Source organism: Aphelocoma coerulescens, unplaced genomic scaffold (genome assembly GCF_041296385.1).
Source record: "Aphelocoma coerulescens isolate FSJ_1873_10779 unplaced genomic scaffold, UR_Acoe_1.0 HiC_scaffold_140, whole genome shotgun sequence".
NCBI classification, from domain to species: domain Eukaryota; kingdom Metazoa; phylum Chordata; class Aves; order Passeriformes; family Corvidae; genus Aphelocoma; species Aphelocoma coerulescens.
Window position 1 is genome coordinate 387,679 of NW_027183492.1, and position 66,376 is coordinate 454,054.

The following is a 66,376-nucleotide window of genomic DNA, read 5'->3' on the forward strand; positions in this document are numbered from 1 at the left end:
GCTTTGCAGGGGTCCTGAGGAGATTTAGGGGGTTTGGGGCTTTTATTTGAGATTTAGGGGGTTTGGGGCTTTTATTTGGGAATTTTGGGTCTTTAAGGGGATTTTTGGGGGTCTCTGGGGGGTTTTTTTTTGGAATTTTGGGGGTTTTGGGGGGTTTTTGGGGGGGAATTTGGGTCGGCAGGGCCGGGAGGGGGCGGGGCTAAAGGGGAAATGGGCGGGGCTAGAGGGGGAGTGGGCGGGGCTAAGGGGTGGCTTTGCAGGGGTCCTGAGGAGATTTAGGGGGTTTGGGGCTTTTATTTGGGAATTTTGGGTCTTTAAGGGGATTTTTGGGGGTCTCTGGGGGGTTTTTCTTGGAATATTGGGGGTTTTGGGGGGTTTTTGGGGGGGAATTTGGGTCGGCAGGGCCGGGAGGGGGGCGGGGCTAAAGGGAAAATGGGCGGGGCTAAGGGGTGGCTTTGCAGGGGTCCTGAGGAGATTTAGGGGGTTTGGGGCTTCTATTTGGGAATTTTGGGTCTTTAAGGGGATTTTTGGGGGTCTCTGGGGGGTTTTTTTTTGGAATTTTGGGGGTTTTGGGGGGTTTTTGGGGGGGAATTTGGGTCGGCAGGGCCGGGAGGGGGCGGGGCTAAAGGGGAAATGGGCGGGGCTAAAGGGGAAAAGGGCGGGGCTAAGGGGTGGCTTTGCAGGGGTCCTGAGGAGATTTAGGGGGTTTGGGGCTTTTATTTGGGAATTTTGGGTCTTTAAGGGGATTTTTGGGGGTCTCTGGGGGGTTTTTTTTGGAATTTTGGGGGTTTTGGGGGGTTTTTGGGGGGGAATTTGGGTCGGCCGGGCCGGGAGGGGGAGGGGCTAAAGGGGAAATGGGCGGGGCTAAGGGGTGGCTTTGCAGGGGTCCTGAGGAGATTTAGGGGGTTTGGGGCTTTTATTTGGGAATTTTGGGTCTTTAAGGGGATTTTTGGGGGTCTCTGGGGGGTTTTTTTTTGGAATTTTGGGGGTTTTGGGGGGTTTTTGGGGGGGAATTTGGGTCGGCAGGGCCGGGAGGGGGCGGGGCTAAAGGGGAAATGGGCGGGGCTAGAGGGGGAGTGGGCGGGGCTAAGGGGTGGCTTTGCAGGGGTCCTGAGGAGATTTAGGGGGTTTGGGGCTTTTATTTGGGAATTTTGGGTCTTTAAGGGGATTTTTGGGGGTCTCTGGGGGGGTTTTTTTTGGAATTTTGGGGGTTTTGGGGGGTTTTTGGGGGGGAATTTGGGTCGGCAGGGCCGGGAGGGGGCGGGGCTAAAGGGGAAATGGGCGGGGCTAAGGGGTGGCTTTGCAGGGGTCCTGAGGAGATTTAGGGGGTTTGGGGCTTTTATTTGGGAATTTTGGGTCTTTAAGGGGATTTTTGGGGGTCTCTGGGGGGTTTTTTTTTGGAATTTTGGGGGTTTTGGGGGGTTTTTGGGGGGGAATTTGGGTCGGCAGGGCCGGGAGGGGGCGGGGCTAAAGGGGAAATGGGCGGGGCTAAGGGGTGGCTTTGCAGGGGTCCTGAGGAGATTTAGGGGGTTTGGGGCTTTTATTTGGGAATTTTGGGTCTTTAAGGGGATTTTTGGGGGTCTCTGGGGGGTTTTTTTTGGAATTTTGGGGGTTTTGGGGGGGTTTTTGGTGGGGGAATTTGGGTCGGCAGGGCCGGGAGGGGGCGGGGCTAAAGGGGAAATGGCGGGGCTAGAGGGGGAGTGGGCGGGCTAAGGGTGGCTTTGCAGGGGTCCTGAGGAGATTTAGGGGGTTTGGGGCTTTTATTTGGGAATTTTGGTCTTTAAGGGGATTTTTGGGGGTCTCTGGGGGGGTTTTTTTTGGAATTTTGGGGGTTTTGGGGGGTTTTTGGGGGGGAATTTGGGTCGGCAGGGCCGGGAGGGGGCGGGGCTAAAGGGGAAATGGGCGGGGCTAAGGGGTGGCTTTGCAGGGGTCCTGAGGAGATTTAGGGGGTTTGGGGCTTTTATTTGGGAATGTTGGGTCTTTAAGGGGATGTTTGGGGGTCTCTGGGGGGTTTTTTTCTGGAATTTTGGGGGTTTTGGGGGGTTTTTGGGGGGGAATTTGGGTCGGCAGGGCCGGGAGGGGGCGGGGCTAAAGGGGAAATGGGCGGGGCTAGAGGGGGCGAGTGGGCGGGGCTAAGGGGTGGCTTTGCAGGGGTCCTGAGGAGATTTAGGGGGTTTGGGGCTTTTATTTGGGAATTTTGGGTCTTTAAGGGGATTTTTGGGGTCTCTGGGGGGGTTTTTTTTGGAATTTTGGGGGTTTTGGGGGGTTTTTGGGGGGGAATTTGGGTCGGCAGGGCCGGGAGGGGGGCGGGGCTAAAGGGGAAATGGGCGGGGCTAAGGGATGGCTTTGCAGGGGTCCTGAGGAGATTTAGGGGGTTTGGGGCTTTTATTTGGGAATTTTGGGTCTTTAAGGGGATTTTTGGGGGTCTCTGGGGGGTTTTTTTTTTGGAATTTTGGGGGTTTTGGGGGGTTTTTGGGGGGGAATTTGGGTCGGCAGGGCCGGGGAGGGGGCGGGGCTAAAGGGGAAATGGGCGGGGCTAGAGCGGTGGCTTTGCAGGGGTCCTGAGGAGATTTAGGGGTTTGGGGCTTTTATTGGGAATGTTGGGTCTTTAAGGGGATTTTTGGGGGTCTCTGGGGGGTTTTTTTTTGGAATTTTGGGCGTTTTGGGGGTTTTTGGGGGGGGAATTTGGGTCGGCAGGGCCGGGAGGGGGCGGGGCTAAAGGGGAAATGGGCGGGGCTAGAGGGGGAGTGGGCGGGGCTAAGGGTGGCTTTGCAGGGGTCCTGAGGAGATTTAGGGGGTTTGGGGCTTTTATTTGGGAATTTTGGGTCTTTAAGGGGATTTTTGGGGGTCTCTGGGGGGGTTTTTTTGGAATTTTGGGGGTTTTGGGGGGTTTTTGGGGGGGAATTTGGGTCGGCAGGGCCGGGAGGGGGCGGGGCTAAAGGGGAAATGGGCGGGGCTAAGGGATGGCTTTGCAGGGGGTCCTGAGGAGATTTAGGGGGTTTGGGGCTTTTATTTGGGAATTTTGGGTCTTTAAGGGGATTTTTGGGGGTCTCTGGGGGTTTTTTTTTTTGAATTTTGGGGGTTTTGGGGGGTTTTTGGGGGGGAATTTGGGTCGGCAGGGCCGGGAGGGGGCGGGGCTAAAGGGGAAATGGGCGGGGCTAGAGGGGGAGTGGGCGGGGCTAAGGGTGGCTTTGCAGGGGGTCCTGAGGAGATTTAGGGGGTTTGGGGCTTTTATTTGGGAATTTTGGGTCTTTAAGGGGGATTTTTGGGGGTCTCTGGGGGTTTTTCTTGGAATATTGGGGGTTTTGGGGGGTTTTTGGGGGGGAATTTGGGTCGGCAGGGCCGGGAGGGGGCGGGGCTAAAGGGGAAATGGGCGGGGCCTAAAGGGGAAAAGGGCGGGGCTAAGGGGTGGCTTTGCAGGGGTCCTGAGGAGATTTAGGGGGTTTGGGCTTTTATTTGGGAATTTTGGGTCTTTAAGGGGATTTTTGGGGGTCTCTGGGGGGTTTTTTTTGGAATTTTGGGGTTTTGGGGGGTTTTTGGGGGGGAATTTGGGTCGGCCGGGCCGGGAGGGGGAGGGGCTAAAGGGGAAATGGGCGGGGCTAAGGGGTGGCTTTGCAGGGGTCCCTGAGGAGATTTAGGGGGTTTGGGGCTTTTATTTGGGAATTTTGGGTCTTTAAGGGGATTTTTGGGGGTCTCTGGGGGGTTTTTTTTTTGGAATTTTGGGGGTTTTGGGGGGTTTTTGGGGGGGAATTTGGGTCGGCAGGGCCGGGAGGGGGCGGGGCTAAAGGGGAAATGGGCGGGGCTAGAGGGGGAGTGGGCGGGGCTAAGGGGTGGGCTTTGCAGGGGTCCTGAGGAGATTTAGGGGGTTTGGGGCTTTTATTTGGGAATTTTGGGTCTTTAAGGGGATTTTTGGGGGTCTCTGGGGGGGTTTTTTTTGGAATTTTGGGGGGTTTTGGGGGGTTTTGGGGGGGATTTGGGTCGGCAGGGCCGGGAGGGGGCGGGGCTAAAGGGGAAATGGGCGGGGCTAAGGGGTGGCTTTGCAGGGGTCCTGAGGAGATTTAGGGGGTTTGGGGCTTTTATTTGGGAATTTTGGGTCTTTAAGGGGATTTTTGGGGGTCTCTGGGGGTTTTTTTTTTGAATTTTGGGGTTTTGGGGGGTTTTTGGGGGGGAATTTGGGTCGCGGGTGGGGGCGGGAGGGGGCGGGGCTAAAGGGGAAATGGGCGGGGCTAAGGGGGTGGCTTTGCAGGGGTCCTGAGGAGATTTAGGGGGTTTGGGGCTTTTATTTGGGAATTTTGGGTCTTTAAGGGGATTTTTGGGGGTCTCTGGGGGGTTTTTTTTGGAATTTTGGGGGTTTTGGGGGTTTTTGGGGGGGAATTTGGGTCGGCAGGGCCGGGAGGGGGCGGGGCTAAAGGGGAAATGGGCGGGGCTAGAGGGGGAGTGGGCGGGGCTAAGGGGTGGCTTTGCAGGGGTCCTGAGGAGATTTAGGGGGTTTGGGGCTTTTATTTGGGAATTTTGGGTCTTTAAGGGGATTTTTGGGGGTCTCTGGGGGGGTTTTTTTTGGAATTTTGGGGGTTTTGGGGGGTTTTTGGGGGGGAATTTGGGTCGGCAGGGCCGGGAGGGGGCGGGGCTAAAGGGGAAATGGGCGGGGCTAAGGGGTGGCTTTGCAGGGGGTCCTGAGGAGATTTAGGGGGTTTGGGGCTTTTATTTGGGAATGTTGGGTCTTTAAGGGGATGTTTGGGGGTCTCTGGGGGGTTTTTTTCTGGAATTTTGGGGGTTTTGGGGGGTTTTTGGGGGGGAATTTGGGTCGGCAGGGCCGGGAGGGGGCGGGGCTAAAGGGGAAATGGGCGGGGCTAGAGGGGGAGTGGGGCGGGGCTAAGGGGTGGCTTTGCAGGGGTCCTGAGGAGATTTAGGGGGTTTGGGGCTTTTATTTGGGAATTTTGGGTCTTTAAGGGGATTTTTGGGGGTCTCTGGGGGGTTTTTTTTGGAATTTTGGGGTTTTGGGGGGTTTTTGGGGGGGAATTTGGGTCGGCAGGGCCGGGAGGGGGCGGGCTAAAGGGGAAATGGGCGGGGCTAAGGGATGGCTTTGCAGGGGTCCTGAGGAGATTTAGGGGGTTTGGGGCTTTTATTTGGGAATTTTGGGTCTTTAAGGGGATTTTTGGGGGTCTCTGGGGGGTTTTTTTTTTGGGAATTTTGGGGGTTTTTGGGGGGTTTTTGGGGGGGAATTTGGGTCGGCAGGGCCGGGAGGGGCGGGGCTAAAGGGGAAATGGCGGGGCTAGAGCGGTGGCTTTGCAGGGGTCCTGAGGAGATTTAGGGGGTTTGGGGCATTTTATTTGGGAATGTTGGGTCTTTAAGGGGATTTTTGGGGGTCTCTGGGGGGTTTTTTTTCTGGAATTTTGGGCGTTTTGGGGGGTTTTTGGGGGGAATTTGGGTCGGCAGGGCGGGAGGGGGCGGGGCTAAAGGGGAAATGGGCGGGGCTAAGGGGTGGCTTTGCAGGGGTCCTGAGGGAGATTTAGGGGGTTTGGGGTCTTTATTTGGGAATTTTGGGTCTTTAAGGGGATTTTTTGGGGGTCTCTGGGGGGTTTTTTTATGGAATTTTGGGGGTTTTGGGGGGTTTTTGGGGGGGAATTTGGGTCGGCAGGGCCGGGAGGGGGCGGGGCTAAAGGGGAAATGGGCGGGGCTAGAGGGGGAGTGGGCGGGGCTAAGGGGTGGCTTTGCAGGGGTCCTGAGGAGATTTAGGGGTTTGGGCTTTTATTTGGGAATTTTGGGTCTTTAAGGGGATTTTTGGGGGTCTCTGGGGGGGTTTTTTTTGGAATTTTGGGGGTTTTGGGGGGTTTTTGGGGGGGGAATTTGGGTCGGCAGGGCCGGGAGGGGGCGGGGCTAAAGGGGAAATGGGCGGGGCTAAGGGATGGCTTTGCAGGGGTCCTGAGGAGATTTAGGGGGTTTGGGGCTTTTATTTGGGAATTTTGGGTCTTTAAGGGGATTTTTGGGGTCTCTGGGGGTTTTTTCTGGAATTTTGGGGGTTTTGGGGGGTTTTTGGGGGGGAATTTGGGTCGGCAGGGCCGGGAGGGGGCGGGGCTAAAGGGGAAATGGGCGGGGCTAAGGGGTGGCTTTGCAGGGGTCCTGAGGAGATTTAGGGGGTTTGGGGCTTTTATTTGGAATTTTGGGTCTTTAAGGGGATTTTTGGGGGTCTCTGGGGGGGTTTTTTTTTGGAATTTTGGGGGTTTTGGGGGGTTTTTGGGGGGGAATTTGGGTCGCAGGGCCGGGAGGGGGCGGGGCTAAAGGGGAAATGGGCGGGGTTGCTAAGGGTGGCTTTGCAGGGGTCCTGAGGAGATTTAGGGGGTTTTGGGCTTTTATTTGGGAATGTTGGGTCTTTAAGGGGATTTTTGGGGGTCTCTGGGGGGTTTTTTTCTGGAATTTTGGGGGTTTTGGGGGGTTTTTGGGGGGAATTTGGGTCGGCAGGGCCGGGAGGGGGCGGGGCTAAAGGGGAAATGGCGGGGCTAAGGGGTGGCTTTGCAGGGGTCCTGAGGAGATTTAGGGGTTTGGGGCTTTTATTTGGGAATTTTGGGTCTTTAAGGGGATTTTTGGGGGTCTCTGGGGGGTTTTTTTCTGGAATTTTGGGGTTTTGGGGGTTTTTGGGGGGGAATTTGGGTCGGCAGGGCCGGGAGGGGGCGGGGCTAAAGGGGGAAATGGGCGGGGCTAAGGGGTGGCTTTGCAGAGGTCCTGAGGAGATTTAGGGGGTTGGGGCTTTTATTTGGGAATTTTGGGTCTTTAAGGGGATTTTTGGGGTCTCTGGGGGGGGTTTTTTTGGAATTTTGGGGGTTTTGGGGGTTTTTGGGGGGGAATTTGGGTCGGCAGGGCCGGGAGGGGGCGGGGCTAAAGGGGAAATGGGCGGGGCTAAGGGGTGGCTTTGCAGGGGTCCTGAGGAGATTTAGGGGGTTTGGGGCTTTTATTGGGAATTTTGGGTCTTTAAGGGGATTTTTGGGGGTCTCTGGGGGGGTTTTTTTGGAATTTTGGGGGTTTTGGGGGGTTTTTGGGGGGGAATTTGGGTCGGCAGGGCCGGGAGGGGGCGGGGCTAAAGGGGAAATGGGCGGGGCTAAGGGGTGGCTTTGCAGGGGTCCTGAGGAGATTTAGGGGGTTTGGGGCTTTTATTTGGGAATTTTGGGTCTTTAAGGGGATTTTTGGGGGTCTCTGGGGGTTTTTTTTTTTGAATTTTGGGGGTTTTGGGGGGTTTTTGGGGGGGGAATTTGGGTCGGCAGGGCCGGGAGGGGGCGGGGCTAAAGGGGAAATGGGCGGGGCTAGAGGGGAGTGGGCGGGGCTAAGGGGTGGCTTTGCAGGGGTCCTGAGGAGATTTAGGGGGTTTGGGGCTTTTATTTGGAATGTTGGGTCTTTAAGGGGATTTTTGGGGGTCTCTGGGGGGTTTTTTTCTGGAATTTTGGGGGTTTTGGGGGGTTTTTGGGGGGGAATTTGGGTCGGCAGGGCCGGGAGGGGGGCGGGGCTAAAGGGGAAATGGGCGGGGCTAAGGGGTGGCTTTGCAGGGGTCCTGAGGAGATTTAGGGGGTTTGGGGCTTTTATTTGGGAATGTTGGGTCTTTAAGGGGATTTTTGGGGGTCTCCTGGGGGTTTTTTTCTGGAATTTTGGGGGTTTTGGGGGGTTTTTGGGGGGGAATTTGGGTCGGCAGGGCCGGGAGGGGGCGGGCTAAAGGGGAAATGGGCGGGGCTAAGGGGTGGCTTTGCAGGGGTCCTGAGGAGATTTAGGGGGTTTGGGGCTTTTATTTGGGAATTTTGGGTCTTTAAGGGGATTTTTGGGGGTCTCTGGGGGGGTTTTTTTTGGAATTTTGGGGGTTTTGGGTGGTTTTTGGGGGGAATTTGGGTCGGCAGGGCCGGGAGGGGGCGGGGCTAAAGGGGAAATGGGCGGGGCTAAGGGGTGGCTTTGCAGAGGTCCTGAGGTGATTTAGGGGGTTTGGGGCTTTTATTTGGGAATTTTGGGTCTTTAAGGGGATTTTTGGGGGTCTCTGGGGGGGGTTTTTTTTGGAATTTTGGGGGTTTTGGGGGGTTTTTGGGGGGGAATTTGGGTCGGCAGGGCCGGGAGGGGGCGGGGCTAAAGGGGAAATGGGCAGGGCTAAGGGGTGGCTTTGCAGGGGTCCTGAGGAGATTTAGGGGGTTTGGGGCTTTTATTTGGGAATTTTGGGTCTTTAAGGGGATTTTTGGGGGTCTCTGGGGGGTTTTTTTCTGGAATTTTGGGGGTTTTGGGGGGTTTTTGGGGGGGAATTTGGGTCGGCAGGGCCGGGAGGGGGCGGGGCTAAAGGGGAAATGGGCGGGGCTAAGGGGTGGCTTTGCAGGGGTCCTGAGGAGATTTAGGGGGTTTGGGGCTTTTATTTGGGAATTTTGGGTCTTTAAGGGGATTTTTGGGGGTCTCTGGGGGTTTTTTTTTTTGAATTTTGGGGGTTTTGGGGGGTTTTTGGGGGGGAATTTGGGTCGGCAGGGCCGGGAGGGGGCGGGGCTAAAGGGGAAATGGGCGGGGCTAGAGGGGGAGTGGGCGGGGCTAAGGGGTGGCTTTGCAGGGGTCCTGAGGAGATTTAGGGGGTTTGGGGCTTTTATTTGGGAATTTTGGGTCTTTAAGGGGATTTTTGGGGGTCTCTGGGGGGTTTTTTTCTGGAATTTTGGGCGTTTTGGGGGGTTTTTGGGGGGGAATTTGGGTCGGCAGGGCCGGGAGGGGGCGGGGCTAAAGGGGAAATGGGCGGGGCTAGAGCGGTGGCTTTGCAGGGGTCCTGAGGAGATTTAGGGGGTTTGGGGCTTTTATTTGGGAATGTTGGGTCTTTAAGGGGATTTTTGGGGGTCTCTGGGGGGTTTTTTTCTGGAATTTTGGGGGTTTTGGGGGGTTTTTGGGGGGGAATTTGGGTCGGCAGGGCCGGGAGGGGGCGGGGCTAAAGGGGAAATGGGCGGGGCTAAGGGGTGGCTTTGCAGGGGTCCTGAGGAGATTTAGGGGGTTTGGGGCTTTTATTTGGGAATTTTGGGTCTTTAAGGGGATTTTTGGGGGTCTCTGGGGGGTTTTTTTATGGAATTTTGGGGGTTTTGGGGGGTTTTTGGGGGGGAATTTGGGTCGGCAGGGCCGGGAGGGGGCGGGGCTAAAGGGGAAATGGGCGGGGCTAGAGGGGGAGTGGGCGGGGCTAAGGGGTGGCTTTGCAGGGGTCCTGAGGAGATTTAGGGGGTTTGGGGCTTTTATTTGGGAATTTTGGGTCTTTAAGGGGATTTTTGGGGGTCTCTGGGGGGGTTTTTTTTGGAATTTTGGGGGTTTTGGGGGGTTTTTTGGGGGGGAATTTGGGTCGGCAGGGCCGGGAGGGGGCGGGGCTAAAGGGGAAATGGGCGGGGCTAAGGGATGGCTTTGCAGGGGTCCTGAGGAGATTTAGGGGGTTTGGGGCTTTTATTTGGGAATTTTGGGTCTTTAAGGGGATTTTTGGGGGTCTCTGGGGGTTTTTTTCTGGAATTTTGGGGGTTTTGGGGGGTTTTTGGGGGGGAATTTGGGTCGGCAGGGCCGGGAGGGGGCGGGGCTAAAGGGGAAATGGGCGGGGCTAAGGGGTGGCTTTGCAGGGGTCCTGAGGAGATTTAGGGGTTTGGGGCTTTTATTTGGGAATTTTGGGTCTTTAAGGGGATTTTTGGGGGTCTCTGGGGGGGTTTTTTTTTGGAATTTTGGGGGTTTTGGGGGGTTTTTGGGGGGGAATTTGGGTCGGCAGGGCCGGGAGGGGGCGGGGCTAAAGGGGAAATGGGCGGGGCTAAGGGGTGGCTTTGCAGGGGTCCTGAGGAGATTTAGGGGGTTTGGGGCTTTTATTTGGGAATGTTGGGTCTTTAAGGGGATTTTTGGGGGTCTCTGGGGGGTTTTTTTCTGGAATTTTGGGGGTTTTGGGGGGTTTTTGGGGGGGAATTTGGGTCGGCAGGGCCGGGAGGGGGCGGGGCTAAAGGGGAAATGGGCGGGGCTAAGGGGTGGCTTTGCAGGGGTCCTGAGGAGATTTAGGGGGTTTGGGGCTTTTATTTGGGAATTTTGGGTCTTTAAGGGGATTTTTGGGGGTCTCTGGGGGGTTTTTTTCTGGAATTTTGGGGGTTTTGGGGGGTTTTTGGGGGGGAATTTGGGTCGGCAGGGCCGGGAGGGGGCGGGGCTAAAGGGGAAATGGGCGGGGCTAAGGGGTGGCTTTGCAGAGGTCCTGAGGAGATTTAGGGGGTTTGGGGCTTTTATTTGGGAATTTTGGGTCTTTAAGGGGATTTTTGGGGGTCTCTGGGGGGGGTTTTTTTTGGAATTTTGGGGGTTTTGGGGGGTTTTTGGGGGGGAATTTGGGTCGGCAGGGCCGGGAGGGGGCGGGGCTAAAGGGGAAATGGGCGGGGCTAAGGGGTGGCTTTGCAGGGGTCCTGAGGAGATTTAGGGGGTTTGGGGCTTTTATTTGGGAATTTTGGGTCTTTAAGGGGATTTTTGGGGGTCTCTGGGGGGGTTTTTTTTGGAATTTTGGGGGTTTTGGGGGGTTTTTGGGGGGGAATTTGGGTCGGCAGGGCCGGGAGGGGGCGGGGCTAAAGGGGAAATGGGCGGGGCTAAGGGGTGGCTTTGCAGGGGTCCTGAGGAGATTTAGGGGGTTTGGGGCTTTTATTTGGGAATTTTGGGTCTTTAAGGGGATTTTTGGGGGTCTCTGGGGGTTTTTTTTTTTGAATTTTGGGGGTTTTGGGGGGTTTTTGGGGGGGAATTTGGGTCGGCAGGGCCGGGAGGGGGCGGGGCTAAAGGGGAAATGGGCGGGGCTAGAGGGGGAGTGGGCGGGGCTAAGGGGTGGCTTTGCAGGGGTCCTGAGGAGATTTAGGGGGTTTGGGGCTTTTATTTGGGAATGTTGGGTCTTTAAGGGGATTTTTGGGGGTCTCTGGGGGGTTTTTTTCTGGAATTTTGGGGGTTTTGGGGGGTTTTTGGGGGGGAATTTGGGTCGGCAGGGCCGGGAGGGGGCGGGGCTAAAGGGGAAATGGGCGGGGCTAAGGGGTGGCTTTGCAGGGGTCCTGAGGAGATTTAGGGGGTTTGGGGCTTTTATTTGGGAATTTTGGGTCTTTAAGGGGATTTTTGGGGGTCTCTGGGGGGGTTTTTTTTGGAATTTTGGGGGTTTTGGGTGGTTTTTGGGGGGGAATTTGGGTCGGCAGGGCCGGGAGGGGGCGGGGCTAAAGGGGAAATGGGCGGGGCTAAGGGGTGGCTTTGCAGAGGTCCTGAGGTGATTTAGGGGGTTTGGGGCTTTTATTTGGGAATTTTGGGTCTTTAAGGGGATTTTTGGGGGTCTCTGGGGGGGGTTTTTTTGGAATTTTGGGGGTTTTGGGGGGTTTTTGGGGGGGAATTTGGGTCGGCAGGGCCGGGAGGGGGCGGGGCTAAAGGGGAAATGGGCAGGGCTAAGGGGTGGCTTTGCAGGGGTCCTGAGGAGATTTAGGGGGTTTGGGGCTTTTATTTGGGAATTTTGGGTCTTTAAGGGGATTTTTGGGGGTCTCTGGGGGGTTTTTTTCTGGAATTTTGGGGGTTTTGGGGGGTTTTTGGGGGGGAATTTGGGTCGGCAGGGCCGGGAGGGGGCGGGGCTAAAGGGGAAATGGGCGGGGCTAAGGGGTGGCTTTGCAGGGGTCCTGAGGAGATTTAGGGGGTTTGGGGCTTTTATTTGGGAATTTTGGGTCTTTAAGGGGATTTTTGGGGGTCTCTGGGGGGTTTTTTTTTTTGAATTTTGGGGGTTTTGGGGGGTTTTTGGGGGGGAATTTGGGTCGGCAGGGCCGGGAGGGGGCGGGGCTAAAGGGGAAATGGGCGGGGCTAGAGGGGGAGTGGGCGGGGCTAAGGGGTGGCTTTGCAGGGGTCCTGAGGAGATTTAGGGGGTTTGGGGCTTTTATTTGGGAATTTTGGGTCTTTAAGGGGATTTTTGGGGGTCTCTGGGGGGGTTTTTTTTTGGAATTTTGGGGGTTTTGGGGGGTTTTTGGGGGGGAATTTGGGTCGGCAGGGCCGGGAGGGGGCGGGGCTAAAGGGGAAATGGGCGGGGCTAAGGGGTGGCTTTGCAGGGGTCCTGAGGAGATTTAGGGGGTTTGGGGCTTTTATTTGGGAATTTTGGGCCATTAAGGGGATTTTTGGGGGTCTCTGGGGGGTTTTTTTTTTGGAATTTTGGGGGTTTTGGGGGGTTTTTGGGGGGGAATTTGGGTCGGCAGGGCCGGGAGGGGGCGGGGCTAAAGGGGAAATGGGCGGGGCTAGAGGGGGAGTGGGCGGGGCTAAGGGGTGGCTTTGCAGGGGTCCTGAGGAGATTTAGGGGGTTTGGGGCTTTTATTTGGGAATGTTGGGTCTTTAAGGGGATTTTTGGGGGTCTCTGGGGGGGTTTTTTTTGGAATTTTGGGGGTTTTGGGGGGTTTTTGGGGGGGAATTTGGGTCGGCAGGGCCGGGAGGGGGCGGGGCTAAAGGGGAAATGGGCGGGGCTAAGGGGTGGCTTTGCAGGGGTCCTGAGGAGATTTAGGGGGTTTGGGGCTTTTATTTGGGAATTTTGGGTCTTTAAGGGGATTTTTGGGGGTCTCTGGGGGGTTTTTTTTTGGAATTTTGGGGGTTTTGGGGGGTTTTTGGGGGGGAATTTGGGTCGGCAGGGCCGGGAGGGGGCGGGGCTAAAGGGGAAATGGGCGGGGCTAAGGGGTGGCTTTGCAGGGGTCCTGAGGAGATTTAGGGGGTTTGGGGCTTTTATTTGGGAATTTTGGGTCTTTAAGGGGATTTTTGGGGGTCTCTGGGGGGGTTTTTTTTGGAATTTTGGGGGTTTTGGGGGGTTTTTGGGGGGGAATTTGGGTCGGCAGGGCCGGGAGGGGGCGGGGCTAAAGGGGAAATGGGCGGGGCTAAGGGGTGGCTTTGCAGGGGTCCTGAGGAGATTTAGGGGGTTTGGGGCTTTTATTTGGGAATTTTGGGTCTTTAAGGGGATTTTTGGGGGTCTCTGGGGGGTTTTTTTCTGGAATTTTGGGGGTTTGGGGGGGTTTTTGGGGGGGAATTTGGGTCGGCAGGGCCGGGAGGGGGCGGGGCTAAAGGGGAAATGGGCGGGGCTAAGGGGTGGCTTTGCAGGGGTCCTGAGGAGATTTAGGGGGTTTGGGGCTTTTATTTGGGAATTTTGGGCCATTAAGGGGATTTTTGGGGGTCTCTGGGGGGTTTTTTTTTTGAATTTTGGGGGTTTTGGGGGGTTTTTGGGGGGGAATTTGGGTCGGCAGGGCCGGGAGGGGGCGGGGCTAAAGGGGAAATGGGCGGGGCTAAGGGGTGGCTTTGCAGGGGTCCTGAGGAGATTTAGGGGGTTTGGGGCTTTTATTTGGGAATTTTGGGTCTTTAAGGGGATTTTTGGGGGTCTCTGGGGGGTTTTTTTTTGGAATTTTGGGGGTTTTGGGGGGTTTTTGGGGGGGAATTTGGGTCGGCAGGGCCGGGAGGGGGCGGGGCTAAAGGGGAAATGGGCGGGGCTAAGGGGTGGCTTTGCAGGGGTCCTGAGGAGATTTAGGGGGTTTGGGGCTTTTATTTGGGAATGTTGGGTCTTTAAGGGGATGTTTGGGGGTCTCTGGGGGGTTTTTTTCTGGAATTTTGGGGGTTTTGGGGGGTTTTTGGGGGGGAATTTGGGTCGGCAGGGCCGGGAGGGGGCGGGGCTAAAGGGGAAATGGGCGGGGCTAGAGGGGGAGTGGGCGGGGCTAAGGGGTGGCTTTGCAGGGGTCCTGAGGAGATTTAGGGGGTTTGGGGCTTTTATTTGGGAATTTTGGGTCTTTAAGGGGATTTTTGGGGGTCTCTGGGGGGGTTTTTTTTGGAATTTTGGGGGTTTTGGGGGGTTTTTGGGGGGGAATTTGGGTCGGCAGGGCCGGGAGGGGGCGGGGCTAAAGGGGAAATGGGCGGGGCTAAGGGGTGGCTTTGCAGGGGTCCTGAGGAGATTTAGGGGGTTTGGGGCTTTTATTTGGGAATTTTGGGTCTTTAAGGGGATTTTTGGGGGTCTCTGGGGGGTTTTTTTTTGGAATTTTGGGGGTTTTGGGGGGTTTTTGGGGGGGAATTTGGGTCGGCAGGGCCGGGAGGGGGCGGGGCTAAAGGGGAAATGGGCGGGGCTAAGGGGTGGCTTTGCAGGGGTCCTGAGGAGATTTAGGGGGTTTGGGGCTTTTATTTGGGAATGTTGGGTCTTTAAGGGGATTTTTGGGGGTCTCTGGGGGGTTTTTTTTTGGAATTTTGGGGGTTTTGGGGGGTTTTTGGGGGGGAATTTGGGTCGGCAGGGCCGGGAGGGGGCGGGGCTAAAGGGGAAATGGGCGGGGCTAGAGGGGGAGTGGGCGGGGCTAAGGGGTGGCTTTGCAGGGGTCCTGAGGAGATTTAGGGGGTTTGGGGCTTTTATTTGGGAATTTTGGGCCATTAAGGGGATTTTTGGGGGTCTCTGGGGGGTTTTTTTTTGGAATTTTGGGGGTTTTGGGGGGTTTTTGGGGGGGAATTTGGGTCGGCAGGGCCGGGAGGGGGAGGGGCTAAAGGGGAAATGGGCTGGGCTAGAGGGGGAGTGGGCGGGGCTAAGGGGTGGCTTTGCAGGGGTCCTGAGGAGATTTAGGGGGTTTGGGGCTTTTATTTGGGAATTTTGGGTCTTTAAGGGGATTTTTGGGGGTCTCTGGGGGGGTTTTTTTTGGAATTTTGGGGGTTTTGGGGGGTTTTTGGGGGGGAATTTGGGTCGGCAGGGCCGGGAGGGGGCGGGGCTAAAGGGGAAATGGGCGGGGCTAAGGGGTGGCTTTGCAGGGGTCCTGAGGAGATTTAGGGGGTTTGGGGCTTTTATTTGGGAATTTTGGGTCTTTAAGGGGATTTTTGGGGGTCTCTGGGGGGGTTTTTTTTGGAATTTTGGGGGTTTTGGGGGGTTTTTGGGGGGGAATTTGGGTCGGCAGGGCCGGGAGGGGGCGGGGCTAAAGGGGAAATGGGCGGGGCTAAGGGGTGGCTTTGCAGGGGTCCTGAGGAGATTTAGGGGGTTTGGGGCTTTTATTTGGGAATTTTGGGTCTTTAAGGGGATTTTTGGGGGTCTCTGGGGGGTTTTTTTCTGGAATTTTGGGGGTTTGGGGGGGTTTTTGGGGGGGAATTTGGGTCGGCAGTGCCGGGAGGGGGCGGGGCTAAAGGGGAAATGGGCGGGGCTAAGGGGTGGCTTTGCAGGGGTCCTGAGGAGATTTAGGGGGTTTGGGGCTTTTATTTGGGAATTTTGGGTCTTTAAGGGGATTTTTGGGGGTCTCTGGGGGGGTTTTTTTTGGAATTTTGGGGGTTTTGGGGGGTTTTTGGGGGGGAATTTGGGTCGGCAGGGCCGGGAGGGGGCGGGGCTAAAGGGGAAATGGGCGGGGCTAAGGGGTGGCTTTGCAGGGGTCCTGAGGAGATTTAGGGGGTTTGGGGCTTTTATTTGGGAATTTTGGGTCTTTAAGGGGATTTTTGGGGGTCTCTGGGGGGTTTTTTTTTGGAATTTTGGGGGTTTTGGGGGGTTTTTGGGGGGGAATTTGGGTCGGCAGGGCCGGGAGGGGGCGGGGCTAAAGGGGAAATGGGCGGGGCTAAGGGGTGGCTTTGCAGGGGTCCTGAGGAGATTTAGGGGGTTTGGGGCTTTTATTTGGGAATTTTGGGTCTTTAAGGGGATTTTTGGGGGTCTCTGGGGGGTTTTTTTCTGGAATTTTGGGGGTTTGGGGGGGTTTTTGGGGGGGAATTTGGGTCGGCAGGGCCGGGAGGGGGCGGGGCTAAAGGGGAAATGGGCGGGGCTAAGGGGTGGCTTTGCAGGGGTCCTGAGGAGATTTAGGGGGTTTGGGGCTTTTATTTGGGAATTTTGGGTCTTTAAGGGGATTTTTGGGGGTCTCTGGGGGGGTTTTTTTTTGGAATTTTGGGGGTTTTGGGGGGTTTTTGGGGGGGAATTTGGGTCGGCAGGGCCGGGAGGGGGCGGGGCTAAAGGGGAAATGGGCGGGGCTAAGGGGTGGCTTTGCAGGGGTCCTGAGGAGATTTAGGGGGTTTGGGGCTTTTATTTGGGAATTTTGGGCCATTAAGGGGATTTTTGGGGGTCTCTGGGGGGTTTTTTTTCTGGAATTTTGGGGGTTTTGGGGGGTTTTTGGGGGGGAATTTGGGTCGGCAGGGCCGGGAGGGGGCGGGGCTAAAGGGGAAATGGGCGGGGCTAAGGGGTGGCTTTGCAGGGGTCCTGAGGAGATTTAGGGGGTTTGGGGCTTTTATTTGGGAATTTTGGGTCTTTAAGGGGATTTTTGGGGGTCTCTGGGGGGGTTTTTTTTGGAATTTTGGGGGTTTTGGGGGGTTTTTGGGGGGGAATTTGGGTCGGCAGGGCCGGGAGGGGGCGGGGCTAAAGGGGAAATGGGCGGGGCTAAGGGGTGGCTTTGCAGGGGTCCTGAGGAGATTTAGGGGGTTTGGGGCTTTTATTTGGGAATTTTGGGTCTTTAAGGGGATTTTTGGGGGTCTCTGGGGGGGTTTTTTTTGGAATTTTGGGGGTTTTGGGGGGTTTTTGGGGGGGAATTTGGGTCGGCAGGGCCGGGAGGGGGCGGGGCTAAAGGGGAAATGGGCGGGGCTAAGGGGTGGCTTTGCAGGGGTCCTGAGGAGATTTAGGGGGTTTGGGGCTTTTATTTGGGAATGTTGGGTCTTTAAGGGGATGTTTGGGGGTCTCTGGGGGGTTTTTTTCTGGAATTTTGGGGGTTTTGGGGGGTTTTTGGGGGGGAATTTGGGTCGGCAGGGCCGGGAGGGGGCGGGGCTAAAGGGGAAATGGGCGGGGCTAAGGGGTGGCTTTGCAGGGGTCCTGAGGAGATTTAGGGGGTTTGGGGCTTTTATTTGGGAATGTTGGGTCTTTAAGGGGATGTTTGGGGGTCTCTGGGGGGTTTTTTTTTGGAATTTTGGGGGTTTTGGGGGGTTTTTGGGGGGGAATTTGGGTCGGCAGGGCCGGGAGGGGGCGGGGCTAAAGGGGAAATGGGCGGGGCTAAGGGGTGGCTTTGCAGGGGTCCTGAGGAGATTTAGGGGGTTTGGGGCTTTTATTTGGGAATTTTGGGTCTTTAAGGGGATTTTTGGGGGTCTCTGGGGGGTTTTTTTTTGGAATTTTGGGGGTTTTGGGGGGTTTTTGGGGGGGAATTTGGGTCGGCAGGGCCGGGAGGGGGCGGGGCTAAAGGGGAAATGGGCGGGGCTAAGGGGTGGCTTTGCAGGGGTCCTGAGGAGATTTAGGGGGTTTGGGGCTTTTATTTGGGAATGTTGGGTCTTTAAGGGGATGTTTGGGGGTCTCTGGGGGGTTTTTTTCTGGAATTTTGGGGGTTTTGGGGGGTTTTTGGGGGGGAATTTGGGTCGGCAGGGCCGGGAGGGGGCGGGGCTAAAGGGGAAATGGGCGGGGCTAGAGGGGGAGTGGGCGGGGCTAAGGGGTGGCTTTGCAGGGGTCCTGAGGAGATTTAGGGGGTTTGGGGCTTTTATTTGGGAATTTTGGGTCTTTAAGGGGATTTTTGGGGGTCTCTGGGGGGGTTTTTTTTTGGAATTTTGGGGGTTTTGGGGGGTTTTTGGGGGGGAATTTGGGTCGGCAGGGCCGGGAGGGGGCGGGGCTAAAGGGGAAATGGGCGGGGCTAAGGGGTGGCTTTTCAGGGGTCCTGAGGAGATTTAGGGGGTTTGGGGCTTTTATTTGGGAATTTTGGGTCTTTAAGGGGATTTTTGGGGGTCTCTGGGGGGTTTTTTTTGGAATTTTGGGGGTTTTGGGGGGTTTTTGGGGGGGAATTTGGGTCGGCAGGGCCGGGAGGGGGCGGGGCTAAAGGGGAAATGGGCGGGGCTAAGGGGTGGCTTTGCAGGGGTCCTGAGGAGATTTAGGGGGTTTGGGGCTTTTATTTGGGAATGTTGGGTCTTTAAGGGGATTTTTGGGGGTCTCTGGGGGGTTTTTTTCTGGAATTTTGGGGGTTTTGGGGGGTTTTTGGGGGGGAATTTGGGTCGGCAGGGCCGGGAGGGGGCGGGGCTAAAGGGGAAATGGGCGGGGCTAGAGGGGGAGTGGGCGGGGCTAAGGGGTGGCTTTGCAGGGGTCCTGAGGAGATTTAGGGGGTTTGGGGCTTTTATTTGGGAATTTTGGGTCTTTAAGGGGATTTTTGGGGGTCTCTGGGGGGGGTTTTTTTGGAATTTTGGGGGTTTTGGGGGGTTTTTGGGGGGGAATTTGGGTCGGCAGGGCCGGGAGGGGGCGGGGCTAAAGGGGAAATGGGCGGGGCTAGAGGGGGAGTGGGCGGGGCTAAGGGGTGGCTTTTCAGGGGTCCTGAGGAGATTTAGGGGGTTTGGGGCTTTTATTTGGGAATGTTGGGTCTTTAAGGGGATGTTTGGGGGTCTCTGGGGGGTTTTTTTCTGGAATTTTGGGGGTTTTGGGGGGTTTTTGGGGGGGAATTTGGGTCGGCAGGGCCGGGAGGGGGCGGGAATAAAGGGGAAATGGGCGGGGCTAGAGGGGGAGTGGGCGGGGCTAAGGGGTGGCTTTGCAGGGGTCCTGAGGAGATTTAGGGGGTTTGGGGCTTTTATTTGGGAATTTTGGGTCTTTAAGGGGATTTTTGGGGGTCTCTGGGGGGGTTTTTTTTTGGAATTTTGGGGGTTTTGGGGGGTTTTTGGGGGGGAATTTGGGTCGGCAGGGCCGGGAGGGGGCGGGGCTAAAGGGGAAATGGGCGGGGCTAAGGGGTGGCTTTGCAGGGGTCCTGAGGAGATTTAGGGGGTTTGGGGCTTTTATTTGGGAATGTTGGGTCTTTAAGGGGATTTTTGGGGGTCTCTGGGGGGTTTTTTTTTGGAATTTTGGGGGTTTTGGGGGGTTTTTGGGGGGGAATTTGGGTCGGCAGGGCCGGGAGGGGGCGGGGCTAAAGGGGAAATGGGCGGGGCTAAGGGGTGGCTTTGCAGGGGTCCTGAGGAGATTTAGGGGGTTTGGGGCTTTTATTTGGGAATTTTGGGTCTTTAAGGGGATTTTTGGGGGTCTCTGGGGGGTTTTTTTTGGAATTTTGGGGGTTTTGGGGGGTTTTTGGGGGGGAATTTGGGTCGGCAGGGCCGGGAGGGGGCGGGGCTAAAGGGTAAATGGGTGGGGCTAGAGGGGGAGTGGGCGGGGCTAAGGGGTGGCTTTGCAGGGGTCCTGAGGAGATTTAGGGGGTTTGGGGCTTTTATTTGGGAATTTTGGGTCTTTAAGGGGATTTTTGGGGGTCTCTGGGGGGGTTTTTTTTGGAATTTTGGGGGTTTTGGGGGGTTTTTGGGGGGGAATTTGGGTCGGCAGGGCCGGGAGGGGGCGGGGCTAAAGGGGAAATGGGCGGGGCTAAGGGGTGGCTTTTCAGGGGTCCTGAGGAGATTTAGGGGGTTTGGGGCTTTTATTTGGGAATTTTGGGTCTTTAAGGGGATTTTTGGGGGTCTCTGGGGGGTTTTTTTTGGAATTTTGGGGGTTTTGGGGGGTTTTTGGGGGGGAATTTGGGTCGGCAGGGCCGGGAGGGGGCGGGGCTAAAGGGGAAATGGGCGGGGCTAAGGGGTGGCTTTGCAGGGGTCCTGAGGAGATTTAGGGGGTTTGGGGCTTTTATTTGGGAATGTTGGGTCTTTAAGGGGATTTTTGGGGGTCTCTGGGGGGTTTTTTTCTGGAATTTTGGGGGTTTTGGGGGGTTTTTGGGGGGGAATTTGGGTCGGCAGGGCCGGGAGGGGGCGGGGCTAAAGGGGAAATGGGCGGGGCTAGAGGGGGAGTGGGCGGGGCTAAGGGGTGGCTTTGCAGGGGTCCTGAGGAGATTTAGGGGGTTTGGGGCTTTTATTTGGGAATTTTGGGTCTTTAAGGGGATTTTTGGGGGTCTCTGGGGGGGGTTTTTTTGGAATTTTGGGGGTTTTGGGGGGTTTTTGGGGGGGAATTTGGGTCGGCAGGGCCGGGAGGGGGCGGGGCTAAAGGGGAAATGGGCGGGGCTAGAGGGGGAGTGGGCGGGGCTAAGGGGTGGCTTTGCAGGGGTCCTGAGGAGATTTAGGGGGTTTGGGGCTTTTATTTGGGAATTTTGGGTCTTTAAGGGGATTTTTGGGGGTCTCGGGGGGGGTTTTTTTTGGAATTTTGGGGGTTTTGGGGGGTTTTTGGGGGGGAATTTGGGTCGGCAGGGCCGGGAGGGGGCGGGGCTAAAGGGGAAATGGGCGGGGCTAAGGGGTGGCTTTGCAGGGGTCCTGAGGAGATTTAGGGGGTTTGGGGCTTTTATTTGGGAATTTTGGGTCTTTAAGGGGATTTTTGGGGGTCTCTGGGGGGTTTTTTTTTGGAATTTTGGGGGTTTTGGGGGGTTTTTGGGGGGGAATTTGGGTCGGCAGGGCCGGGAGGGGGCGGGGCTAAAGGGGAAATGGGCGGGGCTAAGGGGTGGCTTTGCAGGGGTCCTGAGGAGATTTAGGGGGTTTGGGGCTTTTATTTGGGAATGTTGGGTCTTTAAGGGGATTTTTGGGGGTCTCTGGGGGGGTTTTTTTTGGAATTTTGGGGGTTTTGGGGGGTTTTTGGGGGGGAATTTGGGTCGGCAGGGCCGGGAGGGGGCGGGGCTAAAGGGGAAATGGGCGGGGCTAGAGGGGGAGTGGGCGGGGCTAAGGGGTGGCTTTGCAGGGGTCCTGAGGAGATTTAGGGGGTTTGGGGCTTTTATTTGGGAATGCTGGGTCTTTAAGGGGATTTTTGGGGGTCTCTGGGGGGTTTTTTTTTGGAATTTTGGGGGTTTTGGGGGGTTTTTGGGGGGGAATTTGGGTCGGCAGGGCCGGGAGGGGGCGGGGCTAAAGGGGAAATGGGCGGGGCTAAGGGGTGGCTGTGCAGGGGTCCTGAGGAGATTTAGGGGGTTTGGGGCTTTTATTTGGGAATGTTGGGTCTTTAAGGGGATTTTTGGGGGTCTCTGGGGGGTTTTTTTCTGGAATTTTGGGGGTTTTGGGGGGTTTTTGGGGGGGAATTTGGGTCGGCAGGGCCGGGAGGGGGCGGGGCTAAAGGGGAAATGGGCGGGGCTAAGGGGTGGCTTTGCAGGGGTCCTGAGGAGATTTAGGGGGTTTGGGGCTTTTATTTGGGAATGTTGGGTCTTTAAGGGGATTTTTGGGGGTCTCTGGGGGGTTTTTTTTTGGAATTTTGGGGGTTTTGGGGGGTTTTTGGGGGGGAATTTGGGTCGGCAGGGCCGGGAGGGGGCGGGGCTAAAGGGGAAATGGGCGGGGCTAGAGGGGGAGTGGGCGGGGCTAAGGGGTGGCTTTGCAGGGGTCCTGAGGAGATTTAGGGGGTTTGGGGCTTTTATTTGGGAATTTTGGGTCTTTAAGGGGATTTTTGGGGGTCTCTGGGGGGGTTTTTTTTGGAATTTTGGGGGTTTTGGGGGGTTTTTGGGGGGGAATTTGGGTCGGCAGGGCCGGGAGGGGGCGGGGCTAAAGGGGAAATGGGCGGGGCTAAGGGGTGGCTTTGCAGGGGTCCTGAGGAGATTTAGGGGGTTTGGGGCTTTTATTTGGGAATGTTGGGTCTTTAAGGGGATTTTTGGGGGTCTCTGGGGGGTTTTTTTCTGGAATTTTGGGGGTTTTGGGGGGTTTTTGGGGGGGAATTTGGGTCGGCAGGGCCGGGAGGGGGCGGGGCTAAAGGGGAAATGGGCGGGGCTAAGGTGTGGCTTTGCAGGGGTCCTGAGGAGATTTAGGGGGTTTGGGGCTTTTATTTGGGAATTTTGGGTCTTTAAGGGGATTTTTGGGGGTCTCTGGGGGGTTTTTTTTTGGAATTTTGGGGGTTTTGGGGGGTTTTTGGGGGGGAATTTGGGTCGGCAGGGCCGGGAGGGGGCGGGGCTAAAGGGGAAATGGGCGGGGCTAAGGGGTGGCTTTGCAGGGGTCCTGAGGAGATTTAGGGGGTTTGGGGCTTTTATTTGGGAATGTTGGGTCTTTAAGGGGATTTTTGGGGGTCTCTGGGGGTTTTTTTTTTGGAATTTTGGGGGTTTTGGGGGGGTTTTGGGGGGGAATTTGGGTCGGCAGGGCCGGGAGGGGGCGGGGCTAAAGGGGAAATGGGCGGGGCTAAGGGGTGGCTTTGCAGGGGTCCTGAGGAGATTTAGGGGGTTTGGGGCTTTTATTTGGGAATTTTGAGTCTTTAAGGGGATTTTTGGGGGTCTCTGGGGGGGTTTTTTTTGGAATTTTGGGGGTTTTGGGGGGTTTTTGGGGGGGAATTTGGGTCGGCAGGGCCGGGAGGGGGCGGGGCTAAAGGGGAAATGGGCGGGGCTAAGGGGTGGCTTTGCAGGGGTCCTGAGGAGATTTAGGGGGTTTGGGGCTTTTATTTGGGAATTTTGGGTCTTTAAGGGGATTTTTGGGGGTCTCTGGGGGGTTTTTTTTTGGAATTTTGGGGGTTTTGGGGGGTTTTTGGGGGGGAATTTGGGTCGGCAGGGCCGGGAGGGGGCGGGGCTAAAGGGGAAATGGGCGGGGCTAAGGGGTGGCTTTGCAGGGGTCCTGAGGAGATTTAGGGGGTTTGGGGCTTTTATTTGGGAATTTTGGGTCTTTAAGGGGATTTTTGGGGGTCTCTGGGGGGTTTTTTTTTGGAATTTTGGGGGTTTTGGGGGGTTTTTGGGGGGGAATTTGGGTCGGCAGGGCCGGGAGGGGGCGGGGCTAAAGGGGAAATGGGCGGGGCTAGAGGGGGAGTGGGCGGGGCTAAGGGGTGGCTTTGCAGGGGTCCTGAGGAGATTTAGGGGGTTTGGGGCTTTTATTTGGGAATTTTGGGTCTTTAAGGGGATTTTTGGGGGTCTCTGGGGGGTTTTTTTTGGAATTTTGGGGGTTTTGGGGGGTTTTTGGGGGGGAATTTGGGTCGGCAGGGCCGGGAGGGGGCGGGGCTAAAGGGGAAATGGGCGGGGCTAAGGGGTGGCTTTGCAGGGGTCCTGAGGAGATTTAGGGGGTTTGGGGCTTTTATTTGGGAATGTTGGGTCTTTAAGGGGATTTTTGGGGGTCTCTGGGGGGTTTTTTTTCTGGAATTTTGGGGGTTTTGGGGGGTTTTTGGGGGGGAATTTGGGTCGGCAGGGCCGGGAGGGGGCGGGGCTAAAGGGGAAATGGGCGGGGCTAAGGGGTGGCTTTGCAGGGGTCCTGAGGAGATTTAGGGGGTTTGGGGCTTTTATTTGGGAATTTTGGGTCTTTAAGGGGATGTTTGGGGGTCTCTGGGGGGGTTTTTTTTGGAATTTTGGGGGTTTTGGGGGGTTTTTGGGGGGGAATTTGGGTCGGCAGGGCCGGGAGGGGGCGGGGCTAAAGGGGAAATGGGCGGGGCTAAGGGGTGGCTTTGCAGGGGTCCTGAGGAGATTTAGGGGGTTTGGGGCTTTTATTTGGGAATGTTGGGTCTTTAAGGGGTTTTTTGGGGGTCTCTGGGGGGTTTTTTTTTGGAATTTTGGGGGTTTGGGGGGGTTTTTGGGGGGGAATTTGGGTCGGCAGGGCCGGGAGGGGGCGGGGCTAAAGGGGAAATGGGCGGGGCTAGAGGGGGAGTGGGCGGGGCTAAGGGGTGGCTTTGCAGGGGTCCTGAGGAGATTTAGGGGGTTTGGGGCTTTTATTTGGGAATTTTGAGTCTTTAAGGGGATTTTTGGGGGTCTCTGGGGGGGTTTTTTTTGGAATTTTGGGGGTTTTGGGGGGTTTTTGGGGGGGAATTTGGGTCGGCAGGGCCGGGAGGGGGCGGGGCTAAAGGGGAAATGGGCGGGGCTAAGGGGTGGCTTTGCAGGGGTCCTGAGGAGATTTAGGGGGTTTGGGGCTTTTATTTGGGAATTTTGGGTCTTTAAGGGGATTTTTGGGGGTCTCTGGGGGGTTTTTTTTTGGAATTTTGGGGGTTTTGGGGGGTTTTTGGGGGGGAATTTGGGTCGGCAGGGCCGGGAGGGGGCGGGGCTAAAGGGGAAATGGGCGGGGCTAGAGGGGGAGTGGGCGGGGCTAAGGGGTGGCTTTGCAGGGGTCCTGAGGAGATTTAGGGGGTTTGGGGCTTTTATTTGGGAATTTTGGGTCTTTAAGGGGATTTTTGGGGGTCTCTGGGGGGTTTTTTTTGGAATTTTGGGGGTTTTGGGGGGTTTTTGGGGGGGAATTTGGGTCGGCAGGGCCGGGAGGGGGCGGGGCTAAAGGGGAAATGGGCGGGGCTAAGGGGTGGCTTTGCAGGGGTCCTGAGGAGATTTAGGGGGTTTGGGGCTTTTATTTGGGAATGTTGGGTCTTTAAGGGGATTTTTGGGGGTCTCTGGGGGTTTTTTTTCTGGAATTTTGGGGGTTTTGGGGGGTTTTTGGGGGGGAATTTGGGTCGGCAGGGCCGGGAGGGGGCGGGGCTAAAGGGGAAATGGGCGGGGCTAAGGGGTGGCTTTGCAGGGGTCCTGAGGAGATTTAGGGGGTTTGGGGCTTTTATTTGGGAATTTTGGGTCTTTAAGGGGATTTTTGGGGGTCTCTGGGGGGTTTTTTTTTGGAATTTTGGGGGTTTTGGGGGGTTTTTGGGGGGGAATTTGGGTCGGCAGGGCCGGGAGGGGGCGGGGCTAAAGGGGAAATGGGCGGGGCTAAGGGGTGGCTTTGCAGGGGTCCTGAGGAGATTTAGGGGGTTTGGGGCTTTTATTTGGGAATTTTGGGTCTTTAAGGGGATTTTTGGGGGTCTCTGGGGGGGTTTTTTTTGGAATTTTGGGGGTTTTGGGGGGTTTTTGGGGGGGAATTTGGGTCGGCAGGGCCGGGAGGGGGCGGGGCTAAAGGGGAAATGGGCGGGGCTAGAGGGGGAGTGGGCGGGGCTAAGGGGTGGCTTTGCAGGGGTCCTGAGGAGATTTAGGGGGTTTGGGGCTTTTATTTGGGAATTTTGGGTCTTTAAGGGGATTTTTGGGGGTCTCTGGGGGGGTTTTTTTTGGAATTTTGGGGGTTTTGGGGGGTTTTTGTGGGGGAATTTGGGTCGGCAGGGCCGGGAGGGGGCGGGGCTAAAGGGGAAATGGGCGGGGCTAAGGGGTGGCTTTGCAGGGGTCCTGAGGAGATTTAGGGGGTTTGGGGCTTTTATTTGGGAATGCTGGGTCTTTAAGGGGATTTTTGGGGGTCTCTGGGGGGGTTTTTTTTGGAATTTTGGGGGTTTTGGGGGGTTTTTGGGGGGGAATTTGGGTCGGCAGGGCCGGGAGGGGGCGGGGCTAAAGGGGAAATGGGCGGGGCTAAGGGGTGGCTGTGCAGGGGTCCTGAGGAGATTTAGGGGGTTTGGGGCTTTTATTTGGGAATGTTGGGTCTTTAAGGGGATTTTTGGGGGTCTCTGGGGGGTTTTTTTCTGGAATTTTGGGGGTTTTGGGGGGTTTTTGGGGGGGAATTTGGGTCGGCAGGGCCGGGAGGGGGCGGGGCTAAAGGGGAAATGGGCGGGGCTAAGGGGTGGCTTTGCAGGGGTCCTGAGGAGATTTAGGGGGTTTGGGGCTTTTATTTGGGAATGTTGGGTCTTTAAGGGGATTTTTGGGGGTCTCTGGGGGGTTTTTTTTTGGAATTTTGGGGGTTTTGGGGGGTTTTTGGGGGGGAATTTGGGTCGGCAGGGCCGGGAGGGGGCGGGGCTAAAGGGGAAATGGGCGGGGCTAGAGGGGGAGTGGGCGGGGCTAAGGGGTGGCTTTGCAGGGGTCCTGAGGAGATTTAGGGGGTTTGGGGCTTTTATTTGGGAATTTTGGGTCTTTAAGGGGATTTTTGGGGGTCTCTGGGGGGGTTTTTTTTGGAATTTTGGGGGTTTTGGGGGGTTTTTGGGGGGGAATTTGGGTCGGCAGGGCCGGGAGGGGGCGGGGCTAAAGGGGAAATGGGCGGGGCTAAGGGGTGGCTTTGCAGGGGTCCTGAGGAGATTTAGGGGGTTTGGGGCTTTTATTTGGGAATGTTGGGTCTTTAAGGGGATTTTTGGGGGTCTCTGGGGGGTTTTTTTCTGGAATTTTGGGGGTTTTGGGGGGTTTTTGGGGGGGAATTTGGGTCGGCAGGGCCGGGAGGGGGCGGGGCTAAAGGGGAAATGGGCGGGGCTAAGGTGTGGCTTTGCAGGGGTCCTGAGGAGATTTAGGGGGTTTGGGGCTTTTATTTGGGAATTTTGGGTCTTTAAGGGGATTTTTGGGGGTCTCTGGGGGGGTTTTTTTTGGAATTTTGGGGGTTTTGGGGGGGTTTTGGGGGGGAATTTGGGTCGGCAGGGCCGGGAGGGGGCGGGGCTAAAGGGGAAATGGGCGGGGCTAAGGGGTGGCTTTGCAGGGGTCCTGAGGAGATTTAGGGGGTTTGGGGCTTTTATTTGGGAATGTTGGGTCTTTAAGGGGATTTTTGGGGGTCTCTGGGGGGTTTTTTTCTGGAATTTTGGGGGTTTTGGGGGGTTTTTGGGGGGGAATTTGGGTCGGCAGGGCCGGGAGGGGGCGGGGCTAAAGGGGAAATGGGCGGGGCTAAGGTGTGGCTTTGCAGGGGTCCTGAGGAGATTTAGGGGGTTTGGGGCTTTTATTTGGGAATTTTGGGTCTTTAAGGGGATTTTTGGGGGTCTCTGGGGGGTTTTTTTTTGGAATTTTGGGGGTTTTGGGGGGTTTTTGGGGGGGAATTTGGGTCGGCAGGGCCGGGAGGGGGCGGGGCTAAAGGGGAAATGGGCGGGGCTAAGGTGTGGCTTTGCAGGGGTCCTGAGGAGATTTAGGGGGTTTGGGGCTTTTATTTGGGAATGTTGGGTCTTTAAGGGGATTTTTGGGGGTCTCTGGGGGTTTTTTTTTTGGAATTTTGGGGGTTTTGGGGGGTTTTTGGGGGGGAATTTGGGTCGGCAGGGCCGGGAGGGGGCGGGGCTAAAGGGGAAATGGGCGGGGCTAAGGGGTGGCTTTGCAGGGGTCCTGAGGAGATTTAGGGGGTTTGGGGCTTTTATTTGGGAATTTTGAGTCTTTAAGGGGATTTTTGGGGGTCTCTGGGGGGGTTTTTTTTGGAATTTTGGGGGTTTTGGGGGGTTTTTGGGGGGGAATTTGGGTCGGCAGGGCCGGGAGGGGGCGGGGCTAAAGGGGAAATGGGCGGGGCTAAGGGGTGGCTTTGCAGGGGTCCTGAGGAGATTTAGGGGGTTTGGGGCTTTTATTTGGGAATTTTGGGTCTTTAAGGGGATTTTTGGGGGTCTCTGGGGGGTTTTTTTTTGGAATTTTGGGGGTTTTGGGGGGTTTTTGGGGGGGAATTTGGGTCGGCAGGGCCGGGAGGGGGCGGGGCTAAAGGGGAAATGGGCGGGGCTAAGGGGTGGCTTTGCAGGGGTCCTGAGGAGATTTAGGGGGTTTGGGGCTTTTATTTGGGAATTTTGGGTCTTTAAGGGGATTTTTGGGGGTCTCTGGGGGGTTTTTTTTTGGAATTTTGGGGGTTTTGGGGGGTTTTTGGGGGGGAATTTGGGTCGGCAGGGCCGGGAGGGGGCGGGGCTAAAGGGGAAATGGGCGGGGCTAGAGGGGGAGTGGGCGGGGCTAAGGGGTGGCTTTGCAGGGGTCCTGAGGAGATTTAGGGGGTTTGGGGCTTTTATTTGGGAATTTTGGGTCTTTAAGGGGATTTTTGGGGGTCTCTGGGGGGTTTTTTTTGGAATTTTGGGGGTTTTGGGGGGTTTTTGGGGGGGAATTTGGGTCGGCAGGGCCGGGAGGGGGCGGGGCTAAAGGGGAAATGGGCGGGGCTAAGGGGTGGCTTTGCAGGGGTCCTGAGGAGATTTAGGGGGTTTGGGGCTTTTATTTGGGAATGTTGGGTCTTTAAGGGGATTTTTGGGGGTCTCTGGGGGTTTTTTTTCTGGAATTTTGGGGGTTTTGGGGGGTTTTTGGGGGGGAATTTGGGTCGGCAGGGCCGGGAGGGGGCGGGGCTAAAGGGGAAATGGGCGGGGCTAAGGGGTGGCTTTGCAGGGGTCCTGAGGAGATTTAGGGGGTTTGGGGCTTTTATTTGGGAATTTTGGGTCTTTAAGGGGATTTTTGGGGGTCTCTGGGGGGGTTTTTTTTGGAATTTTGGGGGTTTTGGGGGGTTTTTGGGGGGGAATTTGGGTCGGCAGGGCCGGGAGGGGGCGGGGCTAAAGGGGAAATGGGCGGGGCTAAGGGGTGGCTTTGCAGGGGTCCTGAGGAGATTTAGGGGGTTTGGGGCTTTTATTTGGGAATTTTGGGTCTTTAAGGGGATTTTTGGGGGTCTCTGGGGGGTTTTTTTCTGGAATTTTGGGGGTTTGGGGGGGTTTTTGGGGGGGAATTTGGGTCGGCAGGGCCGGGAGGGGGCGGGGCTAAAGGGGAAATGGGCGGGGCTAAGGGGTGGCTTTGCAGGGGTCCTGAGGAGATTTAGGGGGTTTGGGGCTTTTATTTGGGAATGTTGGGTCTTTAAGGGGATTTTTGGGGGTCTCTGGGGGGTTTTTTTTTGGAATTTTGGGGGTTTTGGGGGGTTTTTGGGGGGGAATTTGGGTCGGCAGGGCCGGGAGGGGGCGGGGCTAAAGGGGAAATGGGCGGGGCTAAGGGGTGGCTTTGCAGGGGTCCTGAGGAGATTTAGGGGGTTTGGGGCTTTTATTTGGGAATTTTGGGTCTTTAAGGGGATTTTTGGGGGTCTCTGGGGGGTTTTTTTTTTGGAATTTTGGGGGTTTTGGGGGGTTTTTGGGGGGGAATTTGGGTCGGCAGGGCCGGGAGGGGGCGGGGCTAAAGGGGAAATGGGCGGGGCTAAGGTGTGGCTTTGCAGGGGTCCTGAGGAGATTTAGGGGGTTTGGGGCTTTTATTTGGGAATGTTGGGTCTTTAAGGGGATGTTTGGGGGTCTCTGGGGGGTTTTTTTCTGGAATTTTGGGGGTTTGGGGGGGTTTTTGGGGGGGAATTTGGGTCGGCAGGGCCGGGAGGGGGCGGGGCTAAAGGGGAAATGGGCGGGGCTAAGGGGTGGCTTTGCAGGGGTCCTGAGGAGATTTAGGGGGTTTGGGGCTTTTATTTGGGAATTTTGGGTCTTTAAGAGGATTTTTGGGGGTCTCTGGGGGTTTTTTTTTTGGAATTTTGGGGGTTTTGGGGGGTTTTTGGGGGGGAATTTGGGTCGGCAGGGCCGGGAGGGGGCGGGGCTAAAGGGGAAATGGGCGGGGCTAAGGGGTGGCTTTGCAGGGGTCCTGAGGAGATTTAGGGGGTTTGGGGCTTTTATTTGGGAATTTTGGGTCTTTAAGGGGATTTTTGGGGGTCTCTGGGGGTTTTTTTTTTGGAATTTTGGGGGTTTTGGGGGGTTTTTGGGGGGGAATTTGGGTCGGCAGGGCCGGGAGGGGGCGGGGCTAAAGGGGAAATGGGCGGGGCTAGAGGGGGAGTGGGCGGGGCTAAGGGGTGGCTTTGCAGGGGTCCTGAGGAGATTTAGGGGGTTTGGGGCTTTTATTTGGGAATTTTGGGTCTTTAAGGGGATTTTTGGGGGTCTCTGGGGGGGTTTTTTTTGGAATTTTGGGGGTTTTGGGGGGTTTTTGGGGGGGAATTTGGGTCGGCAGGGCCGGGAGGGGGCGGGGCTAAAGGGGAAATGGGCGGGGCTAAGGGGTGGCTTTGCAGGGGTCCTGAGGAGATTTAGGGGGTTTGGGGCTTTTATTTGGGAATTTTGGGTCTTTAAGGGGATTTTTGGGGGTCTCTGGGGGTTTTATTTTTGGAATTTTGGGGGTTTTGGGGGGTTTTTGGGGGGGAATTTGGGTCGGCAGGGCCGGGAGGGGGCGGGGCTAAAGGGGAAATGGGCGGGGCTAAGGGGTGGCTTTGCAGGGGTCCTGAGGAGATTTAGGGGGTTTGGGGCTTTTATTTGGGAATTTTGGGTCTTTAAGGGGATTTTTGGGGGTCTCTGGGGGTTTTTTTCTGGAATTTTGGGGGTTTTGGGGGGTTTTTGGGGGGGAATTTGGGTCGGCAGGGCCGGGAGGGGGCGGGGCTAAAGGGGAAATGGGCGGGGCTAAGGGGTGGCTTTGCAGGGGTCCTGAGGAGATTTAGGGGGTTTGGGGCTTTTATTTGGGAATGTTGGGTCTTTAAGGGGATTTTTGGGGGTCTCTGGGGGGTTTTTTTTTGGAATTTTGGGGGTTTTGGGGGGTTTTTGGGGGGGAATTTGGGTCGGCAGGGCCGGGAGGGGGCGGGGCTAAAGGGGAAATGGGCGGGGCTAGAGGGGGAGTGGGCGGGGCTAAGGGGTGGCTTTGCAGGGGTCCTGAGGAGATTTAGGGGGTTTGGGGCTTTTATTTGGGAATTTTGGGTCTTTAAGGGGATTTTTGGGGGTCTCTGGGGGGGTTTTTTTTGGAATTTTGGGGGTTTTGGGGGGTTTTTGGGGGGGAATTTGGGTCGGCAGGGCCGGGAGGGGGCGGGGCTAAAGGGGAAATGGGCGGGGCTAAGGGGTGGCTTTGCAGGGGTCCTGAGGAGATTTAGGGGGTTTGGGGCTTTTATTTGGGAATTTTGGGCCATTAAGGGGATTTTTGGGGGTCTCTGAGGGGTTTTTTTTTGGAATTTTGGGGGTTTTGGGGGGTTTTTGGGGGGGAATTTGGGTCGGCAGGGCCGGGAGGGGGCGGGGCTAAAGGGGAAATGGGCGGGGCTAGAGGGGGAGTGGGCGGGGCTAAGGGGTGGCTTTGCAGGGGTCCTGAGGAGATTTAGGGGGTTTGGGGCTTTTATTTGGGAATTTTGGGTCTTTAAGGGGATTTTTGGGGGTCTCTGGGGGGTTTTTTTTTGGAATTTTGGGGGTTTTGGGGGGTTTTTGGGGGGGAATTTGGGTCGGCAGGGCCGGGAGGGGGCGGGGCTAAAGGGGAAATGGGCGGGGCTAAGGGGTGGCTTTGCAGGGGTCCTGAGGAGATTTAGGGGGTTTGGGGCTTTTATTTGGGAATTTTGGGTCTTTAAGGGGATTTTTGGGGGTCTCTGGGGTTTTTTTTTTTGGAATTTTGGGGGTTTTGGGGGGTTTTTGGGGGGGAATTTGGGTCGGCAGGGCCGGGAGGGGGCGGGGCTAAAGGGGAAATGGGCGGGGCTAAGGGGTGGCTGTGCAGGGGTCCTGAGGAGATTTAGGGGGTTTGGGGCTTTTATTTGGGAATGTTGGGTCTTTAAGGGGATTTTTGGGGGTCTCTGGGGGGTTTTTTTTTGGAATTTTGGGGGTTTTGGGGGGTTTTTGGGGGGGAATTTGGGTCGGCAGGGCCGGGAGGGGGCGGGGCTAAAGGGGAAATGGGCGGGGCTAGAGGGGGAGTGGGCGGGGCTAAGGGGTGGCTTTGCAGGGGTCCTGAGGAGATTTAGGGGGTTTGGGGCTTTTATTTGGGAATGTTGGGTCTTTAAGGGGATGTTTGGGGGTCTCTGGGGGGGTTTTTTTTGGAATTTTGGGGGTTTTGGGGGGTTTTTGGGGGGGAATTTGGGTCGGCAGGGCCGGGAGGGGGCGGGGCTAAAGGGGAAATGGGCGGGGCTAAGGGGTGGCTGTGCAGGGGTCCTGAGGAGATTTAGGGGGTTTGGGGCTTTTATTTGGGAATTTTGGGCCATTAAGGGGATTTTTGGGGCTCTCTGGGGGGTTTTTTTTTGGAATTTTGGGGGTTTTGGGGGGTTTTTGGGGGGGAATTTGGGTCAGCAGGGCCGGGATGGGGCGGGGCTAAAGGGGAAATGGGCGGGGCTAGAGGGGGAGTGGGCGGGGCTAAGGGGTGGCTTTGCAGGGGTCCTGAGGAGATTTAGGGGGTTTGGGGCTTTTATTTGGGAATTTTGGGTCTTTAAGGGGATTTTTGGGGGTCTCTGGGGGGGTTTTTTTTGGAATTTTGGGGGTTTTGGGGGGTTTTTGGGGGGGAATTTGGGTCGGCAGGGCCGGGAGGGGGCGGGGCTAAAGGGGAAATGGGCGGGGCTAAGGGGTGGCTTTGCAGGGGTCCTGAGGAGATTTAGGGGGTTTGGGGCTTTTATTTGGGAATGTTGGGTCTTTAAGGGGATTTTTGGGGGTCTCTGGGGGGTTTTTTTCTGGAATTTTGGGGGTTTTGGGGGGTTTTTGGGGGGGAATTTGGGTCGGCAGGGCCGGGAGGGGGCGGGGCTAAAGGGGAAATGGGCGGGGCTAGAGGGGGAGTGGGCGGGGCTAAGGGGTGGCTTTTCAGGGGTCCTGAGGAGATTTAGGGGGTTTGGGGCTTTTATTTGGGAATTTTGGGTCTTTAAGGGGATTTTTGGGGGTCTCTGGGGGGGTTTTTTTTGGAATTTTGGGGGTTTTGGGGGGTTTTTGGGGGGGAATTTGGGTCGGCAGGGCCGGGAGGGGGCGGGGCTAAAGGGGAAATGGGCGGGGCTAAGGGGTGGCTTTGCAGGGGTCCTGAGGAGATTTAGGGGGTTTGGGGCTTTTATTTGGGAATGTTGGGTCTTTAAGGGGATTTTTGGGGGTCTCTGGGGGGTTTTTTTCTGGAATTTTGGGGTTTTGGGGGGTTTTTGGGGGGGAATTTGGGTCGGCAGGGCCGGGAGGGGGCGGGGCTAAAGGGGAAATGGGCGGGGCTAGAGGGGGAGTGGGCGGGGCTAAGGGGTGGCTTTGCAGGGGTCCTGAGGAGATTTAGGGGGTTTGGGGCTTTTATTTGGGAATTTTGGGTCTTTAAGGGGATTTTTGGGGGTCTCTGGGGGGGTTTTTTTTGGAATTTTGGGGGTTTTGGGGGGTTTTTGGGGGGGAATTTGGGTCGGCAGGGCCGGGAGGGGGCGGGGCTAAAGGGGAAATGGGCGGGGCTAAGGGGTGGCTTTGCAGGGGTCCTGAGGAGATTTAGGGGGTTTGGGGCTTTTATTTGGGAATTTTGGGTCTTTAAGGGGATTTTTGGGGGTCTCTGGGGGGTTTTTTTCTGGAATTTTGGGGGTTTTGGGGGGTTTTTGGGGGGGAATTTGGGTCGGCAGGGCCGGGAGGGGGCGGGGCTAAAGGGGAAATGGGCGGGGCTAAGGTGTGGCTTTGCAGGGGTCCTGAGGAGATTTAGGGGGTTTGGGGCTTTTATTTGGGAATTTTGGGTCTTTAAGGGGATTTTTGGGGGTCTCTGGGGGGTTTTTTTTTGGAATTTTGGGGGTTTTGGGGGGTTTTTGGGGGGGAATTTGGGTCGGCAGGGCCGGGAGGGGGCGGGGCTAAAGGGGAAATGGGCGGGGCTAAGGTGTGGCTTTGCAGGGGTCCTGAGGAGATTTAGGGGGTTTGGGGCTTTTATTTGGGAATGTTGGGTCTTTAAGGGGATTTTTGGGGGTCTCTGGGGGTTTTTTTTTTGGAATTTTGGGGGTTTTGGGGGGTTTTTGGGGGGGAATTTGGGTCGGCAGGGCCGGGAGGGGGCGGGGCTAAAGGGGAAATGGGCGGGGCTAAGGGGTGGCTTTGCAGGGGTCCTGAGGAGATTTAGGGGGTTTGGGGCTTTTATTTGGGAATTTTGAGTCTTTAAGGGGATTTTTGGGGGTCTCTGGGGGGGTTTTTTTTGGAATTTTGGGGGTTTTGGGGGGTTTTTGGGGGGGAATTTGGGTCGGCAGGGCCGGGAGGGGGCGGGGCTAAAGGGGAAATGGGCGGGGCTAAGGGGTGGCTTTGCAGGGGTCCTGAGGAGATTTAGGGGGTTTGGGGCTTTTATTTGGGAATTTTGGGTCTTTAAGGGGATTTTTGGGGGTCTCTGGGGGGTTTTTTTTTGGAATTTTGGGGGTTTTGGGGGGTTTTTGGGGGGGAATTTGGGTCGGCAGGGCCGGGAGGGGGCGGGGCTAAAGGGGAAATGGGCGGGGCTAAGGGGTGGCTTTGCAGGGGTCCTGAGGAGATTTAGGGGGTTTGGGGCTTTTATTTGGGAATTTTGGGTCTTTAAGGGGATTTTTGGGGGTCTCTGGGGGGTTTTTTTTTGGAATTTTGGGGGTTTTGGGGGGTTTTTGGGGGGGAATTTGGGTCGGCAGGGCCGGGAGGGGGCGGGGCTAAAGGGGAAATGGGCGGGGCTAGAGGGGGAGTGGGCGGGGCTAAGGGGTGGCTTTGCAGGGGTCCTGAGGAGATTTAGGGGGTTTGGGGCTTTTATTTGGGAATTTTGGGTCTTTAAGGGGATTTTTGGGGGTCTCTGGGGGGTTTTTTTTGGAATTTTGGGGGTTTTGGGGGGTTTTTGGGGGGGAATTTGGGTCGGCAGGGCCGGGAGGGGGCGGGGCTAAAGGGGAAATGGGCGGGGCTAAGGGGTGGCTTTGCAGGGGTCCTGAGGAGATTTAGGGGGTTTGGGGCTTTTATTTGGGAATGTTGGGTCTTTAAGGGGATTTTTGGGGGTCTCTGGGGGTTTTTTTTCTGGAATTTTGGGGGTTTTGGGGGGTTTTTGGGGGGGAATTTGGGTCGGCAGGGCCGGGAGGGGGCGGGGCTAAAGGGGAAATGGGCGGGGCTAAGGGGTGGCTTTGCAGGGGTCCTGAGGAGATTTAGGGGGTTTGGGGCTTTTATTTGGGAATTTTGGGTCTTTAAGGGGATTTTTGGGGGTCTCTGGGGGGGTTTTTTTTGGAATTTTGGGGGTTTTGGGGGGTTTTTGGGGGGGAATTTGGGTCGGCAGGGCCGGGAGGGGGCGGGGCTAAAGGGGAAATGGGCGGGGCTAAGGGGTGGCTTTGCAGGGGTCCTGAGGAGATTTAGGGGGTTTGGGGCTTTTATTTGGGAATTTTGGGTCTTTAAGGGGATTTTTGGGGGTCTCTGGGGGGTTTTTTTCTGGAATTTTGGGGGTTTGGGGGGGTTTTTGGGGGGGAATTTGGGTCGGCAGGGCCGGGAGGGGGCGGGGCTAAAGGGGAAATGGGCGGGGCTAAGGGGAGGCTTTGCAGGGGTCCTGAGGAGATTTAGGGGGTTTGGGGCTTTTATTTGGGAATGTTGGGTCTTTAAGGGGATTTTTGGGGGTCTCTGGGGGGTTTTTTTTTGGAATTTTGGGGGTTTTGGGGGGTTTTTGGGGGGGAATTTGGGTCGGCAGGGCCGGGAGGGGGCGGGGCTAAAGGGGAAATGGGCGGGGCTAAGGGGTGGCTTTGCAGGGGTCCTGAGGAGATTTAGGGGGTTTGGGGCTTTTATTTGGGAATTTTGGGTCTTTAAGGGGATTTTTGGGGGTCTCTGGGGGGTTTTTTTTTGGAATTTTGGGGGTTTTGGGGGGTTTTTGGGGGGGAATTTGGGTCGGCAGGGCCGGGAGGGGGCGGGGCTAAAGGGGAAATGGGCGGGGCTAAGGTGTGGCTTTGCAGGGGTCCTGAGGAGATTTAGGGGGTTTGGGGCTTTTATTTGGGAATGTTGGGTCTTTAAGGGGATGTTTGGGGGTCTCTGGGGGGTTTTTTTCTGGAATTTTGGGGGTTTGGGGGGGTTTTTGGGGGGGAATTTGGGTCGGCAGGGCCGGGAGGGGGCGGGGCTAAAGGGGAAATGGGCGGGGCTAAGGGGTGGCTTTGCAGGGGTCCTGAGGAGATTTAGGGGGTTTGGGGCTTTTATTTGGGAATTTTGGGTCTTTAAGAGGATTTTTGGGGGTCTCTGGGGGTTTTTTTTTTGGAATTTTGGGGGTTTTGGGGGGTTTTTGGGGGGGAATTTGGGTCGGCAGGGCCGGGAGGGGGCGGGGCTAAAGGGGAAATGGGCGGGGCTAAGGGGTGGCTTTGCAGGGGTCCTGAGGAGATTTAGGGGGTTTGGGGCTTTTATTTGGGAATTTTGGGTCTTTAAGGGGATTTTTGGGGGTCTCTGGGGGTTTTTTTTTTGGAATTTTGGGGGTTTTGGGGGGTTTTTGGGGGGGAATTTGGGTCGGCAGGGCCGGGAGGGGGCGGGGCTAAAGGGGAAATGGGCGGGGCTAGAGGGGGAGTGGGCGGGGCTAAGGGGTGGCTTTGCAGGGGTCCTGAGGAGATTTAGGGGGTTTGGGGCTTTTATTTGGGAATTTTGGGTCTTTAAGGGGATTTTTGGGGGTCTCTGGGGGGGTTTTTTTTGGAATTTTGGGGGTTTTGGGGGGTTTTTGGGGGGGAATTTGGGTCGGCAGGGCCGGGAGGGGGCGGGGCTAAAGGGGAAATGGGCGGGGCTAAGGGGTGGCTTTGCAGGGGTCCTGAGGAGATTTAGGGGGTTTGGGGCTTTTATTTGGGAATTTTGGGTCTTTAAGGGGATTTTTGGGGGTCTCTGGGGGTTTTATTTTTGGAATTTTGGGGGTTTTGGGGGGTTTTTGGGGGGGAATTTGGGTCGGCAGGGCCGGGAGGGGGCGGGGCTAAAGGGGAAATGGGCGGGGCTAAGGGGTGGCTTTGCAGGGGTCCTGAGGAGATTTAGGGGGTTTGGGGCTTTTATTTGGGAATTTTGGGTCTTTAAGGGGATTTTTGGGGGTCTCTGGGGGTTTTTTTCTGGAATTTTGGGGGTTTTGGGGGGTTTTTGGGGGGGAATTTGGGTCGGCAGGGCCGGGAGGGGGCGGGGCTAAAGGGGAAATGGGCGGGGCTAAGGGGTGGCTTTGCAGGGGTCCTGAGGAGATTTAGGGGGTTTGGGGCTTTTATTTGGGAATGTTGGGTCTTTAAGGGGATTTTTGGGGGTCTCTGGGGGGTTTTTTTTTGGAATTTTGGGGGTTTTGGGGGGTTTTTGGGGGGGAATTTGGGTCGGCAGGGCCGGGAGGGGGCGGGGCTAAAGGGGAAATGGGCGGGGCTAGAGGGGGAGTGGGCGGGGCTAAGGGGTGGCTTTGCAGGGGTCCTGAGGAGATTTAGGGGGTTTGGGGCTTTTATTTGGGAATTTTGGGTCTTTAAGGGGATTTTTGGGGGTCTCTGGGGGGGTTTTTTTTGGAATTTTGGGGGTTTTGGGGGGTTTTTGGGGGGGAATTTGGGTCGGCAGGGCCGGGAGGGGGCGGGGCTAAAGGGGAAATGGGCGGGGCTAAGGGGTGGCTTTGCAGGGGTCCTGAGGAGATTTAGGGGGTTTGGGGCTTTTATTTGGGAATTTTGGGCCATTAAGGGGATTTTTGGGGGTCTCTGAGGGGTTTTTTTTTGGAATTTTGGGGGTTTTGGGGGGTTTTTGGGGGGGAATTTGGGTCGGCAGGGCCGGGAGGGGGCGGGGCTAAAGGGGAAATGGGCGGGGCTAGAGGGGGAGTGGGCGGGGCTAAGGGGTGGCTTTGCAGGGGTCCTGAGGAGATTTAGGGGGTTTGGGGCTTTTATTTGGGAATTTTGGGTCTTTAAGGGGATTTTTGGGGGTCTCTGGGGGGTTTTTTTTTGGAATTTTGGGGGTTTTGGGGGGTTTTTGGGGGGGAATTTGGGTCGGCAGGGCCGGGAGGGGGCGGGGCTAAAGGGGAAATGGGCGGGGCTAAGGGGTGGCTTTGCAGGGGTCCTGAGGAGATTTAGGGGGTTTGGGGCTTTTATTTGGGAATTTTGGGTCTTTAAGGGGATTTTTGGGGGTCTCTGGGGTTTTTTTTTTTGGAATTTTGGGGGTTTTGGGGGGTTTTTGGGGGGGAATTTGGGTCGGCAGGGCCGGGAGGGGGCGGGGCTAAAGGGGAAATGGGCGGGGCTAAGGGGTGGCTGTGCAGGGGTCCTGAGGAGATTTAGGGGGTTTGGGGCTTTTATTTGGGAATGTTGGGTCTTTAAGGGGATTTTTGGGGGTCTCTGGGGGGTTTTTTTTTGGAATTTTGGGGGTTTTGGGGGGTTTTTGGGGGGGAATTTGGGTCGGCAGGGCCGGGAGGGGGCGGGGCTAAAGGGGAAATGGGCGGGGCTAGAGGGGGAGTGGGCGGGGCTAAGGGGTGGCTTTGCAGGGGTCCTGAGGAGATTTAGGGGGTTTGGGGCTTTTATTTGGGAATGTTGGGTCTTTAAGGGGATGTTTGGGGGTCTCTGGGGGGGTTTTTTTTGGAATTTTGGGGGTTTTGGGGGGTTTTTGGGGGGGAATTTGGGTCGGCAGGGCCGGGAGGGGGCGGGGCTAAAGGGGAAATGGGCGGGGCTAAGGGGTGGCTGTGCAGGGGTCCTGAGGAGATTTAGGGGGTTTGGGGCTTTTATTTGGGAATTTTGGGCCATTAAGGGGATTTTTGGGGCTCTCTGGGGGGTTTTTTTTTGGAATTTTGGGGGTTTTGGGGGGTTTTTGGGGGGGAATTTGGGTCAGCAGGGCCGGGATGGGGCGGGGCTAAAGGGGAAATGGGCGGGGCTAGAGGGGGAGTGGGCGGGGCTAAGGGGTGGCTTTGCAGGGGTCCTGAGGAGATTTAGGGGGTTTGGGGCTTTTATTTGGGAATTTTGGGTCTTTAAGGGGATTTTTGGGGGTCTCTGGGGGGGTTTTTTTTGGAATTTTGGGGGTTTTGGGGGGTTTTTGGGGGGGAATTTGGGTCGGCAGGGCCGGGAGGGGGCGGGGCTAAAGGGGAAATGGGCGGGGCTAAGGGGTGGCTTTGCAGGGGTCCTGAGGAGATTTAGGGGGTTTGGGGCTTTTATTTGGGAATGTTGGGTCTTTAAGGGGATTTTTGGGGGTCTCTGGGGGGTTTTTTTCTGGAATTTTGGGGGTTTTGGGGGGTTTTTGGGGGGGAATTTGGGTCGGCAGGGCCGGGAGGGGGCGGGGCTAAAGGGGAAATGGGCGGGGCTAGAGGGGGAGTGGGCGGGGCTAAGGGGTGGCTTTTCAGGGGTCCTGAGGAGATTTAGGGGGTTTGGGGCTTTTATTTGGGAATTTTGGGTCTTTAAGGGGATTTTTGGGGGTCTCTGGGGGGGTTTTTTTTGGAATTTTGGGGGTTTTGGGGGGTTTTTGGGGGGGAATTTGGGTCGGCAGGGCCGGGAGGGGGCGGGGCTAAAGGGGAAATGGGCGGGGCTAAGGGGTGGCTTTGCAGGGGTCCTGAGGAGATTTAGGGGGTTTGGGGCTTTTATTTGGGAATGTTGGGTCTTTAAGGGGATTTTTGGGGGTCTCTGGGGGGTTTTTTTCTGGAATTTTGGGGTTTTGGGGGGTTTTTGGGGGGGAATTTGGGTCGGCAGGGCCGGGAGGGGGCGGGGCTAAAGGGGAAATGGGCGGGGCTAGAGGGGGAGTGGGCGGGGCTAAGGGGTGGCTTTGCAGGGGTCCTGAGGAGATTTAGGGGGTTTGGGGCTTTTATTTGGGAATTTTGGGTCTTTAAGGGGATTTTTGGGGGTCTCTGGGGGGGTTTTTTTTGGAATTTTGGGGGTTTTGGGGGGTTTTTGGGGGGGAATTTGGGTCGGCAGGGCCGGGAGGGGGCGGGGCTAAAGGGGAAATGGGCGGGGCTAAGGGGTGGCTTTGCAGGGGTCCTGAGGAGATTTAGGGGGTTTGGGGCTTTTATTTGGGAATTTTGGGTCTTTAAGGGGATTTTTGGGGGTCTCTGGGGGGTTTTTTTCTGGAATTTTGGGGGTTTTGGGGGGTTTTTGGGGGGGAATTTGGGTCGGCAGGGCCGGGAGGGGGCGGGGCTAAAGGGGAAATCGGCGGGGCTAAGGGGTGGCTTTGCAGGGGTCCTGAGGAGATTTAGGGGGTTTGGGGCTTTTATTTGGGAATTTTGGGTCTTTAAGGGGATTTTTGGGGGTCTCTGGGGGGGTTTTTTTCTGGAATTTTGGGGGTTTTGGGGGGTTTTTGGGGGGGAATTTGGGTCGGCAGGGCCGGGAGGGGGCGGGGCTAAAGGGGAAATGGGCGGGGCTAAGGGGTGGCTTTGCAGGGGTCCTGAGGCGATTTAGGGGGTTTGGGGCTTTTATTTGGGAATTTTGGGTCTTTAAGGGGATTTTTGGGGGTCTCTGGGGGGTTTTTTTCTGGAATTTTGGGGGTTTTGGGGGGTTTTTGGGGGGGAATTTGGGTCGGCAGGGCCGGGAGGGGGCGGGGCTAAAGGGGAAATGGGTGGGGCTAGAGGGGGAGTGGGCGGGGCTAAGGGGTGGCTTTGCAGGGGTCCTGAGGAGATTTAGGGGGTTTGGGGCTTTTATTTGGGAATTTTGGGTCTTTAAGGGGATTTTTGGGGGTCTCTGGGGGGGTTTTTTTTGGAATTTTGGGGGTTTTGGGGGGTTTTTGGGGGGGAATTTGGGTCGGCAGGGCTGGGAGGGGGCGGGGCTAAAGGGGAAATGGGCGGGGCTAAGGGGTGGCTTTTCAGGGGTCCTGAGGAGATTTAGGGGGTTTGGGGCTTTTATTTGGGAATTTTGGGTCTTTAAGGGGATTTTTGGGGGTCTCTGGGGGGGTTTTTTTTGGAATTTTGGGGGTTTTGGGGGGTTTTTGGGGGGGAATTTGGGTCGGCAGGGCCGGGAGGGGGCGGGGCTAAAGGGGAAATGGGCGGGGCTAAGGGGTGGCTTTGCAGGGGTCCTGAGGAGATTTAGGGGGTTTGGGGCTTTTATTTGGGAATGTTGGGTCTTTAAGGGGATTTTTGGGGGTCTCTGGGGGGGTTTTTTTTGGAATTTTGGGGGTTTTGGGGGGTTTTTGGGGGGGAATTTGGGTCGGCAGGGCCGGGAGGGGGCGGGGCTAAAGGGGAAATGGGCGGGGCTAAGGGGTGGCTTTGCAGGGGTCCTGAGGAGATTTAGGGGGTTTGGGGCTTTTATTTGGGAATTTTGGGTCTTTAAGGGGATTTTTGGGGGTCTCTGGGGGGTTTTTTTTTGGAATTTTGGGGGTTTTGGGGGGTTTTTGGGGGGGAATTTGGGTCGGCAGGGCCGGGAGGGGGCGGGGCTAAAGGGGAAATGGGCGGGGCTAAGGGGTGGCTTTGCAGGGGTCCTGAGGAGATTTAGGGGGTTTGGGGCTTTTATTTGGGAATTTTGGGTCTTTAAGGGGATTTTTGGGGGTCTCTGGGGGGTTTTTTTTTGGAATTTTGGGGGTTTTGGGGGGTTTTTGGGGGGGAATTTGGGTCGGCAGGGCCGGGAGGGGGCGGGGCTAAAGGGGAAATGGGCGGGGCTAAGGGGGGGCTTTGCAGGGGTCCTGAGGCGATTTAGGGGGTTTGGGGCTTTTATTTGGGAATTTTGGGTCTTTAAGGGGATTTTTGGGGGTCTCTGGGGGTTTTTTTTTTGGAATTTTGGGGGTTTTGGGGGGTTTTTGGGGGGGAATTTGGGTCGGCAGGGCCGGGAGGGGGCGGGGCTAAAGGGGAAATGGGCGGGGCTAGAGGGGGAGTGGGCGGGGCTAAGGGGTGGCTTTGCAGGGGTCCTGAGGAGATTTAGGGGGTTTGGGGCTTTTATTTGGGAATTTTGGGTCTTTAAGGGGATTTTTGGGGGTCTCTGGGGGGGGTTTTTTTTGGAATTTTGGGGGTTTTGGGGGGTTTTTGGGGGGGAATTTGGGTCGGCAGGGCCGGGAGGGGGCGGGGCTAAAGGGGAAATGGGCGGGGCTAAGGGGTGGCTTTGCAGGGGTCCTGAGGAGATTTAGGGGGTTTGGGGCTTTTATTTGGGAATTTTGGGTCTTTAAGGGGATTTTTGGGGGTCTCTGGGGGGGTTTTTTTTGGAATTTTGGGGGTTTTGGGGGGTTTTTGGGGGGGAATTTGGGTCGGCAGGGCCGGGAGGGGGCGGGGCTAAAGGGGAAATGGGCGGGGCTAAGGGGTGGCTTTGCAGGGGTCCTGAGGAGATTTAGGGGGTTTGGGGCTTTTATTTGGGAATGTTGGGTCTTTAAGGGGATTTTTGGGGGTCTCTGGGGGGTTTTTTTCTGGAATTTTGGGGGTTTTGGGGGGTTTTTGGGGGGGAATTTGGGTCGGCAGGGCCGGGAGGGGGCGGGGCTAAAGGGGAAATCGGCGGGGCTAAGGGGTGGCTTTGCAGGGGTCCTGAGGAGATTTAGGGGGTTTGGGGCTTTTATTTGGGAATTTTGGGTCTTTAAGGGGATTTTTGGGGGTCTCTGGGGGGTTTTTTTTTGGAATTTTGGGGGTTTTGGGGGGTTTTTGGGGGGGAATTTGGGTCGGCAGGGCCGGGAGGGGGCGGGGCTAAAGGGGAAATGGGTGGGGCTAGAGGGGGAGTGGGCGGGGCTAAGGGGTGGCTTTGCAGGGGTCCTGAGGAGATTTAGGGGGTTTGGGGCTTTTATTTGGGAATTTTGGGTCTTTAAGGGGATTTTTGGGGGTCTCTGGGGGGGTTTTTTTTGGAATTTTGGGGGTTTTGGGGGGTTTTTGGGGGGGAATTTGGGTCGGCAGGGCCGGGAGGGGGCGGGGCTAAAGGGGAAATGGGCGGGGCTAAGGGGTGGCTTTGCAGGGGTCCTGAGGAGATTTAGGGGGTTTGGGGCTTTTATTTGGGAATTTTGGGTCTTTAAGGGGATTTTTGGGGGTCTCTGGGGGGTTTTTTTTTGGAATTTCGGGGGTTTTGGGGGGTTTTTGGGGGGGAATTTGGGTCGGCAGGGCCGGGAGGGGGCGGGGCTAAAGGGGAAATGGGCGGGGCTAGAGGGGGAGTGGGCGGGGCTAAGGGGTGGCTTTGCAGGGGTCCTGAGGAGATTTAGGGGGTTTGGGGCTTTTATTTGGGAATTTTGGGTCTTTAAGGGGATTTTTGGGGGTCTCTGGGGGGTTTTTTTTTGGAATTTTGGGGGTTTTGGGGGGTTTTTGGGGGGGAATTTGGGTCGGCAGGGCCGGGAGGGGGCGGGGCTAAAGGGGAAATGGGCGGGGCTAAGGGGTGGCTGTGCAGGGGTCCTGAGGAGATTTAGGGGGTTTGGGGCTTTTATTTGGGAATTTTGGGTCTTTAAGGGGATTTTTGGGGGTCTCTGGGGGGTTTTTTTCTGGAATTTTGGGGGTTTTGGGGGGTTTTTGGGGGGGAATTTGGGTCGGCAGGGCCGGGAGGGGGCGGGGCTAAAGGGGAAATGGGCGGGGCTAAGGGGTGGCTTTGCAGGGGTCCTGAGGAGATTTAGGGGGTTTGGGGCTTTTATTTGGGAATTTTGGGTCTTTAAGGGGATTTTTGGGGGTCTCTGGGGGGTTTTTTTTTGGAATTTTGGGGGTTTTGGGGGGTTTTTGGGGGGGAATTTGGGTCGGCAGGGCCGGGAGGGGGCGGGGCTAAAGGGGAAATGGGCGGGGCTAGAGGGGGAGTGGGCGGGGCTAAGGGGTGGCTTTGCAGGGGTCCTGAGGAGATTTAGGGGGTTTGGGGCTTTTATTTGGGAATTTTGGGTCTTTAAGGGGATTTTTGGGGGTCTCTGGGGGGGTTTTTTTTGGAATTTTGGGGGTTTTGGGGGGTTTTTGGGGGGGAATTTGGGTCGGCAGGGCCGGGAGGGGGCGGGGCTAAAGGGGAAATGGGCGGGGCTAAGGGGTGGCTTTGCAGGGGTCCTGAGGAGATTTAGGGGGTTTGGGGCTTTTATTTGAGAATTTTGGGTTTTTAAGGGGATTTTTGGGGGTCTCTGGGGGGGTTTTTTTTGGAATTTTGGGGGTTTTGGGGGGTTTTTGGGGGGGAATTTGGGTCGGCAGGGCCGGGAGGGGGCGGGGCTAAAGGGGAAATGGGCGGGGCTAAGGGGTGGCTTTGCAGGGGTCCTGAGGAGATTTAGGGGGTTTGGGGCTTTTATTTGGGAATGTTGGGTCTTTAAGGGGATTTTTGGGGGTCTCTGGGGGGTTTTTTTTCTGGAATTTTGGGGGTTTTGGGGGGTTTTTGGGGGGGAATTTGGGTCGGCAGGGCCGGGAGGGGGCGGGGCTAAAGGGGAAATGGGCGGGGCTAAGGGGTGGCTTTGCAGGGGTCCTGAGGAGATTTAGGGGGTTTGGGGCTTTTATTTGGGAATGTTGGGTCTTTAAGGGGATTTTTGGGGGTCTCTGGGGGGTTTTTTTTTGGAATTTTGGGGGTTTTGGGGGGTTTTTGGGGGGGAATTTGGGTCGGCAGGGCCGGGAGGGGGCGGGGCTAAAGGGGAAATGGGCGGGGCTAGAGGGGGAGTGGGCGGGGCTAAGGGGTGGCTTTGCAGGGGTCCTGAGGAGATTTAGGGGGTTTGGGGCTTTTATTTGGGAATTTTGGGTCTTTAAGGGGATTTTTGGGGGTCTCTGGGGGGGTTTTTTTTGGAATTTTGGGGGTTTTGGGGGGTTTTTGGGGGGGAATTTGGGTCGGCAGGGCCGGGAGGGGGCGGGGCTAAAGGGGAAATGGGCGGGGCTAAGGGGTGGCTTTGCAGGGGTCCTGAGGAGATTTAGGGGGTTTGGGGCTTTTATTTGGGAATGTTGGGTCTTTAAGGGGATTTTTGGGGGTCTCTGGGGGGTTTTTTTCTGGAATTTTGGGGGTTTTGGGGGGTTTTTAGGGGGGAATTTGGGTCGGCAGGGCCGGGAGGGGGCGGGGCTAAAGGGGAAATGGGCGGGGCTAAGGGGTGGCTGTGCAGGGGTCCTGAGGAGATTTAGGGGGTTTGGGGCTTTTATTTGGGAATTTTGGGTCTTTAAGGGGATTTTTGGGGGTCTCTGGGGGGGTTTTTTTTGGAATTTTGGGGGTTTTGGGGGGTTTTTGGGGGGGAATTTGGGTCGGCAGGGCCGGGAGGGGGCGGGGCTAAAGGGGAAATGGGCGGGGCTAAGGGGTGGCTTTGCAGGGGTCCTGAGGAGATTTAGGGGGTTTGGGGCTTTTATTTGGGAATGTTGGGTCTTTAAGGGGATTTTTGGGGGTCTCTGGGGGGTTTTTTTCTGGAATTTTGGGGGTTTTGGGGGGTTTTTGGGGGGGAATTTGGGTCGGCAGGGCCGGGAGGGGGCGGGGCTAAAGGGGAAATGGGCGGGGCTAAGGGGTGGCTTTGCAGGGGTCCTGAGGAGATTTAGGGGGTTTGGGGCTTTTATTTGGGAATGTTGGGTCTTTAAGGGGATTTTTGGGGGTCTCTGGGGGGTTTTTTTTTGGAATTTTGGGGGTTTTGGGGGGTTTTTGGGGGGGAATTTGGGTCGGCAGGGCCGGGAGGGGGCGGGGCTAAAGGGGAAATGGGCGGGGCTAGAGGGGGAGTGGGCGGGGCTAAGGGGTGGCTTTGCAGGGGTCCTGAGGAGATTTAGGGGGTTTGGGGCTTTTATTTGGGAATTTTGGGTCTTTAAGGGGATTTTTGGGGGTCTCTGGGGGGGTTTTTTTTGGAATTTTGGGGGTTTTGGGGGGTTTTTGGGGGGGAATTTGGGTCGGCAGGGCCGGGAGGGGGCGGGGCTAAAGGGGAAATGGGCGGGGCTAGGGGGTGGCTTTGCAGGGGTCCTGAGGAGATTTAGGGGGTTTGGGGCTTTTATTTGGGAATGTTGGGTCTTTAAGGGGATTTTTGGGGGTCTCTGGGGGTTTTTTTTCTGGAATTTTGGGGGTTTTGGGGGGTTTTTGGGGGGGAATTTGGGTCGGCAGGGCCGGGAGGGGGCGGGGCTAAAGGGGAAATGGGCGGGGCTAAGGGGTGGCTTTGCAGGGGTCCTGAGGAGATTTAGGGGGTTTGGGGCTTTTATTTGGGAATTTTGGGTCTTTAAGGGGATTTTTGGGGGTCTCTGGGGGGGTTTTTTTTGGAATTTTGGGGGTTTTGGGGGGTTTTTGGGGGGGAATTTGGGTCGGCAGGGCCGGGAGGGGGCGGGGCTAAAGGGGAAATGGGCGGGGCTAAGGGGTGGCTTTGCAGGGGTCCTGAGGAGATTTAGGGGGTTTGGGGCTTTTATTTGGGAATTTTGGGTCTTTAAGGGGATTTTTGGGGGTCTCTGGGGGGTTTTTTTCTGGAATTTTGGGGGTTTGGGGGGGTTTTTGGGGGGGAATTTGGGTCGGCAGGGCCGGGAGGGGGCGGGGCTAAAGGGGAAATGGGCGGGGCTAAGGGGTGGCTTTGCAGGGGTCCTGAGGAGATTTAGGGGGTTTGGGGCTTTTATTTGGGAATTTTGGGTCTTTAAGGGGATTTTTGGGGGTCTCTGGGGGGTTTTTTTTTGGAATTTTGGGGGTTTTGGGGGGTTTTTGGGGGGGAATTTGGGTCGGCAGGGCCGGGAGGGGGCGGGGCTAAAGGGGAAATGGGCGGGGCTAAGGGGTGGCTTTGCAGGGGTCCTGAGGAGATTTAGGGGGTTTGGGGCTTTTATTTGGGAATTTTGGGTCTTTAAGGGGATTTTTGGGGGTCTCTGGGGGGTTTTTTTTTGGAATTTTGGGGGTTTTGGGGGGTTTTTGGGGGGGAATTTGGGTCGGCAGGGCCGGGAGGGGGCGGGGCTAAAGGGGAAATGGGCGGGGCTAAGGGGTGGCTTTGCAGGGGTCCTGAGGAGATTTAGGGGGTTTGGGGCTTTTATTTGGGAATGTTGGGTCTTTAAGGGGATGTTTGGGGGTCTCTGGGGGGTTTTTTTCTGGAATTTTGGGGGTTTTGGGGGGTTTTTGGGGGGGAATTTGGGTCGGCAGGGCCGGGAGGGGGCGGGGCTAAAGGGGAAATGGGCGGGGCTAAGGGGTGGCTTTGCAGGGGTCCTGAGGAGATTTAGGGGGTTTGGGGCTTTTATTTGGGAATTTTGGGTCTTTAAGAGGATTTTTGGGGGTCTCTGGGGGGTTTTTTTTTGGAATTTTGGGGGTTTTGGGGGGTTTTTGGGGGGGAATTTGGGTCGGCAGGGCCGGGAGGGGGCGGGGCTAAAGGGGAAATGGGCGGGGCTAAGGGGTGGCTTTGCAGGGGTCCTGAGGAGATTTAGGGGGTTTGGGGCTTTTATTTGGGAATTTTGGGTCTTTAAGGGGATTTTTGGGGGTCTCTGGGGGTTTTTTTTTTGGAATTTTGGGGGTTTTGGGGGGTTTTTGGGGGGGAATTTGGGTCGGCAGGGCCGGGAGGGGGCGGGGCTAAAGGGGAAATGGGCGGGGCTAAGGGGTGGCTTTGCAGGGGTCCTGAGGAGATTTAGGGGGTTTGGGGCTTTTATTTGGGAATGTTGGGTCTTTAAGGGGATTTTTGGGGGTCTCTGGGGGGTTTTTTTTTGGAATTTTGGGGGTTTTGGGGGGTTTTTGGGGGGGAATTTGGGTCGGCAGGGCCGGGAGGGGGCGGGGCTAAAGGGGAAATGGGCGGGGCTAGAGGGGGAGTGGGCGGGGCTAAGGGGTGGCTTTGCAGGGGTCCTGAGGAGATTTAGGGGGTTTGGGGCTTTTATTTGGGAATTTTGGGTCTTTAAGGGGATTTTTGGGGGTCTCTGGGGGGGTTTTTTTTGGAATTTTGGGGGTTTTGGGGGGTTTTTGGGGGGGAATTTGGGTCGGCAGGGCCGGGAGGGGGCGGGGCTAAAGGGGAAATGGGCGGGGCTAAGGGGTGGCTTTGCAGGGGTCCTGAGGAGATTTAGGGGGTTTGGGGCTTTTATTTGGGAATTTTGGGCCATTAAGGGGATTTTTGGGGGTCTCTGGGGGGTTTTTTTTTGGAATTTTGGGGGTTTTGGGGGGTTTTTGGGGGGGAATTTGGGTCGGCAGGGCCGGGAGGGGGCGGGGCTAAAGGGGAAATGGGCGGGGCTAGAGGGGGAGTGGGCGGGGCTAAGGGGTGGCTTTGCAGGGGTCCTGAGGAGATTTAGGGGGTTTGGGGCTTTTATTTGGGAATTTTGGGTCTTTAAGGGGATTTTTGGGGGTCTCTGGGGGGGTTTTTTTTGGAATTTTGGGGGTTTTGGGGGGTTTTTGGGGGGGAATTTGGGTCGGCAGGGCCGGGAGGGGGCGGGGCTAAAGGGGAAATGGGCGGGGCTAAGGGGTGGCTTTGCAGGGGTCCTGAGGAGATTTAGGGGGTTTGGGGCTTTTATTTGGGAATTTTGGGTCTTTAAGGGGATTTTTGGGGGTCTCTGGGGGGGTTTTTTTTGGAATTTTGGGGGTTTTGGGGGGTTTTTGGGGGGGAATTTGGGTCGGCAGGGCCGGGAGGGGGCGGGGCTAAAGGGGAAATGGGCGGGGCTAAGGGGTGGCTTTGCAGGGGTCCTGAGGAGATTTAGGGGGTTTGGGGCTTTTATTTGGGAATGTTGGGTCTTTAAGGGGATTTTTGGGGGTCTCTGGGGGGTTTTTTTTTGGAATTTTGGGGGTTTTGGGGGGTTTTTGGGGGGGAATTTGGGTCGGCAGGGCCGGGAGGGGGCGGGGCTAAAGGGGAAATGGGCGGGGCTAAGGGGTGGCTTTGCAGGGGTCCTGAGGAGATTTAGGGGGTTTGGGGCTTTTATTTGGGAATTTTGGGTCTTTAAGGGGATTTTTGGGGGTCTCTGGGGGGGTTTTTTTTGGAATTTTGGGGGTTTTGGGGGGTTTTTGGGGGGGAATTTGGGTCGGCAGGGCCGGGAGGGGGCGGGGCTAAAGGGGAAATGGGCGGGGCTAGAGGGGGAGTGGGCGGGGCTAAGGGGTGGCTTTGCAGGGGTCCTGAGGAGATTTAGGGGGTTTGGGGCTTTTATTTTGGAATTTTGGGTCTTTAAGGGGATTTTTGGGGGTCTCTGGGGGGGTTTTTTTTGGAATTTTGGGGGTTTTGGGGGGTTTTTGGGGGGGAATTCCGGTCGGCAGGGCCGGGAGGGGGCGGGGCTAAAGGGGAAATGGGCGGGGCTAAGGGGTGGCTTTGCAGGGGTCCTGAGGAGATTTAGGGGGTTTGGGGCTTTTATTTGGGAATGTTGGGTCTTTAAGGGGATTTTTGGGGGTCTCTGGGGGGTTTTTTTTTGGAATTTTGGGGGTTTTGGGGGGTTTTTGGGGGGGAATTTGGGTCGGCAGGGCCGGGAGGGGGCGGGGCTAAAGGGGAAATGGGCGGGGCTAGAGGGGGAGTGGGCGGGGCTAAGGGGTGGCTTTGCAGGGGTCCTGAGGAGATTTAGGGGGTTTGGGGCTTTTATTTGGGAATTTTGGGTCTTTAAGGGGATTTTTGGGGGTCTCTGGGGGGGTTTTTTTTGGAATTTTGGGGGTTTTGGGGGGTTTTTGGGGGGGAATTTGGGTCGGCAGGGCCGGGAGGGGGCGGGGCTAAAGGGGAAATGGGCGGGGCTAAGGGGTGGCTTTGCAGGGGTCCTGAGGAGATTTAGGGGGTTTGGGGCTTTTATTTGGGAATTTTGGGTCTTTAAGGGGATTTTTGGGGGTCTCTGGGGGGTTTTTTTCTGGAATTTTGGGGGTTTTGGGGGGTTTTTGGGGGGGAATTTGGGTCGGCAGGGCCGGGAGGGGGCGGGGCTAAAGGGGAAATGGGCGGGGCTAAGGGGTGGCTTTGCAGGGGTCCTGAGGAGATTTAGGGGGTTTGGGGCTTTTATTTGGGAATTTTGGGTCTTTAAGGGGATTTTTGGGGGTCTCTGGGGGGGTTTTTTTTGGAATTTTGGGGGTTTTGGGGGGTTTTTGGGGGGGAATTTGGGTCGGCAGGGCCGGGAGGGGGCGGGGCTAAAGGGGAAATGGGCGGGGCTAAGGGGTGGCTTTGCAGGGGTCCTGAGGAGATTTAGGGGGTTTGGGGCTTTTATTTGGGAATTTTGGGTCTTTAAGGGGATTTTTGGGGGTCTCTGGGGGGTTTTTTCTGGAATTTTGGGGGTTTTGGGGGGTTTTTGGGGGGGAATTTGGGTCGGCAGGGCCGGGAGGGGGCGGGGCTAAAGGGGAAATGGGCGGGGCTAGAGGGGGAGTGGGCGGGGCTAAGGGGTGGCTTTGCAGGGGTCCTGAGGAGATTTAGGGGGTTTGGGGCTTTTATTTGGGAATTTTGGGTCTTTAAGGGGATTTTTGGGGGTCTCTGGGGGGGTTTTTTTTGGAATTTTGGGGGTTTTGGGGGGTTTTTGGGGGGGAATTTGGGTCGGCAGGGCCGGGAGGGGGCGGGGCTAAAGGGGAAATGGGCGGGGCTAAGGGGTGGCTTTGCAGGGGTCCTGAGGAGATTTAGGGGGTTTGGGGCTTTTATTTGGGAATTTTGGGTCTTTAAGGGGATTTTTGGGGGTCTCTGGGGGGGTTTTTTTTGGAATTTTGGGGGTTTTGGGGGGTTTTTGGGGGGGAATTTGGGTCGGCAGGGCCGGGAGGGGGCGGGGCTAAAGGGGAAATGGGCGGGGCTAAGGGGTGGCTTTGCAGGGGTCCTGAGGAGATTTAGGGGGTTTGGGGCTTTTATTTGGGAATGTTGGGTCTTTAAGGGGATTTTTGGGGGTCTCTGGGGGGTTTTTTTCTGGAATTTTGGGGGTTTTGGGGGGTTTTTGGGGGGGAATTTGGGTCGGCAGGGCCGGGAGGGGGCGGGGCTAAAGGGGAAATGGGCGGGGCTAAGGGGTGGCTTTGCAGGGGTCCTGAGGAGATTTAGGGGGTTTGGGGCTTTTATTTGGGAATTTTGGGTCTTTAAGGGGATTTTTGGGGGTCTCTGGGGGGGTTTTTTTTGGAATTTTGGGGGTTTTGGGGGGTTTTTGGGGGGGAATTTGGGTCGGCAGGGCCGGGAGGGGGCGGGGCTAAAGGGGTAATGGGCGGGGCTAAGGGGTGGCTTTGCAGGGGTCCTGAGGAGATTTAGGGGGTTTGGGGCTTTTATTTGGGAATGTTGGGTCTTTAAGGGGATTTTTGGGGGTCTCTGGGGGGTTTTTTTTTGGAATTTTGGGGGTTTTGGGGGGTTTTTGGGGGGGAATTTGGGTCGGCAGGGCCGGGAGGGGGCGGGGCTAAAGGGGAAATGGGCGGGGCTAAGGGGGAGTGGGCGGGGCTAAGGGGTGGCTTTGCAGGGGTCCTGAGGAGATTTAGGGGGTTTGGGGCTTTTATTTGGGAATTTTGGGTCTTTAAGGGGATTTTTGGGGGTCTCTGGGGGGGTTTTTTTTGGAATTTTGGGGGTTTTGGGGGGTTTTTGGGGGGGAATTTGGGTCGGCAGGGCCGGGAGGGGGCGGGGCTAAAGGGGAAATGGGCGGGGCTAAGGGGTGGCTTTGCAGGGGTCCTGAGGAGATTTAGGGGGTTTGGGGCTTTTATTTGGGAATTTTGGGTCTTTAAGGGGATTTTTGGGGGTCTCTGGGGGGGTTTTTTTTGGAATTTTGGGGGTTTTGGGGGGTTTTTGGGGGGGAATTTGGGTCGGCAGGGCCGGGAGGGGGCGGGGCTAAAGGGGAAATGGGCGGGGCTAAGGGGTGGCTTTGCAGGGGTCCTGAGGAGATTTAGGGGGTTTGGGGCTTTTATTTGGGAATTTTGGGTCTTTAAGGGGATTTTTGGGGGTCTCTGGGGGGGTTTTTTTTGGAATTTTGGGGGTTTTGGGGGGTTTTTGGGGGGGAATTTGGGTCGGCAGGGCCGGGAGGGGGCGGGGCTAAAGGGGAAATGGGCGGGGCTAAGGGGTGGCTTTGCAGGGGTCCTGAGGAGATTTAGGGGGTTTGGGGCTTTTATTTGGGAATTTTGGGTTTTTAAGGGGATTTTTGGGGGTCTCTGGGGGGGTTTTTTTTGGAATTTTGGGGGTTTTGGGGGGTTTTTGGGGGGGAATTTGGGTCGGCAGGGCCGGGAGGGGGCGGGGCTAAAGGGGAAATGGGCGGGGCTAAGGGGTGGCTTTGCAGGGGTCCTGAGGAGATTTAGGGGGTTTGGGGCTTTTATTTGGGAATGTTGGGTCTTTAAGGGGATTTTTGGGGGTCTCTGGGGGGTTTTTTTTCTGGAATTTTGGGGGTTTTGGGGGGTTTTTGGGGGGGAATTTGGGTCGGCAGGGCCGGGAGGGGGCGGGGCTAAAGGGGAAATGGGCGGGGCTAAGGGGTGGCTTTGCAGGGGTCCTGAGGAGATTTAGGGGGTTTGGGGCTTTTATTTGGGAATGTTGGGTCTTTAAGGGGATTTTTGGGGGTCTCTGGGGGGTTTTTTTTTGGAATTTTGGGGGTTTTGGGGGGTTTTTGGGGGGGAATTTGGGTCGGCAGGGCCGGGAGGGGGCGGGGCTAAAGGGGAAATGGGCGGGGCTAGAGGGGGAGTGGGCGGGGCTAAGGGGTGGCTTTGCAGGGGTCCTGAGGAGATTTAGGGGGTTTGGGGCTTTTATTTGGGAATTTTGGGTCTTTAAGGGGATTTTTGGGGGTCTCTGGGGGGGTTTTTTTTGGAATTTTGGGGGTTTTGGGGGGTTTTTGGGGGGGAATTTGGGTCGGCAGGGCCGGGAGGGGGCGGGGCTAAAGGGGAAATGGGCGGGGCTAAGGGGTGGCTTTGCAGGGGTCCTGAGGAGATTTAGGGGGTTTGGGGCTTTTATTTGGGAATTTTGGGTCTTTAAGGGGATTTTTGGGGGTCTCTGGGGGGTTTTTTTCTGGAATTTTGGGGGTTTTGGGGGGTTTTTAGGGGGGAATTTGGGTCGGCAGGGCCGGGAGGGGGCGGGGCTAAAGGGGAAATGGGCGGGGCTAAGGGGTGGCTGTGCAGGGGTCCTGAGGAGATTTAGGGGGTTTGGGGCTTTTATTTGGGAATTTTGGGTCTTTAAGGGGATTTTTGGGGGTCTCTGGGGGGGTTTTTTTTGGAATTTTGGGGGTTTTGGGGGGTTTTTGGGGGGGAATTTGGGTCGGCAGGGCCGGGAGGGGGCGGGGCTAAAGGGGAAATGGGCGGGGCTAAGGGGTGGCTTTGCAGGGGTCCTGAGGAGATTTAGGGGGTTTGGGGCTTTTATTTGGGAATGTTGGGTCTTTAAGGGGATTTTTGGGGGTCTCTGGGGGGTTTTTTTCTGGAATTTTGGGGGTTTTGGGGGGTTTTTGGGGGGGAATTTGGGTCGGCAGGGCCGGGAGGGGGCGGGGCTAAAGGGGAAATGGGCGGGGCTAAGGGGTGGCTTTGCAGGGGTCCTGAGGAGATTTAGGGGGTTTGGGGCTTTTATTTGGGAATGTTGGGTCTTTAAGGGGATTTTTGGGGGTCTCTGGGGGGGTTTTTTTGGAATTTTGGGGGTTTTGTTGGGGTTTTTGGGGGGGAATTTGGGTCGGCAGGGCCGGGAGGGGGCGGGGCTAAAGGGGAAATGGGCGGGGCTAGAGGGGGAGTGGGCGGGGCTAAGGGGTGGCTTTGCAGGGGTCCTGAGGAGATTTAGGGGGTTTGGGGCTTTTATTTGGGAATTTTGGGTCTTTAAGGGGATTTTTGGGGGTCTCTGGGGGGGTTTTTTTTGGAATTTTGGGGGTTTTGGGGGGTTTTTGGGGGGGAATTTGGGTCGGCAGGGCCGGGAGGGGGCGGGGCTAAAGGGGAAATGGGCGGGGCTAAGGGGTGGCTTTGCAGGGGTCCTGAGGAGATTTAGGGGGTTTGGGGCTTTTATTTGGGAATTTTGGGTCTTTAAGGGGATTTTTGGGGGTCTCTGGGGGGTTTTTTTTGGAATTTTGGGGGTTTTGGGGGGTTTTTGGGGGGGAATTTGGGTCGGCAGGGCCGGGAGGGGGCGGGGCTAAAGGGGAAATGGGCGGGGCTAAGGGGTGGCTTTGCAGGGGTCCTGAGGAGATTTAGGGGGTTTGGGGCTTTTATTTGGGAATGTTGGGTCTTTAAGGGGATTTTTGGGGGTCTCTGGGGGGTTTTTTTCTGGAATTTTGGGGGTTTTGGGGGGTTTTTGGGGGGGAATTTGGGTCGGCAGGGCCGGGAGGGGGCGGGGCTAAAGGGGAAATGGGCGGGGCTAGAGGGGGAGTGGGCGGGGCTAAGGGGTGGCTTTGCAGGGGTCCTGAGGAGATTTAGGGGGTTTGGGGCTTTTATTTGGGAATTTTGGGTCTTTAAGGGGATTTTTGGGGGTCTCTGGGGGGGGTTTTTTTGGAATTTTGGGGGTTTTGGGGGGTTTTTGGGGGGGAATTTGGGTCGGCAGGGCCGGGAGGGGGCGGGGCTAAAGGGGAAATGGGCGGGGCTAGAGGGGGAGTGGGCGGGGCTAAGGGGTGGCTTTGCAGGGGTCCTGAGGAGATTTAGGGGGTTTGGGGCTTTTATTTGGGAATTTTGGGTCTTTAAGGGGATTTTTAGGGGTCTCGGGGGGGGTTTTTTTTGGAATTTTGGGGGTTTTGGGGGGTTTTTGGGGGGGAATTTGGGTCGGCAGGGCCGGGAGGGGGCGGGGCTAAAGGGGAAATGGGCGGGGCTAAGGGGTGGCTTTGCAGGGGTCCTGAGGAGATTTAGGGGGTTTGGGGCTTTTATTTGGGAATTTTGGGCCATTAAGGGGATTTTTGGGGGTCTCTGGGGGGTTTTTTTTTGGAATTTTGGGGGTTTTGGGGGGTTTTTGGGGGGGAATTTGGGTCGGCAGGGCCGGGAGGGGGCGGGGCTAAAGGGGAAATGGGCGGGGCTAGAGGGGGAGTGGGCGGGGCTAAGGGGTGGCTTTGCAGGGGTCCTGAGGAGATTTAGGGGGTTTGGGGCTTTTATTTGGGAATTTTGGGTCTTTAAGGGGATTTTTGGGGGTCTCTGGGGGGGTTTTTTTTGGAATTTTGGGGGTTTTGGGGGGTTTTTGGGGGGGAATTTGGGTCGGCAGGGCCGGGAGGGGGCGGGGCTAAAGGGGAAATGGGCGGGGCTAAGGGGTGGCTTTGCAGGGGTCCTGAGGAGATTTAGGGGGTTTGGGGCTTTTATTTGGGAATTTTGGGTCTTTAAGGGGATTTTTGGGGGTCTCTGGGGGGGTTTTTTTTGGAATTTTGGGGGTTTTGGGGGGTTTTTGGGGGGGAATTTGGGTCGGCAGGGCCGGGAGGGGGCGGGGCTAAAGGGGAAATGGGCGGGGCTAAGGGGTGGCTTTGCAGGGGTCCTGAGGAGATTTAGGGGGTTTGGGGCTTTTATTTGGGAATGTTGGGTCTTTAAGGGGATTTTTGGGGGTCTCTGGGGGGTTTTTTTTTGGAATTTTGGGGGTTTTGGGGGGTTTTTGGGGGGGAATTTGGGTCGGCAGGGCCGGGAGGGGGCGGGGCTAAAGGGGAAATGGGCGGGGCTAAGGGGTGGCTTTGCAGGGGTCCTGAGGAGATTTAGGGGGTTTGGGGCTTTTATTTGGGAATTTTGGGTCTTTAAGGGGATTTTTGGGGGTCTCTGGGGGGGTTTTTTTTGGAATTTTGGGGGTTTTGGGGGGTTTTTGGGGGGGAATTTGGGTCGGCAGGGCCGGGAGGGGGCGGGGCTAAAGGGGAAATGGGCGGGGCTAGAGGGGGAGTGGGCGGGGCTAAGGGGTGGCTTTGCAGGGGTCCTGAGGAGATTTAGGGGGTTTGGGGCTTTTATTTTGGAATTTTGGGTCTTTAAGGGGATTTTTGGGGGTCTCTGGGGGGGTTTTTTTTGGAATTTTGGGGGTTTTGGGGGGTTTTTGGGGGGGAATTCCGGTCGGCAGGGCCGGGAGGGGGCGGGGCTAAAGGGGAAATGGGCGGGGCTAAGGGGTGGCTTTGCAGGGGTCCTGAGGAGATTTAGGGGGTTTGGGGCTTTTATTTGGGAATGTTGGGTCTTTAAGGGGATTTTTGGGGGTCTCTGGGGGGTTTTTTTTTGGAATTTTGGGGGTTTTGGGGGGTTTTTGGGGGGGAATTTGGGTCGGCAGGGCCGGGAGGGGGCGGGGCTAAAGGGGAAATGGGCGGGGCTAGAGGGGGAGTGGGCGGGGCTAAGGGGTGGCTTTGCAGGGGTCCTGAGGAGATTTAGGGGGTTTGGGGCTTTTATTTGGGAATTTTGGGTCTTTAAGGGGATTTTTGGGGGTCTCTGGGGGGGTTTTTTTTGGAATTTTGGGGGTTTTGGGGGGTTTTTGGGGGGGAATTTGGGTCGGCAGGGCCGGGAGGGGGCGGGGCTAAAGGGGAAATGGGCGGGGCTAAGGGGTGGCTTTGCAGGGGTCCTGAGGAGATTTAGGGGGTTTGGGGCTTTTATTTGGGAATTTTGGGTCTTTAAGGGGATTTTTGGGGGTCTCTGGGGGGTTTTTTTCTGGAATTTTGGGGGTTTTGGGGGGTTTTTGGGGGGGAATTTGGGTCGGCAGGGCCGGGAGGGGGCGGGGCTAAAGGGGAAATGGGCGGGGCTAAGGGGTGGCTTTGCAGGGGTCCTGAGGAGATTTAGGGGGTTTGGGGCTTTTATTTGGGAATTTTGGGTCTTTAAGGGGATTTTTGGGGGTCTCTGGGGGGGTTTTTTTTGGAATTTTGGGGGTTTTGGGGGGTTTTTGGGGGGGAATTTGGGTCGGCAGGGCCGGGAGGGGGCGGGGCTAAAGGGGAAATGGGCGGGGCTAAGGGGTGGCTTTGCAGGGGTCCTGAGGAGATTTAGGGGGTTTGGGGCTTTTATTTGGGAATTTTGGGTCTTTAAGGGGATTTTTGGGGGTCTCTGGGGGGTTTTTTCTGGAATTTTGGGGGTTTTGGGGGGTTTTTGGGGGGGAATTTGGGTCGGCAGGGCCGGGAGGGGGCGGGGCTAAAGGGGAAATGGGCGGGGCTAGAGGGGGAGTGGGCGGGGCTAAGGGGTGGCTTTGCAGGGGTCCTGAGGAGATTTAGGGGGTTTGGGGCTTTTATTTGGGAATTTTGGGTCTTTAAGGGGATTTTTGGGGGTCTCTGGGGGGGTTTTTTTTGGAATTTTGGGGGTTTTGGGGGGTTTTTGGGGGGGAATTTGGGTCGGCAGGGCCGGGAGGGGGCGGGGCTAAAGGGGAAATGGGCGGGGCTAAGGGGTGGCTTTGCAGGGGTCCTGAGGAGATTTAGGGGGTTTGGGGCTTTTATTTGGGAATTTTGGGTCTTTAAGGGGATTTTTGGGGGTCTCTGGGGGGGTTTTTTTTGGAATTTTGGGGGTTTTGGGGGGTTTTTGGGGGGGAATTTGGGTCGGCAGGGCCGGGAGGGGGCGGGGCTAAAGGGGAAATGGGCGGGGCTAAGGGGTGGCTTTGCAGGGGTCCTGAGGAGATTTAGGGGGTTTGGGGCTTTTATTTGGGAATGTTGGGTCTTTAAGGGGATTTTTGGGGGTCTCTGGGGGGTTTTTTTCTGGAATTTTGGGGGTTTTGGGGGGTTTTTGGGGGGGAATTTGGGTCGGCAGGGCCGGGAGGGGGCGGGGCTAAAGGGGAAATCGGCGGGGCTAAGGGGTGGCTTTGCAGGGGTCCTGAGGAGATTTAGGGGGTTTGGGGCTTTTATTTGGGAATTTTGGGTCTTTAAGGGGATTTTTGGGGGTCTCTGGGGGGTTTTTTTTTGGAATTTTGGGGGTTTTGGGGGGTTTTTGGGGGGGAATTTGGGTCGGCAGGGCCGGGAGGGGGCGGGGCTAAAGGGGAAATGGGTGGGGCTAGAGGGGGAGTGGGCGGGGCTAAGGGGTGGCTTTGCAGGGGTCCTGAGGAGATTTAGGGGGTTTGGGGCTTTTATTTGGGAATTTTGGGTCTTTAAGGGGATTTTTGGGGGTCTCTGGGGGGGTTTTTTTTGGAATTTTGGGGGTTTTGGGGGGTTTTTGGGGGGGAATTTGGGTCGGCAGGGCCGGGAGGGGGCGGGGCTAAAGGGGAAATGGGCGGGGCTAAGGGGTGGCTTTGCAGGGGTCCTGAGGAGATTTAGGGGGTTTGGGGCTTTTATTTGGGAATGTTGGGTCTTTAAGGGGATTTTTGGGGGTCTCTGGGGGGGTTTTTTTTGGAATTTTGGGGGTTTTGGGGGGTTTTTGGGGGGGAATTTGGGTCGGCAGGGCCGGGAGGGGGCGGGGCTAAAGGGGAAATGGGCGGGGCTAAGGGGTGGCTTTGCAGGGGTCCTGAGGAGATTTAGGGGGTTTGGGGCTTTTATTTGGGAATTTTGGGTCTTTAAGGGGATTTTTGGGGGTCTCTGGGGGGGTTTTTTTTGGAATTTTGGGGGTTTTGGGGGGTTTTTGGGGGGGAATTTGGGTCGGCAGGGCCGGGAGGGGGCGGGGCTAAAGGGGAAATGGGCGGGGCTAAGGGGTGGCTTTGCAGGGGTCCTGAGGAGATTTAGGGGGTTTGGGGCTTTTATTTGGGAATTTTGGGTCTTTAAGGGGATTTTTGGGGGTCTCTGGGGGGTTTTTTTTTGGAATTTTGGGGGTTTTGGGGGGTTTTTGGGGGGGAATTTGGGTCGGCAGGGCCGGGAGGGGGCGGGGCTAAAGGGGAAATGGGCGGGGCTAAGGGGGGGCTTTGCAGGGGTCCTGAGGAGATTTAGGGGGTTTGGGGCTTTTATTTGGGAATTTTGGGTCTTTAAGGGGATTTTTGGGGGTCTCTGGGGGTTTTTTTTTTGGAATTTTGGGGGTTTTGGGGGGTTTTTGGGGGGGAATTTGGGTCGGCAGGGCCGGGAGGGGGCGGGGCTAAAGGGGAAATGGGCGGGGCTAGAGGGGGAGTGGGCGGGGCTAAGGGGTGGCTTTGCAGGGGTCCTGAGGAGATTTAGGGGGTTTGGGGCTTTTATTTGGGAATTTTGGGTCTTTAAGGGGATTTTTGGGGGTCTCTGGGGGGGGTTTTTTTGGAATTTTGGGGGTTTTGGGGGGTTTTTGGGGGGGAATTTGGGTCGGCAGGGCCGGGAGGGGGCGGGGCTAAAGGGGAAATGGGCGGGGCTAAGGGGTGGCTTTGCAGGGGTCCTGAGGAGATTTAGGGGGTTTGGGGCTTTTATTTGGGAATTTTGGGTCTTTAAGGGGATTTTTGGGGGTCTCTGGGGGGGTTTTTTTTGGAATTTTGGGGGTTTTGGGGGGTTTTTGGGGGGGAATTTGGGTCGGCAGGGCCGGGAGGGGGCGGGGCTAAAGGGGAAATGGGCGGGGCTAAGGGGTGGCTTTGCAGGGGTCCTGAGGAGATTTAGGGGGTTTGGGGCTTTTATTTGGGAATGTTGGGTCTTTAAGGGGATTTTTGGGGGTCTCTGGGGGGTTTTTTTCTGGAATTTTGGGGGTTTTGGGGGGTTTTTGGGGGGGAATTTGGGTCGGCAGGGCCGGGAGGGGGCGGGGCTAAAGGGGAAATCGGCGGGGCTAAGGGGTGGCTTTGCAGGGGTCCTGAGGAGATTTAGGGGGTTTGGGGCTTTTATTTGGGAATTTTGGGTCTTTAAGGGGATTTTTGGGGGTCTCTGGGGGGTTTTTTTTTGGAATTTTGGGGGTTTTGGGGGGTTTTTGGGGGGGAATTTGGGTCGGCAGGGCCGGGAGGGGGCGGGGCTAAAGGGGAAATGGGTGGGGCTAGAGGGGGAGTGGGCGGGGCTAAGGGGTGGCTTTGCAGGGGTCCTGAGGAGATTTAGGGGGTTTGGGGCTTTTATTTGGGAATTTTGGGTCTTTAAGGGGATTTTTGGGGGTCTCTGGGGGGGTTTTTTTTGGAATTTTGGGGGTTTTGGGGGGTTTTTGGGGGGGAATTTGGGTCGGCAGGGCCGGGAGGGGGCGGGGCTAAAGGGGAAATGGGCGGGGCTAAGGGGTGGCTTTGCAGGGGTCCTGAGGAGATTTAGGGGGTTTGGGGCTTTTATTTGGGAATTTTGGGTCTTTAAGGGGATTTTTGGGGGTCTCTGGGGGGTTTTTTTTTGGAATTTCGGGGGTTTTGGGGGGTTTTTGGGGGGGAATTTGGGTCGGCAGGGCCGGGAGGGGGCGGGGCTAAAGGGGAAATGGGCGGGGCTAGAGGGGGAGTGGGCGGGGCTAAGGGGTGGCTTTGCAGGGGTCCTGAGGAGATTTAGGGGGTTTGGGGCTTTTATTTGGGAATTTTGGGTCTTTAAGGGGATTTTTGGGGGTCTCTGGGGGGTTTTTTTTTGGAATTTTGGGGGTTTTGGGGGGTTTTTGGGGGGGAATTTGGGTCGGCAGGGCCGGGAGGGGGCGGGGCTAAAGGGGAAATGGGCGGGGCTAGAGGGGTGGCTTTGCAGGGGTCCTGAGGAGATTTAGGGGGTTTGGGGCTTTTATTTGGGAATTTTGGGTCTTTAAGGGGATTTTTGGGGGTCTCTGGGGGTTTTTTTTTTGGAATTTTGGGGGTTTTGGGGGGTTTTTGGGGGGGAATTTGGGTCGGCAGGGCCGGGAGGGGGCGGGGCTAAAGGGGAAATGGGCGGGGCTAAGGGGTGGCTGTGCAGGGGTCCTGAGGAGATTTAGGGGGTTTGGGGCTTTTATTTGGGAATGTTGGGTCTTTAAGGGGATTTTTGGGGGTCTCTGGGGGGTTTTTTTCTGGAATTTTGGGGGTTTTGGGGGGTTTTTGGGGGGGAATTTGGGTCGGCAGGGCCGGGAGGGGGCGGGGCTAAAGGGGAAATGGGCGGGGCTAGAGGGGGAGTGGGCGGGGCTAAGGGGTGGCTTTGCAGGGGTCCTGAGGAGATTTAGGGGGTTTGGGGCTTTTATTTGGGAATTTTGGGTCTTTAAGGGGATTTTTGGGGGTCTCTGGGGGGGTTTTTTTTGGAATTTTGGGGGTTTTGGGGGGTTTTTGGGGGGGAATTTGGGTCGGCAGGGCCGGGAGGGGGCGGGGCTAAAGGGGAAATGGGCGGGGCTAAGGGGTGGCTTTGCAGGGGTCCTGAGGAGATTTAGGGGGTTTGGGGCTTTTATTTGGGAATTTTGGGTTTTTAAGGGGATTTTTGGGGGTCTCTGGGGGGGTTTTTTTTGGAATTTTGGGGGTTTTGGGGGGTTTTTGGGGGGGAATTTGGGTCGGCAGGGCCGGGAGGGGGCGGGGCTAAAGGGGAAATGGGCGGGGCTAAGGGGTGGCTTTGCAGGGGTCCTGAGGAGATTTAGGGGGTTTGGGGCTTTTATTTGGGAATGTTGGGTCTTTAAGGGGATTTTTGGGGGTCTCTGGGGGGTTTTTTTTCTGGAATTTTGGGGGTTTTGGGGGGTTTTTGGGGGGGAATTTGGGTCGGCAGGGCCGGGAGGGGGCGGGGCTAAAGGGGAAATGGGCGGGGCTAAGGGGTGGCTTTGCAGGGGTCCTGAGGAGATTTAGGGGGTTTGGGGCTTTTATTTGGGAATGTTGGGTCTTTAAGGGGATTTTTGGGGGTCTCTGGGGGGTTTTTTTTTGGAATTTTGGGGGTTTTGGGGGGTTTTTGGGGGGGAATTTGGGTCGGCAGGGCCGGGAGGGGGCGGGGCTAAAGGGGAAATGGGCGGGGCTAGAGGGGGAGTGGGCGGGGCTAAGGGGTGGCTTTGCAGGGGTCCTGAGGAGATTTAGGGGGTTTGGGGCTTTTATTTGGGAATTTTGGGTCTTTAAGGGGATTTTTGGGGGTCTCTGGGGGGGTTTTTTTTGGAATTTTGGGGGTTTTGGGGGGTTTTTGGGGGGGAATTTGGGTCGGCAGGGCCGGGAGGGGGCGGGGCTAAAGGGGAAATGGGCGGGGCTAAGGGGTGGCTTTGCAGGGGTCCTGAGGAGATTTAGGGGGTTTGGGGCTTTTATTTGGGAATGTTGGGTCTTTAAGGGGATTTTTGGGGGTCTCTGGGGGGTTTTTTTCTGGAATTTTGGGGGTTTTGGGGGGTTTTTAGGGGGGAATTTGGGTCGGCAGGGCCGGGAGGGGGCGGGGCTAAAGGGGAAATGGGCGGGGCTAAGGGGTGGCTGTGCAGGGGTCCTGAGGAGATTTAGGGGGTTTGGGGCTTTTATTTGGGAATTTTGGGTCTTTAAGGGGATTTTTGGGGGTCTCTGGGGGGGTTTTTTTTGGAATTTTGGGGGTTTTGGGGGGTTTTTGGGGGGGAATTTGGGTCGGCAGGGCCGGGAGGGGGCGGGGCTAAAGGGGAAATGGGCGGGGCTAAGGGGTGGCTTTGCAGGGGTCCTGAGGAGATTTAGGGGGTTTGGGGCTTTTATTTGGGAATGTTGGGTCTTTAAGGGGATTTTTGGGGGTCTCTGGGGGGTTTTTTTCTGGAATTTTGGGGGTTTTGGGGGGTTTTTGGGGGGGAATTTGGGTCGGCAGGGCCGGGAGGGGGCGGGGCTAAAGGGGAAATGGGCGGGGCTAAGGGGTGGCTTTGCAGGGGTCCTGAGGAGATTTAGGGGGTTTGGGGCTTTTATTTGGGAATGTTGGGTCTTTAAGGGGATTTTTGGGGGTCTCTGGGGGGGTTTTTTTGGAATTTTGGGGGTTTTGTTGGGGTTTTTGGGGGGGAATTTGGGTCGGCAGGGCCGGGAGGGGGCGGGGCTAAAGGGGAAATGGGCGGGGCTAGAGGGGGAGTGGGCGGGGCTAAGGGGTGGCTTTGCAGGGGTCCTGAGGAGATTTAAGGGGTTTGGGGCTTTTATTTGGGAATTTTGGGTCTTTAAGGGGATTTTTGGGGGTCTCTGGGGGGGTTTTTTTTGGAATTTTGGGGGTTTTGGGGGGTTTTTGGGGGGGAATTTGGGTCGGCAGGGCCGGGAGGGGGCGGGGCTAAAGGGGAAATGGGCGGGGCTAAGGGGTGGCTTTGCAGGGGTCCTGAGGAGATTTAGGGGGTTTGGGGCTTTTATTTGGGAATTTTGGGTCTTTAAGGGGATTTTTGGGGGTCTCTGGGGGGTTTTTTTTGGAATTTTGGGGGTTTTGGGGGGTTTTTGGGGGGGAATTTGGGTCGGCAGGGCCGGGAGGGGGCGGGGCTAAAGGGGAAATGGGCGGGGCTAAGGGGTGGCTTTGCAGGGGTCCTGAGGAGATTTAGGGGGTTTGGGGCTTTTATTTGGGAATGTTGGGTCTTTAAGGGGATTTTTGGGGGTCTCTGGGGGGTTTTTTTCTGGAATTTTGGGGGTTTTGGGGGGTTTTTGGGGGGGAATTTGGGTCGGCAGGGCCGGGAGGGGGCGGGGCTAAAGGGGAAATGGGCGGGGCTAGAGGGGGAGTGGGCGGGGCTAAGGGGTGGCTTTGCAGGGGTCCTGAGGAGATTTAGGGGGTTTGGGGCTTTTATTTGGGAATTTTGGGTCTTTAAGGGGATTTTTGGGGGTCTCTGGGGGGGGTTTTTTTGGAATTTTGGGGGTTTTGGGGGGTTTTTGGGGGGGAATTTGGGTCGGCAGGGCCGGGAGGGGGCGGGGCTAAAGGGGAAATGGGCGGGGCTAGAGGGGGAGTGGGCGGGGCTAAGGGGTGGCTTTGCAGGGGTCCTGAGGAGATTTAGGGGGTTTGGGGCTTTTATTTGGGAATTTTGGGTCTTTAAGGGGATTTTTAGGGGTCTCGGGGGGGGTTTTTTTTGGAATTTTGGGGGTTTTGGGGGGTTTTTGGGGGGGAATTTGGGTCGGCAGGGCCGGGAGGGGGCGGGGCTAAAGGGGAAATGGGCGGGGCTAAGGGGTGGCTTTGCAGGGGTCCTGAGGAGATTTAGGGGGTTTGGGGCTTTTATTTGGGAATTTTGGGTCTTTAAGGGGATTTTTGGGGGTCTCTGGGGGGTTTTTTTTTGGAATTTTGGGGGTTTTGGGGGGTTTTTGGGGGGGAATTTGGGTCGGCAGGGCCGGGAGGGGGCGGGGCTAAAGGGGAAATGGGCGGGGCTAAGGGGTGGCTTTGCAGGGGTCCTGAGGAGATTTAGGGGGTTTGGGGCTTTTATTTGGGAATGTTGGGTCTTTAAGGGGATTTTTGGGGGTCTCTGGGGGGGTTTTTTTTGGAATTTTGGGGGTTTTGGGGGGTTTTTGGGGGGGAATTTGGGTCGGCAGGGCCGGGAGGGGGCGGGGCTAAAGGGGAAATGGGCGGGGCTAGAGGGGGAGTGGGCGGGGCTAAGGGGTGGCTTTGCAGGGGTCCTGAGGAGATTTAGGGGGTTTGGGGCTTTTATTTGGGAATTTTGGGTCTTTAAGGGGATTTTTGGGGGTCTCTGGGGGGGTTTTTTTTGGAATTTTGGGGGTTTTGGGGGGTTTTTGGGGGGGAATTTGGGTCGGCAGGGCCGGGAGGGGGCGGGGGTAAAGGGGAAATGGGCGGGGCTAAGGGGTGGCTTTGCAGGGGTCCTGAGGAGATTTAGGGGGTTTGGGGCTTTTATTTGGGAATTTTGGGTCTTTAGGGGGATTTTTGGGGGTCTCTGGGGGGTTTTTTTCTGGAATTTTGGGGGTTTTGGGGGGTTTTTAGGGGGGAATTTGGGTCGGCAGGGCCGGGAGGGGGCGGGGCTAAAGGGGAAATGGGCGGGGCTAGAGGGGGAGTGGGCGGGGCTAAGGGGTGGCTTTGCAGGGGTCCTGAGGAGATTTAGGGGGTATGGGGCTTTTATTTGGGAATTTTGGGTCTTTAAGGGGATTTTTGGGGGTCTCTGGGGGGGTTTTTTTTGGAATTTTGGGGGTTTTGGGGGGTTTTTGGGGGGGAATTTGGGTCGGCAGGGCCGGGAGGGGGCGGGGCTAAAGGGGAAATCGGCGGGGCTAAGGTGTGGCTTTGCAGGGGTCCTGAGGAGATTTAGGGGGTTTGGGGCTTTTATTTGGGAATTTTGGGCCTTTAAGGGGATTTTTGGGGGTCTCTGGGGGGTTTTTTTTTGGAATTTTGGGGGTTTTGGGGGGTTTTTGGGGGGGAATTTGGGTCGGCAGGGCCGGGAGGGGGCGGGGCTAAAGGGGAAATGGGCGGGGCTAGAGGGGGAGTGGGCGGGGCTAAGGGGTGGCTTTGCAGGGGTCCTGAGGAGATTTAGGGGGTTTGGGGCTTTTATTTGGGAATGTTGGGTCTTTAAGGGGATTTTTGGGGGTCTCTGGGGGGGTTTTTTTTGGAATTTTGGGGGTTTTGGGGGGTTTTTGGGGGGGAATTTGGGTCGGCAGGGCCGGGAGGGGGCGGGGCTAAAGGGGAAATCGGCGGGGCTAAGGTGTGGCTTTGCAGGGGTCCTGAGGAGATTTAGGGGGTTTGGGGCTTTTATTTGGGAATTTTGGGCCTTTAAGGGGATTTTTGGGGGTCTCTGGGGGGTTTTTTTTTGGAATTTTGGGGGTTTTGGGGGGTTTTTGGGGGGGAATTTGGGTCGGCAGGGCCGGGAGGGGGCGGGGCTAAAGGGGAAATGGGCGGGGCTAGAGGGGGAGTGGGCGGGGCTAAGGGGTGGCTTTGCAGGGGTCCTGAGGAGATTTAGGGGGTTTGGGGCTTTTATTTGGGAATTTTGGGTCTTTAAGGGGATTTTTGGGGGTCTCTGGGGGGGTTTTTTTTGGAATTTTGGGGGTTTTGGGGGGTTTTTGGGGGGGAATTTGGGTCGGCAGGGCCGGGAGGGGGCGGGGCTAAAGGGGAAATGGGCGGGGCTAAGGGGTGGCTTTGCAGGGGTCCTGAGGAGATTTAGGGGGTTTGGGGCTTTTATTTGGGAATGTTGGGTCTTTAAGGGGATTTTTGGGGGTCTCTGGGGGGTTTTTTTTTGGAATTTTGGGGGTTTTGGGGGGTTTTTGGGGGGGAATTTGGGTCGGCAGGGCCGGGAGGGGGCGGGGCTAAAGGGGAAATGGGCGGGGCTAGAGGGGGAGTGGGCGGGGCTAAGGGGTGGCTTTGCAGGGGTCCTGAGGAGATTTAGGGGGTTTGGGGCTTTTATTTGGGAATTTTGGGTCTTTAAGGGGATTTTTAGGGGTCTCGGGGGGGGTTTTTTTTGGAATTTTGGGGGTTTTGGGGGGTTTTTGGGGGGGAATTTGGGTCGGCAGGGCCGGGAGGGGGCGGGGCTAAAGGGGAAATGGGCGGGGCTAAGGGGTGGCTTTGCAGGGGTCCTGAGGAGATTTAGGGGGTTTGGGGCTTTTATTTGGGAATTTTGGGTCTTTAAGGGGATTTTTGGGGGTCTCTGGGGGGGTTTTTTTTGGAATTTTGGGGGTTTTGGGGGGTTTTTGGGTCGGCAGGGCCGGGAGGGGGCGGGGCTAAAGGGGAAATGGGCGGGGCTAAGGGGTGGCTTTGCAGGGGTCCTGAGGAGATTTAGGGGGTTTGGGGCTTTTATTTGGGAATGTTGGGTCTTTAAGGGGATTTTTGGGGGTCTCTGGGGGGTTTTTTTTTGGAATTTTGGGGGTTTTGGGGGGTTTTTGGGGGGGAATTTGGGTCGGCAGGGCCGGGAGGGGGCGGGGCTAAAGGGGAAATGGGCGGGGCTAGAGGGGGAGTGGGCGGGGCTAAGGGGTGGCTTTGCAGGGGTCCTGAGGAGATTTAGGGGGTTTGGGGCTTTTATTTGGGAATTTTGGGTCTTTAAGGGGATTTTTGGGGGTCTCTGGGGGGGTTTTTTTTGGAATTTTGGGGGTTTTGGGGGGTTTTTGGGGGGGAATTTGGGTCGGCAGGGCCGGGAGGGGGCGGGGCTAAAGGGGAAATCGGCGGGGCTAAGGTGTGGCTTTGCAGGGGTCCTGAGGAGATTTAGGGGGTTTGGGGCTTTTATTTGGGAATTTTGGGCCTTTAAGGGGATTTTTGGGGGTCTCTGGGGGGTTTTTTTTTGGAATTTTGGGGGTTTTGGGGGGTTTTTGGGGGGGAATTTGGGTCGGCAGGGCCGGGAGGGGGCGGGGCTAAAGGGGAAATGGGCGGGGCTAGAGGGGGAGTGGGCGGGGCTAAGGGGTGGCTTTGCAGGGGTCCTGAGGAGATTTAGGGGGTTTGGGGCTTTTATTTGGGAATTTTGGGTCTTTAAGGGGATTTTTGGGGGTCTCTGGGGGGGTTTTTTTTGGAATTTTGGGGGTTTTGGGGGGTTTTTGGGGGGGAATTTGGGTCGGCAGGGCCGGGAGGGGGCGGGGCTAAAGGGGAAATGGGCGGGGCTAAGGGGTGGCTTTGCAGGGGTCCTGAGGAGATTTAGGGGGTTTGGGGCTTTTATTTGGGAATGTTGGGTCTTTAAGGGGATTTTTGGGGGTCTCTGGGGGGTTTTTTTTTGGAATTTTGGGGGTTTTGGGGGGTTTTTGGGGGGGAATTTGGGTCGGCAGGGCCGGGAGGGGGCGGGGCTAAAGGGGAAATGGGCGGGGCTAGAGGGGGAGTGGGCGGGGCTAAGGGGTGGCTTTGCAGGGGTCCTGAGGAGATTTAGGGGGTTTGGGGCTTTTATTTGGGAATTTTGGGTCTTTAAGGGGATTTTTGGGGGTCTCTGGGGGGGTTTTTTTTGGAATTTTGGGGGTTTTGGGGGGTTTTTGGGGGGGAATTTGGGTCGGCAGGGCCGGGAGGGGGCGGGGCTAAAGGGGAAATGGGCGGGGCTAAGGGGTGGCTTTGCAGGGGTCCTGAGGAGATTTAGGGGGTTTGGGGCTTTTATTTGGGAATGTTGGGTCTTTAAGGGGATTTTTGGGGGTCTCTGGGGGGTTTTTTTTTGGAATTTTGGGGGTTTTGGGGGGTTTTTGGGGGGGAATTTGGGTCGGCAGGGCCGGGAGGGGGCGGGGCTAAAGGGGAAATGGGCGGGGCTAAGGGGTGGCTTTGCAGGGGTCCTGAGGAGATTTAGGGGGTTTGGGGCTTTTATTTGGGAATGTTGGGTCTTTAAGGGGATTTTTGGGGGTCTCTGGGGTTTTTTTTTTTTGAATTTTGGGGGTTTTGGGGGGTTTTTGGGGGGGAATTTGGGTCGGCAGGGCCGGGAGGGGGCGGGGCTAAAGGGGAAA